Below are 72089 nucleotides of genomic sequence, written 5' to 3'. Positions count from 1 at the left end.
GGCATTGGGCATTGGATAGTGGACATTGGACATTGGGCATTGGGTATTGGATAGTGGACATTGGAAATTGGGCATTGGACATTGGGTATTGGATATTGGACATTGGGCATTAGGCATTGGGCAATGGACATTGGGAATTGGACAGTGAACATTGGACATTGGACACTGGACATTGGGCATTAGACATTGTGCATTGCACATTGGGTATTGGGCATTGGAAAGTGAACATTGGGCATTGGACAGTGAACAATGGACATTGGACATTGGACATTGGGCATTAGATAGTGGACATTGGGCATTGGACAGTGAACTTTGGGCACTGGACAGTGAACATTGGGCATTGGACATTGGACATTGGGCATTAGACAGTGGATATTGGGCATTGGACAGTGGACATTGGGCATTGGACAGTGAACATTGGGCACTGGACACTGGATATTGGGCATTGGACAGTGAACATTGGGCATTGGACATTGGACATTGGACATTGGGCATTAGACAGTGGACATTGGGCATTGGACAGTGAACATTGGGCATTGGACAGTGGACATTGGACATTGGGCATTGGACGTTGGGCATTGGACAGTGAACATTGGGCATTGGACAGTGGACATTGCGCATTGGATATTGGGCATTGAACAATGAACATTGGGCATTGGACAGTGAACATTGGGCATTGGACATTGGACATTGGCCAATAGACAGTGGACATTGGGCATTGGACAGTGAACATTGGGCACTACACATTGGGCATCGGACAGTGAGCATTGGGCATTGGGCATTGGACACTGGACATTGGACAGTGAACATTGGGCATTGGACATTGGGCATTGGACACTGGACATTGGACATTGGGCATTGGACACTGAATATTGGGCATTGGACATTGGGCATTGGACAGTGAACATTGTGTATTGGACAGTGGACATTGGGCATTGGACAGTGAACATTGGGCATTGGACTTTGGGCACTGGACATTGGGCATTGGACAGTGGACATTGGGCATTGGACAGTGGACATTGGACAGTGAACATTGGGCATTGGACACTGGACATTGGGCATTGGACAGTGAAAATTGGGCATTGGACACTGGACATTGGGCTTTCGACAGTGAACATTGGGCATTGGACACTGGACATTGGGCATTGGGCATTGGACATTGAGCATTGCACATTGGATATTGGGCATTGGACAGTGGACATTGGGCATTGGACAGTGAGCATTGGGCATTGGACAGTGAACATTGGGCATTGGGCATTGGACATTGGGCATTGGATATTGGTCATTGAATATTGGGCATTGGACATTGAGCAGTGGGCATTGGGCTTTGGCAATTGGGCATTGTATATTGGACATTGGACAACGGACATTGAACATTGGACACTGAGCATTGGGCAAAGGACCTTTGGCATTGGACATTGAACATTGGGCATTGGGTATTGGGCCTTGGGTATTGGAAATTGGATTTTGGATATTGGCATTGGATGGTGGTCTTTGGGCATTCGACATTGGGCATTGGGCATTGGATAGTGGACATTGGGCATTGGACATTGGGCATTGGACAGTGAACATTGGGTATTGGACAGTGGACATTGGGTATTGGACAGTGGACATTGGGTATTGGACATTGTGCATTGGGCATTGGACATTGGGCATTGGACATTGGGCATTGGACAGTGGACATTGGGTATTGGACAGTGGACATTGGGTATTGGACATTGTGCATTGGGCATTGGACATTGGGCATTGGACAGTGGACATTGGACAGTGGACATTGGGCATTGTACGTTGGGAATTGGACAGTGGACATTGGGCATTTTCACATTGGATATTGGGCATTGGCCAGTGGACATTGGGCATTGAGAATTGGACATTGGGCATTGGACAATGAACATTGGGCATTGGGCATTGGCTAGTGGACATTGGGCATTGAGTATTGGACATTGGGCATTGGACAATGAACATTGGGCATTGGACATTGGCTAGTGGACATTGGGCATTGGACATTGGACATTGGACAGTGGACATTGGGTATTGGACATTGGGCGTTGGGCATTGGACACTGGACATTGGGCATTGGACAGTGAACATTGGGCATTGGACACTGGATATTGGGCATTGAACATTGGGTATTGCGCATTGGATATTGGGCATTGGACAGTGAACATTGGGCATTGGACAGTGGACATTGGACATTGGGCATTGGACATTGGACATTGGGCATTAGACAGTGGACATTGGGCATTGGACAGTGAACATTGGGCATTGGACACTGGACATTGACCATTAGACGGTGGACATTGGACATTGGACAGTGAACATTGGGCATTGGACATTGGGCACTCACATTGGACATTAGACATTGGGCATTGGACACTGGACATTGGGTATTGGACAGTGGGCATTGGACAGTGAGCATTGGGCATTGGACAGTGAACATTGGGCATTGGGCATTGGACATTGGGCATTGGATATTGGTCATTGAATATTGGGCATTGGACATTGAGCAGTGGGCATTGGGCTTTGGCAATTGGGCATTGTATATTGGACATTGGAAAACGGACATTGAACATTGGACACTGAGCATTGGGTAATGGAGCTTTGGCAATGGACATTGAACATTGGGCATATGGGTGTTGGGCCTTGGGTATTGGACATTGGATTTTGGATAATGGCACTGGATGGTGGTCTTTGGGCATTGGACATTGGGCATTGGGCATTGGACAGTGAACATTGGGTATTGGACAGTGGACATTGGGTATTGGACATTGTGCATTAGGCATTGGACATTGGGCATTGGACAGTGAACATTGGACAGTGGACATTGGGCATTGGACGTTGGGAATTGGACAGTGGATATTGGGCATTGGACATTGGATATTGGGCATTGGCCAGTGGACATTGGGTATTGGACATTGGACATTGGGCGTTGGGCATTGAGTATTGGACATTGGGCATTGGACAATGAACATTGGGCATTGGACATTGGATATTGGGCATTGGCCAGTGGACATTGGGTATTGGACATTGTGCATTAGGCATTGGGCATTGAGTATTGGACATTGGGCATTGGACAATGAACATTGGGCATTGGACATTGGCTAGTGGACATTGGGCATTGGACATTGGGCATTGGACAGTGGACATTGGGTATTGGACATTGGACATTGGGCGTTGGGCATTGGACACTGGACATTGGGCATTGGACAGTGAACATTGGGCATTGGACAGTGGACATTGGACATTTGGCATTGGACATTGGACATTGGGCATTAGACAGTGAACATTGGGCATTGGACACTGGACATTGGGCATTGGACGGTGGACATTGGGCATTGGACAGTGAACATTGGGCATTGGACATTGGGCATTGGACACTGCACATTGGACATTAGACATTGGGCATTGGACACTGGACATTGGGTATTGGACAGTGGACATTGGACAGTGAACATTGGGCATTGGACACTGGACATTGGACAGTGAACATTGGGTATTAGACAGTGGACATTGGCATTGGACAGTGAACATTGGGCATTGGATATTGGACATTGGGTACTGGACACTGGACATTGGACATTGGACAGTAAACATCGGGCATTGGACAGTGGACATTGGACATTGGACACTGGACAATGGGCATTGGACACTGGACATTAGGCATTGGACATTGGGCATTAGAGACTGGACATTGGACAGTGGTCATTGGATGGTGGTCATTAGGCATTGGCCTTTGGATGGTGGTCTTTTGGCATTCCACATTGGACATTGGGCATTGGGTATTGGGCATTGGGCATTGGGCATTGGGTATTGGGCATTGGACACTGGGCATTGGACTTTGGACATTGGGTATTGGACATTGGGCATTGGGCATTGGACAGTGGGCATTGGATATTGGACATCGGACATTGGACATTGCACTTTGAGCAGTGGGCATTGGGCTTTGGACATTGGGCATTGGATGGTGGTCTTTGGGCATTGGGCATTGGACATTGAACATTGGAGATTGAACATTTGGGAATTGGATATTGGACATTAGACATTGGACATCGGACATTGGACATTGGACATCGGACATTGGACATTGGACACTGGGCATTGGGTATTGGGCCTTTGGCATTGGACATTGAAAATTGGCCATTGGATTTTGGGCTTTGAGTATTGGACATAGGACTTTGGACATTGGACACTGGATGGTGGTCTTTGGGCATTCCACATTCGACATTGGAAATTAGGCATTGGACTTTGGACATTGGGCATTGGTCATTAGGCATTGGCTGTTGGTCTTTGGGCATTTGGATTTGGATTTTGAACATTAGATGGTGGTCTTTGGGCATTGGGCATTGGACACTGAGCATTGGACAGTGGCCTTTGGATGGTGGTCTTTCGGCATTCCACATTGGACATTGGATATTGGGCATTGGACTTTGGACATTGGTCATTAGATGATGGTCTTTGGGCATTGGACATTGGGCAATGGGCATTGGATGGCGTTCTTTGTGCATTGGACATTGGACACTGAGCATTGGACATTGGACACCGGGCATTGGACACTGGGCATTGGATGGTGATCTTTAGGCATTTCACATTGGACTTTGGACATTGGGCATTGGACATTGGGCATTGCGTGGTGGTCTAAGGGCATTCGGCATTGGACACTGAGCATTAGAGACTGGGCATTGGACAGTGGGCATTAGATGGTGGGCATTGGGCATTGGCCTTTGGATGGTGGTCTTTCGGCATTCCACATTGGACATTGGGCATTGGGTATTGGGCATTGGGCATTGGACATTGGGCATTGGTATTGGGCATTGGGCATTGGACATTGGGCACTGGGCATTGGATGGTGGTCTTTGGGCATTGGACTTTGGGCATTGAACATTGGACAGTGGGCATTGGATATTAGACATCGGACATTGGACATTGCACTTTGAGCAGTGGGCATTGGGCTTTGGACATTGGGCATTGGACATTGGAATTTGAGCAGTGGGCATTGTACATTGAACATTGGAGATTGAACATTGGGCATTGGATATTGGACATTGGACATTGGACATTGGACACTGGACATTGGGCATTGGGTATTGGGCCTTTGGCATTGGACATTGAACATTGGGCATTGGGTTTTGGGCTTTGGGTATTGGACATTGGACTTTGGACACTGGATGGTGGTCTATGGGCATTCCACATTGGACATTGGAAATTGGGCATTGGACTTTGGACATTGGGCATTGGTCATTAGGCATTTGGCTTTGGATTTTGGACATTAGATGGTGGTCTTTGGGCATTGGGCATTGGACACTGAGCATTGGACAGTGGCCTTTGGATGGTGGTCTTTTGGCATTCCACATTGGACATTGGATATTGAGCATTGGACTTTGGACATTGGGCAATGGATGGTGGTCTTTGGGCATTAGCCATTGGGCATTGGGCGTTGGAGATTTGACTTTGGACATTGGGCGTTGGATGGTGGTCTTTGGGCATTGGACATTGGGCATTGGGCATTGTACACTGGGCATTGGACAGTGGGCAGTGGATGGTGGTCTTCAGGAATTGGACATTGGATGGTGGTCGTTCGCATTCCACAATGGACATTGGGCATTGGGCATTGGATGGTGGTCATTGGACAGTGGGCATTGTATGATGGTCTTTAGGCATTGGCCTTTGGATGGTGGTCTTTCGGCATACCACATTGGACATTGGGCACTGGACTTTGGACATTGGGCATTGGACATTGGGCATTGGGCATTGGACAGTGTGAAGTGGGTATTGGACATTGGGCATTGGACATTGTGCATTGGGTATTGGAATTTGGGCATTGGACATTGGGCATTGGCATTGGGCATTGGACATTGTGCATTGAATATTGGGCATTGGACAGTGAACATTGGGCATTGGACATTGGGCATTGGACAGTGAACATTGGGCATTGGACATTGGACATTGGGCATTGGACAGTGGACATTGGACAGTGGACATTGGGCATTGGGTATTGGACATTGGGCATTGGACAATGAACATTGGGCATTGGGCATTGGACAGTGGACATTGGACAGTGGACATTGGGCATTGGGTATTGGACATTGGGCATTGGACAATGAACATTGGGCATTGGGCATTGGATAGTGGACATTGGACATTGGACATTGGGCATTGGGCATTGGATAGTGGACATTGGACATTGGACATTGGGCATTGGGCATTGGATAATGGACATTGGACATTGGGCATTGGACATTGGGTATGGGATATTGGACACTGGGCATTAGGCATTGGGCATTGGGCATTGGACGTGAACATTGGGCATTGGACATTGTGCATTGGGCATTGAACATTGGGCATTGGGCATTGGACAGTGGACATTGGACAGTGGACATTGGGCATTGGGTATTGGACATTGGGCATTGGACAATGAACATTGGGCATTGAGCATTGGATAGTGGACATTGGACATTGGACATTGGGCATTGGGCATTGGATAGTGGACATTGGACATTTGACATTGGGCATTGGGCATTGGATAATGGACATTGGACATTGGGCATTGGACATTGGGTATTGGATATTGGACATTGGGCATTAGGAATTGGATAGTGGACTTTGGACATTGGGCATTGGGCATTGGATAATGGACATTGGACATTGGGCATTGGACATTGGGTATGGGATATTGGACATTGGGCATTGGGAATTGGACAGTGAACATTGGACATTGGACACTGGACATTGGGCATTAGACATTGTGCATTGCACATTGGGTATTGGGCATTGGACAGTGAACATTGGGCATTGGACAGTGAACAATGGACATTGGACATTGGGCATTGGACATTGGACATTGGGCATTAGATAGTGGACATTGGGTATTGGACAGTGAACTTTGGGCACTGGACAGTGAACATTGGGCATTGGACATTGGGCATTATACAGTGGATATTGGGCATTAGACAGTGGACATTGGGCATTGGACAGTGAACATTGGGCACTGGACACTGGATATTGGGCATTAGACAGTGAACATTGGGCATTGGACATTGGACATTGGGCATTAGACAGTGGACATTGGGCATTGGACAGTGAACATTGGGCATTGGACAGTGGACATTGGACATTGGCATTGGACATTGGGCATTGGACAGTGAACATTGGGCATTGGACAGTGGACATTGCACATTGGATATTGGGCATTGGACAGTGAACATTGGGCATTGGACATTGGACATTGGGCAATAGACAGTGGACATTGGGCATTGGACAGTGAACATTGGGCACTACACATTGGGCATTGGACAGTGAGCATTGGGCATTGGGCATTGGACACTGGACATTGGACAGTGAACATTGGGCATTGGACATTGGGCATTGGACACTGGACACTGGACATTGGACACTGGATATTGGGCATTGGACATTGGGCATTGGACAGTGAACATTGGTTATTGGACAGTGGACATTGGGTATTGGACATTGTGCATTGGGCATTGGGCATTGGACAGTGGACATTGGACAGTGGACATTGGGCATTGGACGTTGGGAATTGGACAGTGGACATTGGGTATTGGACATTGGACATTGGGCGTTGGGCATTGGACACTGGACATTGGGCATTGGACAGTGAACATTGGGCATTGGACACTGGATATTGGGCATTGAACATTGGGTATTGCGCATTGGATATTGGGCATTGGACAGTGAACATTTGGCATTGGACAGTGGACATTGGACATTGGGCATTGGACATTGGACATTGGGCATTAGACAGTGGACATTGGGCATTGGACAGTGAACATTGGGCATTGGACACTGGACATTGGGCATTAGACGGTGGACATTGGGCATTGGACAGTGAACATTGGGCATTGGACATTGGGCATTGGACACTCACATTGGACATTAGACATTGGGCATTGGACACTGGACATTGGACAGTGAACATTGGGCATTAGACACTGGATATTGGGCATTGGACAGTGAACATTGGGTATTGGACAGTGGACATTGGGCACTGGACATTGGGCAATGGACATTGAGCATTGAACATTGGATATTGGGCATTGGACAGTGGACATTGGGCATTGGACAGTGGACATTGGACAGTGAACATTGGGCATTGGACAGTGAACATTGGACAGTGAACATTGGGCATTGGACACTGGACATTCGGCATTGGACAGTGAAAATTTGGCATTGGACACTGGACATTGGGCTTTGGACAGTGGGCATTGGACAGTGAGCATTGGGCATTGGACAGTGAACATTGGGCATTGGGCATTGGACATTGGGCATTGGATATTGGTCATTGAATATTGGGCATTGGACATTGAGCAGTGGGCATTGGGCTTTGGCAATTGGGCATTGTATATTGGACATTGGACAACGGACATTGAACATTGGACACTGAGCATTGGGTAATGGAGCTTTGGCAATGGACATTGAACATTGGGCATTGGGTATTGGGCCTTGGGTATTGGACATTGGATTTTGGATATTGGCACTGGATGGTGGTCTTTGGGCATTGGACATTGGGCATTGGGCATTGGCTAGTGGACATTGGGCATTGGACATTGGGCATTGGACAGTGGACATTGGGTATTGGACATTGGACATTGGGCGTTGGGCATTGGACACTGGACATTGGGCATTGGACAGTGAACATTGGGCATTGGACACTGGATATTGGGCATTGAACATTGGGTATTGCGCATTGGATATTGGGCATTGGACAGTGAACATTGGACATTGGACAGTGGACATTGGGCATTGGACACTGGACATTGGGCATTGGACGGTGGACATCGGGCATTGGACAGTGAACATTGGGCATTGAACATTGGGCATTGGACACTGCACATTGGACATTAGACATTGGGCATTGGACACTGGACATTTGGTATTGGACAGTGGACATTGGACAGTGAACATTGGGCATTGGACACTGGACATTGGGCATCGGACAGTGAACATTGGGTATTGGACAGTGGACATTGGGCATTGGACAGTGAACATTGGGTATTGGACAGTGGACATTGGGTATTTAACATTGTGCATTAGGCATTGGACATTGGGCATTGGATAGTGGACATTGGGCATTGGACATTGGGCATTGGACAGTGGACATTGGGTATTGGACAGTGGACATTGGGTATTGGACATTGGATATTGGGCATTGGACATTGGATAGTGGACATTGGGCATTGGACATTGAGCATTGGACAGTGAACATTGGGTATTGGACAGTGGACATTGGGTATTGGACATTGTACATTGTGCATTGGACATTGGGCATTGGACAGGGGACATTGGACAGTGGACATTGGGCATTGGACGTTGGAAATTGGACAGTGGACATTGGGCATTGGACATTGGATATTGGGCATTGGCCAGTGGACATTGGGCATTGAGTATTGGACATTGGGCATTGGACAATGAACATTGGGCATTGGGCATTGGCTAGTGGACATTGGGCATTGGACATTGGGCATTGGACAGTGGACATTGGGTATTGGACATTGGACATTGGGCATTGGACAATGAACATTGGGCATTGGGCATTGGCTAGTGGACATTGGGCATTGGACATTGGGCATTGGACAGTGGACATTGGGTATTGGACATTGGACATTGGGCGTTGGGCATTGGACACTGGACATTGGACAGTGAACATTGGGCATTGGACACTGGATATTGGGCATTGAATATTGGGTATTGCGCATTGGATATTGGGCATTGGACAGTGAACATTGGACATTGGACAGAGGACATTGGACAATTGGCATTGGACATTGGACATTGGGCATTAGACAGTGGACATTGGGCATTGGACAGTGAACATTGGGCATTGGACACTGGACATTGGGCATTGGACGGTGGACATTGGGCATTGGACAGTGAACATTGGGCATTGGACATTGGACAGTGGACACTGCACATTGGATATTGGACATTGGGTACTGGACACTGGACATTGGACAGTGAACATCGGGCATTGGACAGTGGACATTGGACACTGGACAATGGGCATTGGACACTGGACATTGGGCATTGGACAGTGAACATTGGGCATTGGACACTGGACATTGGGCATTGGACATTGGGCATTGGACATTGCGCATTGAACATTGGATATTGGGCATTGGGCAGTGGACATTGGGCATTGGACACTGAACATTGGGCATTGGACAGTGGCCATTGGGCATTGGACACTGGACAGTGAACATTGGACATTGGACATTGGGCATTGGACATTGGACATTGTGCATTGGACATTGGGCATTGGACATTGGGCATTGGACACTGGACAGTGAACATTGGACAGTGGACATTGGGCATTGGACACTGGACAGTGAACATTGGACATTGGACATTGGCCATGGGACATTGTGCATTGGACATTGGGCATTGGGCAGTGAGAATTGGGCATTTGACATTGAGCATTGGGCATTGGACAGTGAACATTGGGCATTGGACAGTGGACATTGGACATTGGACATTGCAAATTGGACATTGGGCATTGGACATTGGACATTGGACAGTGGACATTGGGCATTGGACATTAGGCATTGGAAACTGGACAGTGAATATTGGACATTGGGCATTGGACACTGGACACTGGACATTGGACATTGGGCATTGGACACTGGATATTGGGTATTGGACATTGGGCATTGGACAGTGAACATTGTGTATTGGACAGTGGACATTGGGCATTGGACAGTGAACATTGGGCATTGGACAGTGGACATTGGGCATTGGACAGTGGACATTGGGCATTGGACAGTGGACATTGGACAGTGAACATTGGGCATTGGACACTGGACAGTGAGCATTGGGCATTGGACAGTGAACATTGGGCATTGGGCATTGGACATTGGGCATTGGATATTGGTCATTGAATATTGGGCATTGGACATTGAGTAGTGGGCAATGGGCTTTGGCAATTGGGCATTGTATATTGGACATTGGATAATGGACATTGAACATTGGACACTGAGCATTGGGTAATGGACCTTTGGCATTGGACATTGAACATTGGGCATTGGGTATTGGGCCTTGGGTATTGGACATTGGATTTTGGATATTGGCACTGGATGGTGGTCTTTGGGCATTGGACATTGGGCATTGGGCATTGGCTAGTGGACATTGGGCATTGGACATTGGGCATTGGACAGTGGACATTGGGTATTGGACATTGGACATTGGGCGTTGGGCATTGGACACTGGACATTGGGCATTGGACAGTGAACATTGGACATTGGGCATTGGACATTGGACATTGGGCATTAGACAGTGGACATTGGGCATTGGACAGTGAACATTGGGCATTGGACACTGGACATTGGGCATTAGACGGTGGACATTGGGCATTGGACAGTGAACATTGGGCATTGGACATTGGGCATTGGACACTCACATTGGACATTAGACATTGGGCATTGGACACTGGACATTGGACAGTGAACATTGGGCATTAGACACTGGATATTGGGCATTGGACAGTGAACATTGGGTATTGGACAGTGGACATTGGGCACTGGACATTGGGCAATGGACATTGAGCATTGAACATTGGATATTGGGCATTGGACAGTGGACATTGGGCATTGGACAGTGGACATTGGACAGTGAACATTGGGCATTGGACAGTGAACATTGGACAGTGAACATTGGGCATTGGACACTGGACATTCGGCATTGGACAGTGAAAATTTGGCATTGGACACTGGACATTGGGCTTTGGACAGTGGGCATTGGACAGTGAGCATTGGGCATTGGACAGTGAACATTGGGCATTGGGCATTGGACATTGGGCATTGGATATTGGTCATTGAATATTGGGCATTGGACATTGAGCAGTGGGCATTGGGCTTTGGCAATTGGGCATTGTATATTGGACATTGGACAACGGACATTGAACATTGGACACTGAGCATTGGGTAATGGAGCTTTGGCAATGGACATTGAACATTGGGCATTGGGTATTGGGCCTTGGGTATTGGACATTGGATTTTGGATATTGGCACTGGATGGTGGTCTTTGGGCATTGGACATTGGGCATTGGGCATTGGCTAGTGGACATTGGGCATTGGACATTGGGCATTGGACAGTGGACATTGGGTATTGGACATTGGACATTGGGCGTTGGGCATTGGACACTGGACATTGGGCATTGGACAGTGAACATTGGGCATTGGACACTGGATATTGGGCATTGAACATTGGGTATTGCGCATTGGATATTGGGCATTGGACAGTGAACATTGGACATTGGACAGTGGACATTGGGCATTGGACACTGGACATTGGGCATTGGACGGTGGACATCGGGCATTGGACAGTGAACATTGGGCATTGAACATTGGGCATTGGACACTGCACATTGGACATTAGACATTGGGCATTGGACACTGGACATTTGGTATTGGACAGTGGACATTGGACAGTGAACATTGGGCATTGGACACTGGACATTGGGCATCGGACAGTGAACATTGGGTATTGGACAGTGGACATTGGGCATTGGACAGTGAACATTGGGTATTGGACAGTGGACATTGGGTATTTAACATTGTGCATTAGGCATTGGACATTGGGCATTGGATAGTGGACATTGGGCATTGGACATTGGGCATTGGACAGTGGACATTGGGTATTGGACAGTGGACATTGGGTATTGGACATTGGATATTGGGCATTGGACATTGGATAGTGGACATTGGGCATTGGACATTGAGCATTGGACAGTGAACATTGGGTATTGGACAGTGGACATTGGGTATTGGACATTGTACATTGTGCATTGGACATTGGGCATTGGACAGGGGACATTGGACAGTGGACATTGGGCATTGGACGTTGGAAATTGGACAGTGGACATTGGGCATTGGACATTGGATATTGGGCATTGGCCAGTGGACATTGGGCATTGAGTATTGGACATTGGGCATTGGACAATGAACATTGGGCATTGGGCATTGGCTAGTGGACATTGGGCATTGGACATTGGGCATTGGACAGTGGACATTGGGTATTGGACATTGGACATTGGGCATTGGACAATGAACATTGGGCATTGGGCATTGGCTAGTGGACATTGGGCATTGGACATTGGGCATTGGACAGTGGACATTGGGTATTGGACATTGGACATTGGGCGTTGGGCATTGGACACTGGACATTGGACAGTGAACATTGGGCATTGGACACTGGATATTGGGCATTGAATATTGGGTATTGCGCATTGGATATTGGGCATTGGACAGTGAACATTGGACATTGGACAGAGGACATTGGACAATTGGCATTGGACATTGGACATTGGGCATTAGACAGTGGACATTGGGCATTGGACAGTGAACATTGGGCATTGGACACTGGACATTGGGCATTGGACGGTGGACATTGGGCATTGGACAGTGAACATTGGGCATTGGACATTGGACAGTGGACACTGCACATTGGATATTGGACATTGGGTACTGGACACTGGACATTGGACAGTGAACATCGGGCATTGGACAGTGGACATTGGACACTGGACAATGGGCATTGGACACTGGACATTGGGCATTGGACAGTGAACATTGGGCATTGGACACTGGACATTGGGCATTGGACATTGGGCATTGGACATTGCGCATTGAACATTGGATATTGGGCATTGGGCAGTGGACATTGGGCATTGGACACTGAACATTGGGCATTGGACAGTGGCCATTGGGCATTGGACACTGGACAGTGAACATTGGACATTGGACATTGGGCATTGGACATTGGACATTGTGCATTGGACATTGGGCATTGGACATTGGGCATTGGACACTGGACAGTGAACATTGGACAGTGGACATTGGGCATTGGACACTGGACAGTGAACATTGGACATTGGACATTGGCCATGGGACATTGTGCATTGGACATTGGGCATTGGGCAGTGAGAATTGGGCATTTGACATTGAGCATTGGGCATTGGACAGTGAACATTGGGCATTGGACAGTGGACATTGGACATTGGACATTGCAAATTGGACATTGGGCATTGGACATTGGACATTGGACAGTGGACATTGGGCATTGGACATTAGGCATTGGAAACTGGACAGTGAATATTGGACATTGGGCATTGGACACTGGACACTGGACATTGGACATTGGGCATTGGACACTGGATATTGGGTATTGGACATTGGGCATTGGACAGTGAACATTGTGTATTGGACAGTGGACATTGGGCATTGGACAGTGAACATTGGGCATTGGACAGTGGACATTGGGCATTGGACAGTGGACATTGGGCATTGGACAGTGGACATTGGACAGTGAACATTGGGCATTGGACACTGGACAGTGAGCATTGGGCATTGGACAGTGAACATTGGGCATTGGGCATTGGACATTGGGCATTGGATATTGGTCATTGAATATTGGGCATTGGACATTGAGTAGTGGGCAATGGGCTTTGGCAATTGGGCATTGTATATTGGACATTGGATAATGGACATTGAACATTGGACACTGAGCATTGGGTAATGGACCTTTGGCATTGGACATTGAACATTGGGCATTGGGTATTGGGCCTTGGGTATTGGACATTGGATTTTGGATATTGGCACTTGATGGTGTTCTTTGGGCATTGGACATTGGGCATTGGGCATTGAATAGTGGACATTGGGCATTGGACATTGAGCATTGGACAGTGAACATTGGGTATTGGACAGTGGACATTGGGTATTGAACATTGTGCATTGTGTATTGGACATTGGGCATTGGACAGGGGATATTGGACAGTGGACATTGGGCATTGGACGTTGGGAATTGGACAGTGGACATTGGGCATTGGACATTGGATATTGGGCATTGGCCAGTGGACATTGGGCATTGAGTATTGGATATTGGGCATTGGACAATGAACATTGGGCATTGGACAGTGGACATTGGACATTGGGCATTGGACGTTGGGCATTGGGCGTTGGGCATTGGACACTGGACATTGGGCATTGGACAGTGAACATTGGGCATTGGACACTGGATATTGAGCATTGAACATTGGGTATTGCGCATTGGATATTGGGCATTGGACAGTGAACATTGGGCATTGGACCATGGACATTGGAAATTGGGCATTGGACATTGGGCATTAGACAGTGGACATTGGGCATTGGACAGTGAACATTGGGCATTGGACACTGGACATTGGGCATTAGACGGTGGACATTGGGCATTGGACAGTGAACATTGGGCATTGGACATTGGGCATTGGACACTGCACATTGGGTATTGGACAGTGGACATTGGACAGTGAACATTGGGCATTGGACACTGGACATTGGGCATTGGACAGTGAACATTGGTTATTGGACAGTGGACATTGGGCATTGGACAGTGAACATTGGGCATTGGATATTGGACATTGGGCACTGGACCCTGGACATTGGACATTGGACAGTGAACATCGGGCATTGGACAGTGGACATTGGGCATTGGACACTGGACATTGGGCATTGGACATTGAGCATTGAACATTGGATATTGGGCATTGGGCAGTGGACATTGGGCATTGGACACTGAACATTGGGCATTGGACAGTGGCCATTGGGCATTGAACACTGGACAGTGAACATTGGACATTGGACATTGGGCATTGGACATTGAGCATTGGACAGTGAACATTGGGCATTGGCCATTGGACATTGGGCACTGGACACTGGACATTGGACATTGGACAGTGAACATCGGGCATTGGGTATTGGACATTGGGCATTGATCATTGGACATTGGGCATTGGACATTGGGCATTGGACAATGAACATTGGACATTGGGCATTGAGCATTGGACATTGGGCATTGGACATTGGGTATTGGACATTGGGCATTGGACATTGGGAAATGAGCATTGGACATTGGGTATTGGACATTGAGTATTGGACATTGGACATTGCACATTGGTCTTTGGACATTGGATGGTGGGTAGATTGATAGTGGACGTTGGACAGAGGTCATTTAGCTTTCAACATCAGGTGGTGGGGATTGAGTGTTGGACAATGCATGGTGAATGGTGGATGTTGGGTGTTTGACAGTGGCTTTTTGACAGCAGGTGGTGGACAGTGGCCGTGTAGCCGTCTGATTCAGTTCCCACCCTCTATCGCTCTATAGGCTGGCTCAGTACCCCCAGTCTCTCAACTCCCAGTCTGTCTCTCCCCCCAGTCTCTGTCTCCCCGAGTCCATTTCTCCCCTAGTTTGTCTCCCCCCCAGTCAGTCTCCCCAGTCTCTCTCCCCAAGTCTGTGTCTCCCCTTGACTGTCTCCCCCAGTCTGTTTCCCCCCACAGTCTGTTGCCCCCAGTCGGTCTGCCCCAGTCTCTCTCTCCCAATCTGTCTCCCCCAATCTCTCTCCCCAGCCTCTCTCCGCAGTCTCTCTCCCCTAATCTGTCTCCCCCAATCTCTCTCCACCAGTCTCCCTCCAATCTCTCTCCCCCAGTCTCGCTCCCCAATCTCTCTTCCCCAGTCTTTCTCCCTCACTCTCTCCCCCAGTTTGTCTCCCACAGTCTCTCTCACCCAATCTCTCTCACACAGTCTCTCCACACCAGTCTGCCCCCAGTCTGTCTCCCCCAGTCTGTCTCTGCTCAGTCTGTCTCCCCCAGTCTGTTTCCCCCAGTCTGTCTCCCACAGTCTCTCCCCCAGTCTCTCTCCCCCAGTCTGTCTCCCCAGCCTGTCTCCCCCAGTCTGTCTCCCCAGTATCTCTCCCCTAGCCTGTCTCCCCCAGTCTCTCGCCCAATCTCTCTCCCCAGTCTCTCTCCCCCAATCAGCCGCCCACAGTCTCTCCACCCCAGTCTCTCCCTCAGCCTGCCCCAAGTCTGTCTCTGCTCAGTCTGTCTCCCCCAGTCTGTCTCTGCTCAGTCTGTCTCCCCTACTCAGTCTCCCCCAGTCTGACTTCACTCAGTCAGTCTCCCCGCAGTCTCTCTCCCCCAGTGTGCCCCCAGTCTGTCTCCCCAGTCTCTTTCCCCCAGTCTGTCTCCCCAGTCTGTCTCCCCAGTCTCTCTCCCCTAGTCTGTCTCCACAGTCTGTCTCCCCCAGTCTGCCCCCAGCCTCTCCCCCTCCCAGTCTTCCCCCAGTCTCTCCCCCGGTCTGCCCCCAGCCTCTCTCCCCCAGTCTGCCCTCAGCCTCTCCCCCTCCCAGTCTTCCCCCAGTTTCTCCCCCGGTCTGCTCCCAGCCTCTCTCGCCCAGTCTGCCCCCAGTCTCTCCCCCCAGCCTCACTTCCCCCAGTTTCCCCCAAGTCTCCCCCAGTCTGCCCCCAGTCTCTCGTCCCTAATCTGCCCCCAGTCACTCTCCCCCAGCCTCTCTCCCCCAGTCTCCCTCACCCAGTCTCCTTCACCCAGTCTCTCACCCAGTCTGCCCCCAGTCTCTTTCCCCCAGTCTCTGCCACAGCCTCTCTCCCCCAGTCTGCCCCCAATCTCTCTCCCCAGTCTCTCTCCCCCAGTCACTCTCCCCCAGTCTGCCCTCAGCCTCTCTCCCCAGTCTTTCTCCTCCAGATTCTTTCCCCCAGTCTCTCCCCCAGTCTCTCTCCCCCAGTCTGCCCAAGCCTCTCTCCCCCAGTCTGCCCCCAGTGTGACCCCCTCCCAGTCTGCCCCCAGTCTCTCCCCCGGTCTGCCCCTAGCCTCTCTCCCAGTCTGCCCCCAGCCTCTCTCCCTCCAGTCTCCCCCCCAGTCTCTCGTCAGTCTCTCCCCCAGTCTGCCCCCAGTCTCTCTCCCCCAGTCTCTTGCCCCTAGTCTGCCCCCAGTCTCTCTTCCCCAGCCTCTCTTCCCCCAGTCTCTCTCCCCCAGCCTCTCTCCCCAGTCTCTCTCCCCCAGTCTCTCTCCCCCAGTCTCCCCCAGCCTCTCTCCCCCAGCCTTTCTCCTCCAGTCTGTCCCAGCCTCTCACCCTCCAGTCTCCCCCCCAGTCTCCCCCCCCAGTCTCTCCCCAGTCTCTCCCCCAGTCTGCCCCCAGTCTCTCTTCCCCAGCCTCTCTCCCCCGTCTCTCTCCCCTAGCCTCTCTCCCCAGTCTCTCACCCAGTCTGCCTCCAGTCTCTTTCCCCCAGTCTCTGCCCCAGCCTCTCTCCCCCAGTCTGCCCTCAGTCTCTCTCACCAGTCTCTCTCCCCCAGTCTCTCTCCTCCAGTCTCTCCCCCCAGTCTCCACACAGTCTCCCCCAGTCTCTCTCCCCCAGTCTCTCCCCCCAAGTCTCCCCAAGCAGCTCTCCCCCAATCTCTCTCCCCCAGCCTCTCTCCCCCAGCCTCTCTCCCCCAGTTTCTCTCCCCCAGCCTCTCTCCCCAGTCTCTCTCATCCAGTCTCTCACCCAGTCTGCCCCTAGTCTCTTTTCCCCAGTCTCTGTCCCAGCCTCTCTCCCCCAGTCTGCCCCCAGTCTCTCTCCCCAGTCTCTCTCCCCCAGTCTCTCTCCCCCAGTCTCCCCAGTCTCTCCCCCACAGTCTCACCAATCTCTCTCCCCCAGTCTCTCCCTCCCCAGTCTCCCCCAGCCTCTCTCCCCCAGTCTCTCTCCCCAGCCTCTCTCCCCCATCCTCTCTCCCCAACCATTTCTCCCCGAGTCTCTCTCCTCAGTCTCTCTCTCCCCCCCAGTCTGTCTCCCCAGTCTCTCTCCCGAGTCACTCTCCCGCAGTCTGTCTCCCCAGTCTCTCTTCCCCTGTCTGCCCCAGTCTCTCTCCCCCAGTCTCTCTCCCCCAGCCTCTCTTCCCCCAGTCTCCCCCCAGTATTCCCGCCCACCAGTCTCTCCCCCCCAGTCTCTCGCTCATAGTCTGCCCCCAGTCTTTCCTGCCCCCAGTCTCTTCCCCAGCAAACCCCCAGTCTCTCTCCCCCAATCTCCCTCCCCCAGTCTGCCCCCAGTCTCTCTCCCCAGTCTCTCCCCCCAATCTCCCCAGTCTCTCCCCCACAGTCTCACCAATCTCTCTCCCCCAGTCTCTCCCTCCCCAGTCTCCCCCAGCCTCTCTCCCCCAATCTCTCTCCCCAGCCTCTCTCCCCCATCCTCTCTCCCCAACCATTTCTCCCCGAGTCTCTCTCCTCAGTCTCTCTCTCCCCCCAGTCTGTCTCCCCAGTCTCTCTCCCGAGTCACTCTCCCGCAGTCTGTCTCCCCAGTCTCTCTCCCCCACTCTGCTCCCAGCCTCTCTCCCCCAGTCTCTCTCCTCCAGATTCTCTCCCCCAGCCTCTCTCTGCCAGTCTCTCCCCCCCAGGCCTCTCTCCCCCAGTCTCTCTCACCCAATCTCTCACCCAGTCTGCCCCCAGTCACTTCCCCCCAGTCTCTGCCGCAGCCTCTCTCCCCCAGTCTGCCCCCAGCCTGTATCCCCCAGTCTCCCACCAGTCTTTTCTGCCCCCAGTCTCTTCCCCAGTCAGCCCCCAGTCTCTCTCCCCCAGTCTCCCTCCTCAGTCTGCCCCCAGTCTCTCTCACCCAGTCTCTCTCCCCCAGTCTGCCCCCAGTCTCTCTCCCCCAGTCTCCCTCCCCCAGTCTGCCCCCAGTCTCTCTTCCCCAGTCTGCCCCCCCAGCCTCTCTCCCCCAGTCTCTCTCCTCCAGATTCTCTCCCCCAGTCTCTATCCCCCAGTCTCTCCCCCAATCTGCCCCAGTCTCTCCCCCAGTCTGCCCCCAGCCTCTCTCCCCCAGTCTGCCCCCAATCGCTCTCCCCCCCAGCCTGCCCCCAACCTCTCTCCCCCAGTCTACCCCAGCCTTTCTCCCCCTGCCTTTCTTCTCCAGTCTGCCCCCAGCCTCTCTCCCCCCAGTCACCCCTCCAGTCTCCCCCCCAGTCTGTCCCCAGTCTCTCCCCCAGTCTGCCCCCAGTCTCTCTCCCCCAGTCTCTTGCCCCTAGTCTGCCCCCAGTCTCTCTGCCCCAGCCTTGCTCTCCCAGTCTCTCTCCCCCAGCCTCTCTCCCCAGTCTCTCTCACCCAGTCTGTCCCCAGTCTCTTTCCCCAGTCTCTGTCCCAGCCTAACTCCTCCAGTCTGCCCCCAGTATCTCTCCTCATTCTCTTTCCCCCAGTCTCTCTCCCCCAGTCTGTCTTCCCAGTCTGTCTCCCCCAGTCTCTCGCCCCCAGTCTGTCTCCCTAGTCTGTCTCCCCAGTCTCTCTCCCCAGTCTCTCTCCCCCAGTCTTTCTCCCCCAGCCTCTCTCCCCCAGCCTCTCCACCAGACTCTCTCCTCAGTCTGTCTCCCCAGTCTCTCTCCCCAGTCTGTCTCCCCAGTCTCTCCCCACCCTCCCCAGTCTCCCCAATCTCTCCACTGGCCTCTCTCCCCCAGTCTCTCTCCCCCCAGTCTCCCCAGTCTCCCCCCCCACCATCTCTCACAGTCTCTTTCCCCCAGTCTCCCCCAGCCTCTCTCCCCAGCCTCTCTCCCCCAGTCTCTCTCCCCCAGCCTCTCTCCCCCAGTCTCTCCCCCCTCCAGTTTCCCCAAGCCTCTCTCCCCAGCCTCTCTCCCCCAGTCCCTCCGCCCCCACCCCAGTCTGCCCCAGCCTCTCTCCCCCAGTCTCCCCCCAGTCTCTCTCCCCCAGTCTCTCCCCCCTCCCCAGCATCTCTCCTCCAGTCTCTCCCCACCCCGCCACCTCCTCCCCCTGTCTCCCCCAGCCTCTCCCCCAGTCTGGCCCCAGTCTCTCCCCCCAGCCTCTCTCCCCCAGTCTGGCCCCAGTCTCTCTCCCCAGCCTCTCTCCCCCAGTCTGGCCCCAGGCTGCAGGAAGCAGCTGATTGACGGCCCGCCTGTCCCTCGCTGTCTGTTGCAGATCCTTATCGCCGCTTTATAAAGAGCTGCGGGCGGAGCTGTGCCACAGCTGGAGCTTTTTGGACAACTTGCTGTCCCGGAGCCGCTCAGCATGCACTGTCCCGCCGAGCGGAGGCTCGCCTTCCCCGGGCTGCACCCATCGGGGAGCCGGCGCTACAAGACCTTCATGATCGATGAGATTTTGGCCAAGGAAACCCGCGGTTACCTGGAGCTGGCGCTGGGCTCCCGACCCGGCTTCATCGTCCGCCCGCAGGCGCTGCACTCCTGCCCCGGTAGGAGCGCTTTATCTGCCTGTCTGCTTCGCTCTATCGCGGTTAGTGCTGATGTCCCTGTCCCCTGTCCTACTTCCCTCCGCTGTCCTACTCCCACTCCCCTATCTCACTCCCCTCCCACTCCCCTGTCCCACTCCCTGTCCACTCCCCTATCTCACTCCCCAGTCCCACTTCCCTATCTCGCTCCCCTATCCCACTGCCCAGACCCATTCCCCTATCTCACTCCCCAGTCCTGCTCCCCTGTCCCACTCCCTGTCCCCTACCCTATCTCACTCCCACTCCCCTGCCCCACTCCCTATCCACTCTCCTATCTCACTCCCCAGTCCCACTTCCCTATCTCGCTCCCCTATCCCACTGCCCACTCCCATTCCCCTATCTCACTCCCCAGTCCTACTCCCCTGTCCCCTACCCTATCTCACTCCCACTCCCATGTCCCTGTCCCACTCCGGTGCCTCAGCATTAAGGGACAGCGCTCTTGTCTCGTGAAATGGAATGAGTTTCTGAATTGACTCATCAATGCCGAAAGTTTAAATTACAGACCAGGGTGAATAGTTAGTAGCAACTTGCCCGTCCTGTTCGGGGATCGCCCTCCATGAAGATTCAATCGGTTCGGGACTAACAATGGGATAAGGATCAAGTGATTTTGATAGTTGTCTCGTTAAGAAACTAATTGTTCCCTCAACATGTCAACAAGCGAATGTTTCCCCATGCCAGTGAGCATTGTAACTGCACCCAGGACCCAGTGTGACTATACCTCGGGCCCAGTGCCCAGTGTGACTGTACCCAGTGCCCTGTGTGATTGTATCCAGTGCCCAGTGTGACTGTACCCAAAACCCAGTGTGACTATACCTAGGGTCCAGTGCCCAGTGACTGTACCCAGTGCTCTGTGTGATTGTATCCAGTGCCCAGTGTGACTGTACCCAAAACCCAGTGTGACTATACCTAGGACCCAGTGCTCAATGTGACTGTACCCAAGGCCCTGTGTGATTGTATCCAATGCCCAGAGCCAGTGAGCAATTTGACTTCTGCAGCAGTGCCAACTGTGGGCGCGTGGAGTGCCCGCACTCTAGGTCACCTTACAGATGGACGGCACATAATTCATGAAATGTGTTTAGCTGCAAACAGTTTACAGTTTTTCGGTTTCTTCCTCTTCACACTGATGTTCCTTGTGGACCCTAACTGGATAGCTAACTTTGAAAATTACAGTGTTTTTTCCCAAATCTTCCTGAAGACACTGACTCTCACTGGGGTACGGGTCCCATACACACTGACTTTCATTGGGGTACGGGTCCCACACACACTAACTCTCACTGGGGTAAGGGTCCCACACACACTGACTTTCACTGGGGTACAGTTTCCCCAGACACTGACTCTCACTGGGGTACGGGTCCCACACACACTGACTCTCACTGGAGTACAGTCCCACACACACTGACTCTCACTGGGGTACGGGTTCCACACACACTAACCCTCGCCGGGGTATGGGTCCCACACACACTGACTCTCACTGGGGTACGGGTCCCACACACACTGACTCTCACTGGAGTACAGTCCCACACACACTGACTCTCACTGGGGTACGGGTCCCACACACACTGACTCTTACTGGGGCACAGGTTCCGCAGACACTGACTCTCACTGGGGTAAGGGTCCCACACACTGACTTTCACTGGGGAACAGGTTCCACAGACACTGACTCTCACCGGGGGACGGGTCCCACACACTGACTTTCACTGGGGAACAGGTTCCGCAGACACTGACTCTCACTGGGGTACAGTCACACACACACTGACTCTCACTGGGATATGGGTTCCACACATACTGACTCTCACTGGGGTTCAGTTTTCACACATACTGACTCTCACTGGGGTACGGGTCCCACACACACTGACTCTCACTGGGGTATGGGTTCCATGGAATCTGACTTTTTATAGATACGGATTTGGTTCCGCAACCAAGTGGCCAGTGTTTTTGTGAATGTTAACCGACTATTGTACCATGAAGGGCATCAGAGGAGAGCCAGATTCTGAGCCGACATCTGTACCCTCCAACAGAAACTACACTGACACTGAAAGTGATGGATGGTGAAGAGGGCGGGTATCCCAAACACTTCCTTAACCCCTGGGAGAGCGGGTGGGCCTGGGGAAGCTGGTGGGGTGGGAGTCTAACACTTCCCCGAGCCCTTGCCTTCTCTGTGTGGATGTGCAACATCACTGTGCCATACCAGCTCAAGTGCTGGACAAATATTGAAGTTTGGAAAGTTTCTATCCTCGATGGTGCGGTGGGTAAATGCCCAGCCTGGCTCAGTGCTGAACTCCACAAAACGGGCAGGACAGACCAATGCTGAGCTGGTGCAGCCTGGGTGTGTCCGGGCTGGGATAGGGCAGTACCCGACCACATCTGGCAGCCCCGCTACCCGCGCACCCTGTGATCCGTGTGTTTCTCTGTATGTATGTGTGTGTCTGTGCGACGTGTATCTGAGCACCGTGCGTGCGTCTGAGCACCGTGTGTGTCTGTGCTCCGTGTGTGTCTCTGTGCACCGTGTATGTCCCGTGTATGTCCCTGTGCACCGTGTGTGTCTCTGTGCACCGTGTGTATCTGTGCACCGTGTGTATCTGTGCACCATGTGTGTGTCTGTGCACCGTGTGTCTATGCACCGTGTGTGTCTGTGCACTGTGTGTATCTGTGCACCGTGTGTCTCTGAGCACCGTGTGTGTCTCTGTGCACCGTGTGTCTCTGTGCAACGTGTGTGTCCCTGTGCACCGTGTGTCTCTGTGCACCGTGTGTGTCTGAGCACCGTGTGTGTCTGTGCACCGTGTATCCCTGTGCACCGTGTATCTCTGAGCACAGTGTGTGTCTGAGCACCGTGTGTGTCCCTGTGCACCGTGTGTGTCTGAGCACCGTGTGTGTCTGTGCACCGTGTGTCTCTGTGCACCGTGTGTGTCTGAGCACCGTGTGTGTCTGTGCACCGTGTGTCTCTGTGCACCGTGAGTCGCTGAGCACCGTGTGTCTCTGTGCACCGTGTGTCTCTGTGCACCGTGAGTCTCTGAGCACCGTGAGTCTCTGTTCACCATGTGTCTCTGTTCACCGTGTGTGTCTGTGCACCGTGTGTGTCCCTGTGCACCGTGTGTATCTGTGCACCGTGTGTCTCTGTGCACCGAGTGTGTCTGTGCACCATGAGTCTCTGAGAACCGTGTGTCTCTGTGCACCGTGTGTATCTGTGCACCCTGTGTCTCTGTGCACCGTGTGTCTCTGTGCACCGTGTGTCTCTGTGCACCATGTGTATCTGTGCACCGTGTGTCTCTGTGCACCGTGTGTCTCTGTGCACCGTGTGTATCTGTGCACCGTGTGTCTCTGTGCACCGTGTGTATCTGTGCACCGTGTGTCTCTGTGCACCGTGTGTCTCTGTGCACCGTGTGTATCTGTGCACCGTGTGTCTCTGTGCACCGTGTGTATCTGTGCACCGTGTGTCTCTGTGCACCGTGTGTCTCTGTGCACCGTGTGTATCTGTGCACCGTGTGTCTCTGTGCACCGTGTGTGTCTGAGCACCGTGTGTGTCTGTGCACCGTGTGTCTCTGTGCACCGTGAGTCTCTGTGCACCGTGTGTGTCTGTGCACCGTGTGTCTCTGTGCACCGTGTGTGTCTGTGCACCGTGTGTCTCTGTGCACCGAGTGTGTCTGTGCACCGTGTGTCTCTGTGCACCGTGTGTGTCCCTGTGCACCGTGTGTATCTGTGCACCGTGTGTCTCTGTGCACCGAGTGTGTCTGTGCACCGTGTGTATCTGTGTACCGTGTGTCTCTGAGCACCGTGTGTCTCTGTGCACCATGAGTCTCTGAGCACCGTGTGTCTCTGTGCACTGTGTGTATCTGTGCACCCTGTGTCTCTGTGCACCGTGTGTCTCTGTGCACCGTGTGTCTCTGTGCACCGTGTGTATCTGTGCACCGTGTGTCTCTGTGCACCGTGAGTCTCTGTGCACCGTGTGTATCTGTGCACCGTGTGTCTCTGTGCACCGTGTGTATCTGTGCACCGTGTGTCTCTGTGCACCGTGAGTCTCTGTGCACCGTGTGTGTCTGTGCACCGTGTGTATCTGTGTACCGTGTGTCTCTGAGCACCGTGTGTCTCTGTGCACCGTGTGTCTCTGTGCACCGTGTGTATCTGTGCACCGTGTGTCTCTGTGCACCGTGTGTCTCTGTGCACCGTGTGTATCTGTGCACCGTGTGTCTCTGTGCACCGTGTGTCTCTGTGCACCGTGTGTATCTGTGCACCGTGTGTATCTGTGCACCGTGTGTCTCTGTGCACCGTGTATATCTGTGCACCGTGTGTCTCTGTGCACTGTGTGTGTGCAAGAGATCAAACAGATTGGGCTGGTGTGTAAATTGTTTCCGCTCCGCCTGGATGTGGGCACAAGTTGGGCAATGCTCGGGATCTGGGCACGGGTTATCTCCCATATTACCCCAGGGCTGACTGGGGCCCGAGGTAGGAGAAGGACGAGCAAGAACGTCCCAAAGCACTTTACAGCCAATGAAGTACTTTTGGAGTGTAGTCACTGTTGTAATGTCGGAAACGCGGCGGCCAAATTGCGCACAGCAAGCTCTCACAAACAGCAATGTGATAATGACCAGATAATCTGTTTCAGTGATGTTGGTTCGGGGATAAATATTGGCCCCAGGACAGAGCAGTACCCCTCTGCTCTTCTTCAAAATAGTGCCATGGGATCTTTTACATCTACCTGAGAGAGCAGACAGAGCCTTGGTTTAGCGTCTTATCCGAAAGTCGGCACCTCCGACAGAGGTGGAGATCCCCATCTAATGTTCAGTCTTCCCTTGCTGCGATGTGATGTTCTGACCCTGGGGGGGCGGGGGGGGTGCATGGGGGCAGAGTGATCCTGTGGGAGGGTTGACCCTGTGGGGAGGTGGGTTGACCCTGTTGGATGGAGGGGGAGGTTGACCATGTGGTGGTGGGGGGTTGACCCTGTGGGGGGTTGACCCTGTGGGTGGGTTAACCCTGTGGGGGGGGGGGGGGGGGTTAACCCTGTGGGGGTGGGGGTTGACCCTGTGGTGGTTGACCCTGTGGGGGGAGGTTGACCCTGTGGTGGTTGACTCTGTAGGGGAGGTTGACCCTGTGGGGGGGGTTAACCCTGTGGGGGGGGGTTGACCCTGTGGTGGTTGACCCTGTGGGGGGGGGTTGACCCTGTGGTGGTGGGGGTTGACCCTGTGGTGGTTGACCCTGTGGAGGGGCAGGGTTGACCCTGTGGTGGTTGACCCTGTTGCGGGGGGGGGGGGTTGACCCTGTGGGTGGGTGTTGACCCTGTGGTGGTTGACCCTGTCGGGGGTGGGGTTGACCCTGTGGGTGGGTGTTGACCCTGTAGGGGGTTGACCCTGTGTGGGGGGGGGTTGACCCTGTGGGGGGCGGGGGGGTTGACCCTGTGGGTGGGTGTTGACCCTGTAGGGGGGTTGACCCTGTGGGGGTGGGAGGGTTGACCTTGTGGAGGGGGTTTGACCCTTTTGGGGGGGGTGACGCTGTGGGGGTTTGACGCTGTGGTGGGGGGGTGGTTGACCCTGTGGTGGTGGGTATTGACCCTGTGGTGGGTGGGGGGGGGGGGGGGGTTGACCCTCTACTGGCCCAGTCTGTGGCACTGAATATCACTGCAGCCACACTGCAATGGTGCCCCCTGGCCCACGAGGAATTGCAGCTGCTGTCCCTCGGTGAAATTTGATGTTGGATGAAGTGCAGTCGGTGAGTGTATCCGCGGTGTGGAAGGTCATTGGGTGGTACAATCGGTTCACTCACGTGCTGCTGAGCATTGGACAAGGTGAGGGGGCAGGAGCTGTGCACGCTGGCATCTGGACATCCTTCAAGGTGAGGGGGCAAAATTAGACTCTCCCATGGGGGAAGCTTGGTGGTCCTAGTGATAGGCTCTCCCGGGGGGAGGGGGGAGGGGGGTGGTCCCACTGTTCATAAAATCATAGAAATTTACAGCACGGAAGGAGACCATTTCGGCCCATCATGTTCGCACCGGCCGACAAAGAGCAACCAGCCTCATCCCACTTTCCAACTCTACGTCCGTAGCCCTGGTTACGGCACTTTAAGTGCACTCACATGGTGGTCCCAGTGTTAGGCTCTCCCATGTTGGGGGGGAGTGGGGCCCAGTGTTAGGCTCTCCCATGGGGGGGGGGGGAGGGGGGTCCAGTGTTAGACTCTCCCATTGTGGGGGAGGGGGCCCAGTGTTAGGCTCTCCCATTGTGGGGGAGGGGGCCCAGTGTTAGGCTCTCTCATTGTGGGGGAGGGGGCCCAGTGTTAGGCTCTCCCATTGGGGGGGAGGGGAGGGGGGCCCAGTGTTAGGCTCTCCCATTGTGGGGGACGGGCCCCAGTGTTAGGCTCTCCCGTGGGGGGGGGGGAGGGATGCCCAGTGTTAGGCTCTCCCATGGGGGGCGGGGGGGGGGGTGGATGGGCAGTGTTAGGCTCTCCCATGGTGGGGGCGGGGGGGTGGGCAGTGTTAGGCTCTCCTATGGTGGGGGGGCGATGGTGGGCAGTGTTAGGCTCTCCCATGGTGGGGGCAGGGGGTTGGGCAGTGTTAGGTTCTCCCATGGTGGGGGCGGGGGGGTGGGCAGTGTTAGGTTCTCCCATGGTGGGGGCGGGGGGGTGGGTGGGCAGTGTTAGGCTCTCCCATGGTGGGGGGGGGCGGGGGGGTGGTGGGCAGTGTTAGGCTCTCCCATGGTGGGGGAGGGGGTCCCAGTGTTAGGCTCTCCCATGGGGACAGTTATTTTATCATGATGGGGTATCACAAACAAGCCTGGTTCTGTCATCAGGACATTCTTGCTATTGAGGGAGTGCAGCGAAGGTTCACCAGATTGATTCCCGGGATGGCAAGACTAACCTATGAGGAGAGACTGGATCGACTGGGCCTGCATTCACTGGAGTTTAGAAGGATGAGAGGGGATCTCATAGAAGCATATAACATTCTGACGGGACTGGGCAGGTTAGATGTGGGAAGAATGTTCCCGATGTTGGGGAAGTCCAGAACCAGGGGACACAGTCTTAGGATAAGGGGTAAGCCATTTAGGACAGAGATGAGGAGAAACTTCTTCATTCAGAGAGTTGTGAACCTGTGGAATTCTCTACCACAGAGAGTTGTTGATGCCAGTTCGTTAGATATATTCAAGAGGGAGTTATATGTGGCCTTTACAGCTAAACAGATCAAGAGGTATGGAGAGAAAGCAGGAATGGGATACTGAAGTGCACGAGCAGCCATGATCTTATTGAATGGTGGTGCAGGCTCGAAGGGCCGAATGGCCTACTCCTGACTTAAATTCTATTTTTCTATGTTTCTATCATTCAATGTACACACACACACACACACACACACACACACACTTGCATACTCACACACTCATACACATACACTCACATAGTTACTCATATGCACACTCACATATACACACATACACTCTTTCTAGAAGGTTTACTGGGTAGTCATCAGAACTGGGATCCCTGGGATGAATTTCTGCCTCCAATCCCAGGGGCTGTGAGACCACGTGTAGAGCCACTGGTGTCAGTTCTTCAGCGCATGATAAGGAGTTGTGCATCCGTCACTATTTATAAATGTAAATGTTATGGAATGTTGCTGGCTCTTTGCCAACAGAAACCCTGATGTTACAAGAGAAACTCGTTCTCAAAATAGGTCAGAAGTGTTGAATGTGGTGCCCAAGAGATACAATGCCAGCTCCGCCCAGAGTCACACACGCTCCGTCCCCGCGATGCCCACACCCACTGCTGACCCACATGCTCGTTTCTGAAGATGGTGGGGCTCAGGGACTTTGCAGATGTTAGTGTTGAGTTGTAATTGTCAGTTTTAGCCTTTATTTGGGTAGGTGGCTTGTACCAAATGCCTGTATAACCCAGCACCAGGGTCTACAGCGTCTGGTGCTGGGTTATATAGGAGTAGGAGGCGATGCCGCGGGTAATATCATTCATGGTACCACAATCGGCAGTCCTGGTTTTCACTGCTCTACAGTCAGCCATTCCGGCTGGTTACCTGGCCCGGATCACCATCTTTACTTCTGTGCTGATCAGTTGGTGGGTCTTCAGACAGGCTCAGCAGCTGCCCGCAAGTACGGGGTGGAGGTGTACAAGGCCGCAGTGCATGTGATGGAGAATGGGCAATTCCCTCACCATTGGATCACTGGTCCTTCGTGCTGGTCCGTCTCTCATTGGTGTGTGGTTAGACCAGGGCTGAGGTTCTCCACTCCAGGTAACCCTACAGGCCAAATCCCAAATGGGGAGGGTGCTACTGGCTGCATGAACTGTGGCTGCACTCGCGAGTTCCCCATGCCAGTTAAACTCCTGTAATCTTCTCCACACACTGGGGAGAGGGGCAGGGGGGCAGAGGGGAGGAAGGGAGGGGAGGGAGCGGGGGGGGGAGGAGGAGAGAGTGGGTGGATGGGAGAGGGGAGGAGGGGAGCAGAGGGGTGGAGGGGGAGAGGGGAGGGAGCGGAGGGGGAGGAGGGAAGGTGAGTGGGTGGATGGGAGAGGGGGAGGAGAGGGGCAGAGGGGGAGAGAGGGCGAGGGGAGGAAGGGAGGGGAGGGGAAGGAGGGAGGGAGAGTGGGTGGATGGGAGAGGAGAGGTGGGGATGGAGAGGGCAAGAAGGGAGGAGGGGATGGAGAGGGGCGGCGGGGGAGAGGGGAGGAAGGGAGCGGATGGGGAGGAGGGAAGGTGAGTGGGTGGATGGGAGAGGGGAAGAGGGGATGGAGAGGTAGAGGAGGAGGATGAGGAAGGAGAGTGATAGAGGGGAGGGGAGGAGGAGAGGGAGAGGGGGCAGAGAGGGAGGAAAGGGAGAAGGGGTTGGAGGGGGAAGAGGAGGAGGAGAGAGGATGGAGAGGAGGAGAGGGAGGTTAGAGGATTGAGAGGGAAGTAGGTGAGGAGGAGGAGGGAGAGTGGGGCGGAGGGAAGGAGGGGTGGTAGAGGTGGTTCCCAAATCTCAGCTTCTGCCAACCTATGCCTAAACTCTCTGGATTCGAGTAAGTTGGGTGTGTCCCTAGGGAGAGAGTGTGGAGCAATCAGAAATACTCCCTGTCTGGGCTTCTCTATAAGTTGACTTAGAGACTCAAACACAGACCAAATCAAATGTGTGTTGCATTACTAATTCCTTCTGCCAGCCAGTTCCTCACTTGTACTGTGAGCATGTCTGAGAGTTGCCGAGGTGCTCCTGTAACCAGCCCTGAGCCCAGGCAAACAGTACCAGGTAACAATCATAAATAAACAACACCGGGCGTCACTCTCAATTTGAGTTTGCTTTCTTGGAACTCACCAGCAAAATGGTTTGTAATCCCCGCCCCTCTGAGCATGCAGAGACTGACACCTTGCGATACGAGAGATGTTGAGCAGAGATGGCTGCAATCCCCTATGTTTGAGATGTTATTCACTTTAAATGGAATTGCTTTCCCATGAAACAGAATGGATTCCTCTCATTTATCTTCTCCCCCTTTAAACATTCTTCTGTTGTCAACACTGGACACTTTCCGCCCCTGGGGGGAGTGAATGCCCCACACCCTGCTCCTGGGGGTCCATGCCCCACACCCTGCCCCTGGGGGTCCATGCCCCACATGCTGCCCCTGGGAAAGGGCAAGAGTCAGTGGGGGTGTCCGGTTCGGTCAGAGAATCCTTTTTAGGTTTTCTTTCTGCGTCTTGGGATGTTTTACTGTGTTACAGGCGCCACATAAATACGAGTTGTTGTTAACGACACTATATAAATGCGAGTTATTTTGCTCCCTCCTCTCTTGAAGGCACTGCCTTTCACCAGGAAAGAGATTTCACCCTCTGCTACCTCCACATGTGTGAGACAATGAATGTCAGTAGGATATTTGACTGTAGTGGGTATCCCAGCTGAGCCTGATCGCATCCTCTGCCAATGCCCACATGTACATTTTCTGGCAGGAAGCACCAGGGAGTGATCCAGTCCGACATTATGACTCTTTCTCTAATCGCAGGAGTGCTGCGAGCTGGGATCGGCTAACCTGGCACAGACTGAGGTGGGACTGAGGGGCCCTCTGCTCTGTGGGGCTCAGTATGCAGGACGTGGTGCCTTTACTCACTCCGCCACTGGGTGCGCTGCACATTAGAGGTAATTCAGTCTATAGTACAACTATGTTAGTTGTGTACTTCAATCAAGTGCCCCCTGATTAAAGGGGAGGGCACTCTCCAAAAACTTTTCAAGTGCCCCATTGTTTTTTTTTTAAAGTCTACAGTACAGGTGAGAAGCCTCATCACCATTTGCCTGTGTCAGGAATTCAACAACAACAACCTGTATTTATATAGCGCCTTTAACGTAGTAAAACGACCCAAGGCGCTTCACAGGTGCGTTATCAAAAAAAAATTAACACTGAGCCACAAAAGAAGATATTACGGCAGCTGACCAAAAGCTTGGTCAAAGAGGTAGGTTTTAAGGAGCGTCCTGAAGGAGGAAAGAGAGGCAGAGAGGTTTGGGGAGGGAGTTCCAGAGCTTGGGGCCCAGGCAGCTGAAGGCACGGCCACCGATGGTGGAGGGATCAACATCGGGTATGCTCAAGAGGCCAGAATTGGAGGAGTGCGGAGATCTCGGAGGGTTGTAGGGTTGGAGGAGGTTACAGAGATTCGAGCGGGCGCTGCCCATCATTCTCCAGCCATTAAAGTACATGATGGGCAGCATGCACTCCCAAATTCATCACTACTGCCTGAGATTGTTTGAAAGTACTTCTAACACTGGCTGACTCTAAGCACCAAATCCTCCTCTGGGATGTGCACTAGTCCAGTCATCACACGACCCAGGTTTTTGCTGGGTGCGTTGTCAGGGCCCTGGGTGCGTTGCCATGGCTCTGGGTGTGTTGCCATGGCCCTGAGTACATTGCCAGGGCCCTGTGTAGGTTGTAAGGGCTCTGGGTACGTTGCCATGGCCCTGGGCACGTTGCCATGGATCTGATTGTGTTGTCAGGGCCCTGGGTGTGTTGCCATGGATCTGAGTGTGTTGCCATGGCCCTGGGTACGTTGCCATGGCCCAGGTACATTGCCATGGTCCTGGGTACGTTGTCAGAGTCCTGGGTATGTTGCCATGGACCTGGGTACGTTATTAGGGCCTTGGGTACGTTGCCATGGATCAGGGTGTGTTGCCATGGTCCTGGGTACGTTGTCATGGCCCTGGGTACATTGCCATGGCTCTGGTTGTGTTGTCAGGGCACTGACTACATTCACACTGGTTCGGTTCTGTTTCTGGGGTAGAAGCTGAGACAGCGGGCAGAGCGATTATCCATGGGCATTCCGCCGCTCACCAGCTCTAACATCAATGGGAGACTTTGGGATCACAGTGCAATTTCAACCCTGTGTGTCAACAGGCTATTCAACTGTGGGAGCCATCACAGTCCAGCCTGAACTTGCCCTGGCCTGATATTCTCAAACGCTGACTGATTTTCGGCCACCTCTAACCCACAAACTCCGAGGCCAATTGTGACATCCCAGTCGCCACTTGGCTGCAACATTTGGCTCGGCCCAGCCCGGGGAGCGGACCGGGGATTCCTGCTGTGTACTTCCCCAGTGCAACCTCGGGCCATGCCTTGCCCCACTTGGTGGTCAGGAAGCAGAGATTCCCCACCGTTCACCGGCTCTCCCAGAAGTGCGAGTGATCTGTGAATCTGTAACATGAGTATTTGCAGTGCAAAGTGTGCGATCAGTGAACTCGCTGCCTTTTGGCAATCGACCTGCTCACTCGCTCATTTACTGAATAAACCGCCTGAGGCCACATTGTCATCAAACTGGACCAGAAGCTAAATTGCAGCTGTTGAGTGTCAGCAAGCTGGACCTCATTCTGGCCTCTTGAACATCCCGATTATAATCGCTCCACCACTGGCTGTGCTGCCCAGGCCCTCCCTAAACCTCCCCACCTCCTTCCAAGACTTTCCTTAAAACCTACCTGTTTGACCAGGCTCGTGTTCACCTGTCCTGGCTCAGTGACAATCTTTGTCCAATAGCGCTCCTGTGAAGTGACTTGGGACGTTTTTACTGAAGGTGCTACGTAAATGCAAGGTATTGTTGTTTGCAGTACCAGCAGGTGTCTCTGATATGGGAGTGAACCAGCAACAGACCATCCTCATAGGACAACATTTCCAGCGGACCCGGGACCCGGGCTGCAGAAACAGCAGTGGCCCGGTGATCTCCGGGAAGCTGCTGAAGATTCTGCTCCCGTGTAATACTCGTTAAATGGAGCTGGGAACTCAGTCAGAAACCCAAAAGAATTGAGATGTTTTGCCAGAGCTGCGGTTTCGAAAATCTTGACAAATTCACTGGAATTTAGAAGACTGAGAGGGAATGTCATAGAAACCTATAAAATTCTGACGGGACTGGACAGGTTAGATGCAGGAAGAATGTTCCCGATGTTGGGAAGTCCAGAACCAGGGGTCACAGTCTAAGGATAAAGGGTAGGCCATTTAGGACTGAGATGAGGAGAAACTTCTTCACTCAGAGAGTTGTGAACATGTGGAATTCCCTGCCGCAGAGAGTTGTTGAGACCAGTTCGTTGGACATATTCAAAAGGGAGTTAGATATGGCCCTTACAGCTAAAGGGATCAAGTGGTATGGAGAGAAAGCGGGAAAGGGGTACTGAGGGAATGATCAGCCATGATCTTATTGAATGGTGGTGCAGGCTCGAAGGGCCGAATGGCCTACTCCTGCACCTATTTTCTATGTTTCTATGTTACAATGTGGTAATGTGGTGGGCAGAAGAGATGGAGAGTTGTGTTTAGGAGAAACACATCCCAGCCCATTCTCCCCAGGGGAGGAGATGTGGATGACCCTGAGCCAGACATGACCCCTGGGGATCAGACATAATGTGCAGAAAGGGTCTGGAGCCGGGGTATAGGAACATACAGTGGTGGATTCATACTGGTTCCCATGAACCTGCAGTAACTATTGGGTGTGCGGATGGCTGGAATATTTAGCAGGATACCTGCCCCGGTTTGTCAAGGCCTTTGCCGGGAGCAAACTTGGAACATCTCCCTGGATCAGGAAACTTGGGGGGCGCATCACATCTGCAGACGGCACTAACCTGGGAGGGGTTTGGTGAATTGTGAAGATTATAAAAGGACGCAATAAAAACAGAAATACTCAGCGGATCAGGCAGCATCTGTGGAGAGAAACAGAGTTAATGTTTCAGGTCGATGACCCTTCGTCAGAATGGTGTCTCTCCACAGATGCTGCCTGACCCGCTGAGATTTCCAACATTGTGTGCTTTTATTTCGGATTCCAGCATCCGCGGAAGTTTGCTTTTACACAGGGACCTAGCAAGATGAAACGATTGGGAGAGGCAGTTCAAGGCAACACTAAAACCAATGGGATGGAGATGTGGGGGGGGGTTCCGGAGGTGGTGCAGACAGAGATCCGCACATTGACTTGGGAACTGGTGGTATTGGGGAAAAGCAGAGAGCTGGGATTGAAAGGGGCAGAGCAGGGCACTGAGCTGAGGGGCTCCCTCCAGCCAGAGTAACATAGCAAGGGGAAATCCGAGAGCAGACTGCAGGAAGGCCATGTTCACTGAGCTCCTCTTTATATTAAAGGTGCATGTTATCTCGCACATGCGTCTCCGTGCTGTCAACTCCATCTGCAATTTCACAAGCTGATCATTTTCTGCCACCCGCTGGGGCCAAGAGCGCTCCCATGTAGCGCTGGGTGGAGGCGTTACTCGGGGCGCAAGGCAGAGCTGCCGGCGATACAGCCCAAGAGCGCGGCACTTCCCTGTCGGGATTGTCCCGGGGGTTATCCCGGGGCCAGAGGGGCGAGTGAGTGAATGTCACACACCAGTCGGCTCTCAATGTGATGTGGCCTCTCTCAGACTGTGGGGCAGGTTTGGGAGGGTGGGGGTGGCTTGTGTTGGGGTTCAGTGGGTAGAAACACAGCTCATAGAAACACAGCTCGTAGAAACATAGAAACATAGAAAATAGGTGCAGGAGTAGGCCATTCGGCCCTTCGAGCCTGCACCGCCATTCAATGAGTTCATGACTGAACATGCAACTCAGTACCCCATTCCTGCTTTCTTGCCATACCCCTTGATCCCCCTCGTAGTAAGGACTACATCTAACTCCTTTTTGAATATATTTAATGAATTGCTAACTCCTTTTTGAATATATTTAGTGATACATGAGTTGTGCATCAGCGTTTACTGAGGGTGGAATACTGAGTTCAGGCCGGTTAGTTCCATAAACTCGTTTTTACACAATTGGTTTTGAACATTTTCATCAAATCAGTTTATCTGTTCTGACATTAAGACTTGGGCTCGCTATCAAACAGTTCCCGTGTCAGAACTCACCGGGAATCCGCTCCTGGCATCTCCCTCACAGTTCCAGTCCCACTGACTCAATGAGCCAAATCTCGCTGAAAAAATATCAGTATGTTAACAAATCACTCCGTAATGAATGCACAATCGACAAGCTGGTCCGGGATTAGAGATGTGCCGGGAGTTGTGAACCTTCAGAACTTGCTGGTCAATTTACATCGCTCGGCCATCTGCTTTATACAATAGCATCTGACCCTCAACCTCACCGGTATTTTTATGAACTTATAGAATCATAGCATCTTACAGCACAGAAGGAGGCCATTTGTCCCAGTGAGCCTGTGCCGGCTCTTTGAAAGGGCTGTTCAATTTAGTCTCAGACCCCAGCTTTTACCCATAACCCTGCATGTGCATGTCCAATTGCCTTTTGAAAGTTCCTATGGAATCTGATTCCTTTCAGGTAGTGTTCCAAATCATCGTAACCCTCTGTGTGAAAATAGTTCTCTTTATTTCTCCTCGAGTTAATTTGCCAATCATTTTAGATTTATGACCTCTGGTTACCGACCCACTTGCCAAAGGAAGTTCCCCTCTACTTTCTCTATCAAAATCCTTCATCATTTTGAACACCTCTATTAAAGCTCCCCGTTAGCTTTCTCTGCTTCAAGGAGAAAAATGCCAGCTTCCCCAATCTGTGTACATAACTGAAGTCTCTCGTCCCTTATTCCATTCCAGCAAACTTCTCTGTGCCCTCTCCAAGGCCTTAACATTCTTCTGAAACTTGTTGGATTTGCACCTTCATTTCCTTTTAAATTTGCCACAGAAAGTTAGGGCTGGAACTTAACAATGTGAGTATCTTTTTAATGATATTATAATTGTTAATGCAATGCCAATCAAATACCCCCGCCCAGAAAAGGAACAATTTAAATTTTTGAATCCCAAAATTTCAAATTTCAATTTTTTAATTATTATCTTTTCCTTTCTTAATTCAATTTTCCCCTCTCTCTTTCTGAGAGATGAGCTTGTGACCACATATCAGTGCCATCACTATTTCCACCTCCATAACATTGCCCGTCTCGGCCCTTGCCTCAGCTCAGCTGCTGCTGAAACCCTCATCCGTTGTTACTTGACTACTCCAACGCACTCCTGGCTGGTCTCTTGCATTCTGCCCTACCTAAACTAGAGGTGATCCAAAACTCACATGCCTGTATCCTAACTCACACCAAGTCCCGCTCACCCATCACCCCCTGTGCTCACTGACCTACATTGGCTCCCAGTCCAGCAACACCTCAATTTCAAAATTATCATTCTTGTTTTCCAATCCCTCCATGGCCTCGCCCCTCTTTATCTCTTTAATTTCCTGCAGCCCCACAACCCACCGAAATGTCTGCACTCCTCTAATTCTGGCCTGTTGTGCATCCCTGATTATAATCGTTCAACCATTGGTGGCCGTGCCTTCTGTTGCCTGGGCCCCAAGCTCTGAAACTCCCTCCCTAAACCTCTCCACCTCTCTACCTCTCTTTCCTCCTTTAAGATGCTCCTTAAAACCTCCCTCTTTGACCAAGCTTTTGGTCATCTGCCCTAATTTCTACTTATGGCTAGGTGTCAAACTTTGTTTTTTTTAACGTTCTTGTGAAGCATCTTGGGACATAGAAACATAGAAACATAGGTGCAGGAGTAGGCCATTCAGCCCTTCGAGCCTGCACCACCATTCAATAAGATTATGGCTGATCATTCACCTCAGTACCCCTTTCCTGCTTTCTCTCCATACTCTTGATCCCTTTAGCCGCAAGGGCCACATCTAACTCCCTTTTGAATATATCCAACGAACTGACCTCAACAACTTTCTGCGGCAGGGAATACCACAGGAGCTAAATTAAAAAGTAGGACCTCAAAAGTAGTAATCTCGGGATTGCTACCAGTGCCACGTGATAGTCAGAGTAGGAATCGCAGGATAGCGCAGATGAATACGTGGCTTGAGCAGTGGTGCAACAGGGAGGGATTCAAATTCTTGGGGCATTGGAACCGGTTCTGGGGGAGGTGGGACCAGTACAAACCGGACGGTCTGCACCTGGGCAGGACCGGAACCAATGTCCTAGGGGGAGTGTTTGCTAGTGCTGTTGGGGAGGATTTAAACTGATATGGCAGGGGGATGGGAACCAATGCAGGGAGACAGAGGGAAACAAAAAGGAGGCAAAAGCAAAAGACAGAAAGGAGATGAGGAAAAGTGGAGGGCAGAGAAACCCAAGGCAAAGAACAAAAAGGGCCACTGTACAGCAAAATTCTAAAAGGACAAAGGGTGTTAAAAGAACAAGCCTGAAGGCTTTGTGTCTTAATGCAAGGAGTATCCGCAATAAAGTGGATGAATTAACTGTGCAAATAGATGTTAACAAATATGATGTGATTGGGATTACGGAGACGTGGCTCCAGGATGATCAGGGCTGGGAACTCAACATCCAGGGGTATTCAACATTCAGGAAAGATAGAATAAAAGGAAAAGGAGGTGGGGTAGCATTGCTGGTTAAGGAGCAAATTAAAGCAATAGTTCGGAAGGACATTAGCTTGGATGATGTGGAATCTATATGGGTAGAGCTGCAGAATACCAAAGGACAAAAAACGTTAGTGGGAGTTGTGTACAGACCTCCAAACAGTAGTAGTGATGTTGGGGAGGGCATCAAACATGAAATTAGGGGTGCGTGCAATAAAGGTGCAGCAGTTATAATGGGTGACTTTAATATGCACATAGATTGGGTTAACCAAACTGGAAGCAATACGGTAGAGGAGGATTTCCTGGAGTGCATAAGGGATGGTTTTTTAGACCAATATGTCGAGGAATCAACTAGGGGGGGAGGCCATCTTAGACTGGGTGTTGTGTAATGAGAGAGGATTAATTAGCAATCTCGTTGTGCGAGGCCCCTTGGGGAAGAGTGACCATAATATGGTGGAATTCTGCATTAGGATGGAGAATGAAACAGTAAATTCAGAGACCATGGTCCAGAACTTAAAGAAGGGTAACTTTGAAGGTATGAGGCGTGAATTGGCTAGGATAGATTGGCGAATGATACTGAAGGGGTTGACTGTGGATGGGCAATGGCAGACATTTAGAGACCGCATGGATGAACTACAACAATTGTACATTCCTGTCTGTCGTAAAAATAAAAAAGGGAAGGTGGCTCAACCGTGGCTATCAAGGGAAATCAGGGATAGCATTAAAGCCAAGGAAGTGGCATACAAATTGGCCAGAAATAGCAGAGAACCCGGGGACTGGGAGAAATTTTGAACTCAGCAGAGGAGGACAAAGGGTTTGATTAGGGCAGGGAAAATGGAGTACGAGAAGAAGCTTGCAGGGAACATTAAGACGGATTGCAAAAGTTTCTATAGATATGTAAAGAGAAAAAGGTTAGTAAAGACAAACGTAGGTCCCCTGCAGTCAGAATCAGGGGAAGTCATAACGGGGAACAAAGAAATGGCGGACCAATTGAACAAGTACTTTGGTTCGGTATTCACTGAGGAGGACACAAACAACCTTCCGGATATAAAAGGGGTCGGAGAGTCTAGTAAGGAGGAGGAACTGAGGGAAATCCTTATTAGTCGGGAAATTGTGTTGGGGAAATTGATGGGATTGAAGGCCGATAAATCCCCAGGGCCTGATGGACTGCATCCCAGAGTACTTAAGGAGGTGGCCTTGGAAATAGTGGATGCATTGACAGTCATTTTCCAACATTCCATTGACTCTGGATCAGTTCCTATGGAGTGGAGGGTAGCCAATGTAACCCCACTTTTTAAAAAAGGAGGGAGAGAGAAAACAGGGAATTACAGACCGGTCAGCCTGACATCGGTAGTGGGTAAAATGATGGAATCAATTATTAAGGATGTCATCGCAGTGCATTTGGAAAGAGGTAATATGATAGGTCCAAGTCAGCATGGATTTGTGAAAGGGAAATCATGCTTGACAAATCTTCTGGAATTTTTTGAGTAGAGTGGACAAGGGAGAACCAGTTGATGTGGTATATTTGGACTTTCAGAAGGCTTTCGACAAGTTCCCACACAAGAGATTAATGTGCAAAGTTAAAGCACATGGGATTGGGGGTAGTGTGCTGACATGAATTGAGAACTGGTTGTCAGACAGGAAGCAAAGAGTAGGAGTAAATGGGGACTTTTCAGAATGGCAGGCAGTGACTAGTGGGGTACCGCAAGGTTCTGTGCTGGGGCCCCAGCTGTTTACACTGTACATTAATGATTTAGACGAGGGGATTAAATGTAGTATCTCCAAATTTGCGGATGACACTAAGTTGGGTGGCAGTGTGAGCTGCAAGGAGGATTCTATGAGGCTGCAGAGCGACTTGGATAGGTTAGGTGAGTGGGCAAATGCATGGCAGATGAAGTATAATGTGGATAAATGTGAGGTTATCCACTTTGGTGGTAAAAACAGAGAGACAGACTTATTATCTGAATGGTGACAGATTAGGAAAAGGGCAGGTGCAAAGAAACCTGGGTGTCATGGTACATCAGTCATTGAAGGTTGGCATGCAGGTACAGCAGGCGGTTAAGAAAGCAAATGGCATGTTGGCCTTCATAGCGAGGGGATTTGAGTACAAGGGCAGGGAGGTGTTGCTACAATTGTACAGGGCTTTGGTGAGGCCACACCTGGAGTATTGTGTACAGTTTTGGTCTCCTAACCTGAGGAAGGACATTCTTGCTATTGAGGGAGTGCAGCGAAGGTTCACTAGACTGATTCCCGGGATGGCGGGACTGACATATCAAGAAAGACTGGATCAACTGGGCTTGTATTCACTGGAGTTCAGAAGAATGAGAGGGGACCTCATAGAAACGTTTAAAATTCTGACGGGGTTAGACAGGTTAGATGCAGGAAGAATGTTCCCAATGTTGGGGAAGTCCAGAACCAGGGGACACAGTCTAAGGATAAGGGGGAAGCCATTTAGGACCGAGATGAGGAGGAATTTCTTCACCCAGAGAGTGGTGAACCTGTGAATTCTCTACCACAGAAAGTTGTCGAGGCCAATTCACTAAATATATTCAAAAAGGAGTTAGATGAAGTCCTTACTACTAGGGGAATCAAGGGGTATGGTGAGAAAGCAGGAATGGGGTACTGAAGTTGCATGTTCAGCCATGAACTCATTGAATGGCGGTGCAGGCTAGAAGGGCCGAATGGCCTACTCCTGCACCTATTTTCTATGTGTTCTATGTTTCTATGTTCACAATTCTCTGAGTGAAGAAGTTTCTCCTCATCTCAGTCCTATATGGCTTACCCCTTATCTTTAGACTGTGATGCCTGGTTCTGGACTTTCCCAACATCGGGAACATTCTTCCTGCATCTAACCTGTTCAATCCCATCAGAATTTTATATGTTTCTATGAGATCCCCTCTCATCCTTCTAAATTCCAGGAAGTTTTACTACGTTACAGGGCTATAGCAATACAAGTTGTGGTTTACTCCGGTCCCAAATACTCTGTTGCCCTTGCCCTGCCGTTACCAGCTCCTCCGTCCAGCACGGTACACCTCAAGAAGTTTTAGAGCTGAATGTTGCAAGAGAAAGTCTCCGCAATGCCGCACGCCGCGAGGTACACCACTCCCGCAAGGTTTGCTAATATTTCCGGAAAGCTGCAGCCTGTAAGGGCTGTGTGTTCTCACTGTCCAGTGGCCCCCGGGGTGGGGGTGAGCCCTGTGTGTGCGCAGTATAAGGGGGAGTGTTACACAGAATGGTCTTTGTGCCTTGCTCTGGTTAAGTTCAATGCCTGTGTCTTTCTGCAGGGCCACCCCTGAGCCTGTACCCACTGCTGTCAGTGACTCAGCTCTCTCCAGCTCTCAATGCCAGGATCCCGCACTTGCTGTCTCCAGCCCCGGCCGCCAGTCGGACCGATCCAGCAGCTCTCGACAGCATTACCCCCGCCGGCAGTGAGTGCGAAAGCGACCAGGCCGTTCCTCGGCTAAAAAAGCCTCGGAGATGCCGCACCATTTTCACCGAGTTGCAGCTCATGGGCCTGGAGAAGAAATTCCAGAAACAGAAATATCTCTCCACACCAGACAGGTGAGCGATTCAACAGTGGATGTGTGCGAGGGGTCTCCCTGTGGGAGAGGGGTCTCCAGGGAATGTGGGAGTGGGGTCTCCCTGTGGGAGAGGGATCTCCAGGGAATGTGTGAGAGGGGTCTCCAAGGAATGTGGGAGAGGGGTCTCTCTGTGGGAGAGAGGTCTCCATGAATGTGGGAGTGGGGTCTCCCTGTGGGAGAGAGGTCTCCAGGGAATGTGGGAGTGGGGTCTCCCTGTGGGAAAGGGATCTCCAGGGAATGTGGGAGAGGGGTCTCCCTGTGGGAAAGGGATCTCCAAGGAATGTGGGAGAGGGGTCTCCCTGTGGGAGAGGGATCTCCAGGGAATGTGTGAGAGGGGTCTCCAGGGAATGTGGGAGAGGGGTCTCCCTGTGGGAGAGAGGTCTCCAGGGAATGTGTGAGAGGGATCTCCAGGGAATGTGGGAGAGGGGTCTCTGGGAGAGGGGTCTCCAGGGAATGTGTGAGGGGGGTTCCCCCCCCCGGGGAATGTGTGAGGGGGGGTCTCCTGCGGGGAATGTGAGAGGGGGTCTCCCGCGGAAATTTGTGAGGGGGGTCCCCCCCGGGGAATGTGTGAGGGGTCTCCCCCGGGAATGTGAGAGGGGGTCTCCCGCGAGAATGTGTGAGGGGGGTCCCCCCCGGGGAATGTGTGAGGGGTCTCCCGCGGGAATGTGAGAGGGGGTCTCCCGCGAGAATGTGTGAGGGGACAATGCTGTTGTATCACACAGAGCTATGGCATTGTATTTAATGGGACCCTTTGCTGTGTGCATTGGATCCAGTCGAGTGTTGTGTTTGAGGAAGCTGAATGTAAGTGGGCGATGAGAACAGGGCCGCCTGTTTTAGCTGTGTGTTTGTTGCCATTGTTTCCATAGTGATGGTTGTTTGAACAATACACCTGACATGACACTTAATCCCAATGTGTGCAGGACATTGAGGAACATTTTTCTGGGTTTAGCTAATGGTATAGTGATACAATGAGACTATTCACAGTATCCCCAGCCATTACATTTTTCCCGTGCTGTGAGTGACACATTTAACTCCAGGAAATCCACTCCTAAGGCATTGGTGAAACCCGTGTAAACTACAGTTTCGAACTCCTTAAAAAGACACCAAGCATTTTTTCAAACTCCCGTTCCTGCTCTTACTTGCATCAAATCGCTGAAGCAGCAACGGATTTTGAGTTGTGCTATTGGAGGGGCTGCATCGTAATATCCATAGTCTGCTGGCATGGCTAAGGAGATTGTATGTCTGCTACTCTCTCAGAAACATCCACACACAGGCGCTTCACACAGACACATAGATAGGAAAATGTACAAACACAGACAGGTGCAGACCCATGTGCAATCACACACAAACTTACAAACAGCCAAAGGTATGCATGCACACAGACACACACATAATATACAAGCACGTGCACACACATAGTACTGGGGAAATTAATGGGACTGAAAGCCGATAAATCCTCTGGACCTGATGACCTACATCCTAGGGTTTTGAACGAGGCGGCTATAGAGATTTTGGATGCTTTGGTTGTCATCTTCTGAAATTCCATAGATTCTAGAACGGTTCTCGCAGATTGGAAGCTATCAAATGTAACCCTGCTATTTAAGAAAGGAGGGAGAGAAAACGGGGAACTACAGACCAGTTAGCCTGGCATCAGTAGTAGAGAAAATGCTAGAATCTATTATTAAGGACGTGGTAACAGGGCACTTAGAAAATAATAATAGGATTGGGCAGAGTCAACACGGATTTATGAAAGAGAAATCATGTTTGACAAATCTGTTAGAGTATTTTTAAGGTTGTAACTAGCAAAATAGATAAGGGAGACCCAGTGGATGTGGTGTATTTGGATTTTCAGAAGGCATTCGATAAGGTGCCACACAAGAGGTTATTGAACAAAATTAGGGCTCATGGGATTGCGGATAATATACTAGCATGAATTGAGGATTGGTTAATGGGCAGAAAACACAGACTAGGAATAAAGGAGGTAGGAGTAACACATTTCTGAGCAGTGCAAAAACTATAAGTCAGTAATAGTAGGCGATTTCAACTAACCTAATTCTCATTGGAGTTCAGAAGAATGAGAGGTGATCTTATTGAAATGTATAAGATAATGAGGGGGCTCAACAAGGTGGATGCAGAGAGGATATGTCCACTCATAGGGGAAACTAAAACTAGGGGACATAGTCTTAGAATAAGTAGTCACCCATTTAAAACTGAGATGAGGAGAAATTTCTTCTCTCAGAGGGTTGTAAATCTGTGGAATTCTCTGCCCCAGAGAGCTGTGGAGGCTGGGTCATTGAGGTAGACAGGTTTTTGAGTGATAAGGGAGTAAAGGCTTATGGGGAGCGGGCAGGGAAGTGGAGCTTAGTCCATGATCAGATCGGCCATGATCTCATTGAATGGTGGAGCAGGCTCGAGGGGTCAAATGTCTTACTCCTGCTCCTATTTCTTATGTTCTTGTGTTCTAATTGGGATAAAATTAGTGTGCAAGGTATAGAAGGTGCAGAATTCCTAAAATGCATTCAGGAGAACTTTTTTAGCCAGTATGTAGCAAGCCCAACAAAGGAGGGGGCAGTTCGAGACTTAGTTTTAGAGAATGAAGCTGGGCAGGTGGAAGGTGTATCAGTGGGAGAGCATTTAGATGCTAGTGATCATAATTCAATTAGATTTAGGATAGTTATGGAAAAGGACAAAGATAGACCAGGAATAAAGTTTCTCAATTGGGGCAAAACCAAATTTGCTAAGCTAAGAGGTGATTTGGCCATACTGGACTGGAAACAGCTACTTGAAGGTAAATCAGTGTCGGAATAGTGGGAGGCATTCAAAGAGGAGATCCTAAAGGTTCAGAGCAAGTATGTTCCCTTAAAGAAAAAGGGTGTGACTAACAAATCTAGAGTCCTCTGGATGTCAAGGGACATACAGGCAGGATAAAGAAGAAAAGGGAGGCTTATGACAGATACCGAGGGCTCAATGATGCAGAAACTCTAGAGGAGTATAGAGAGTGCAAGAGTGCAATTAAAAAGGACTGTAATGAAAGCAAGAGAGGGCATGAAAACAATTGTGGCAAGTAAAATCAAGGAAAACCCAAAGATGTTCTTTAAATACATTAAGAGCAAGAGGATAACTAAAGAAAGAGTAGGGCCTATTAGAGACGTGTGTGGAGGCGGAAGATGTGGGTATGATTCTCAATGAATGCTTTGCGTCTGTTTTCACAAAAGAGAGAGGCAATGCAGACATTGCAATCAGGAAGGAAGAATCTGAAATATTGGATGAAAACATAGTGAGAGAGGAAGTATTAAGGGGTTTAGCAGCTTTGAAAGTGGATAAATCCTCAGACCCGGATGAAATGTATCCCAGGCTGTTAAGAGAAGCAAAAGAGGAAATAGCAGAGGTTCTGACCTTCATTCTTCAATCCTCTCTGGCTACAGGTTTGGTGCTAACGTGGTACCTTTGTTTAAAAAGGGAGAAAGGGAAAGACCGAGTAAAGGTCAGCCTAACCTTGGTGGTGGGAAAATCTTTGGAAAAAATTCTGAGGGACAGGATAAATCTTGATTTAGAAAGACACGGATTAATCAGGGACAGTCAGCATGGATTTATTAAGGGAAGGCCGTGTCTGACTAACTTGATTGAATTTTTTGAGGAGGTAACAAGGAGGGTCGATGAGGGCAGTGCGTATGATGTAATGTATATGGATTTTAGCAATGCTTTTGATAAGGTCCCACATGGCAGACTGGTCAGAAAAATAAAAGCCCATGGGATTCAGGGCAATGGGCAAGTTGGATTCAAAATTGGCTCAGAGGCAGGAAGCAAAGGGTAATGGCTGATAGGTATTTTTGTGACTGGAAGGCTGTTTCCAATGGGGTTCCGCAGGGCTCAGTACTGGGTTCCTTGCTTTTGTGGTATATATCAATGATTTAGACTTGAATGTAGTGGGTAACTGGAATATTGTGTTCAATTTTAGTCTCCTAATCTGAGGAAGGATGTTCTTGCTATTGAGGGAGTGCAGCGAAGGTTCACCAGACTGATTCCCGGGATGGCGGGACTGACATATGAGCAAAGACTGGATCAACTGGGCCTTTATACACTGGAGTTTAGAAGGATGAGAGGGGATCTTATAGAAACTTACAAGATTCTGACGGGACTGGACAGGTTAGATGCGGGAAGAAATATTCCCGATGATGGGAAAGTCCAGAACCAGGGGACACAGTCTTAGGATAAAGGGGTAAGCCATTTAGGATTGAGATGAGGAGAAACTTTTTCACTCAGAGAGTTGTTAACCTGTGGAATTCCCTACTGCAGAGAGTTGTTGATGCCAGTTGATTGGATATATTCAAGAGGGAGTTACGGCTAAAGGGATCAAGGGGTATGGAGAGAAAGCAGGAAAGGGGTACTGAGGGAATGATCAGCCATGATCTTATTGACTGGTGGTGCAGGCTCGAAGGGCCGAATGGCCTACTCCTGCACTATTTTCTATGTTTCTATGTTTCTATATATGATTAAGAAGTTTGCAGATGATACTAAAATTGGCTGTGTGGTTTATAATGAAGAAGAAATCAATGAACTGGTCAGGTGGGCAGAACAGTGGCAAATGGAATTCAATCTGGAGAAGTGTGAGGTAATGCATTTGGGGAGGGCTAACAAGACGAGAGGATACACATTAAATGGTAGGATACTGAGAAGTGTAGAGGAACAAAGGGACCTTGGAGTGCATGTCCACAGATCCCGGAAAGTAGCAGGCCAGATAGATAAGGTGGTTAAGAAGGCATACGGAATACTTGCCTTTATTAGTCGAGGCATAGAATACAAGAGCAGGGAGACTATGCTTGAACTGTAAAAACCACTAGTTAGGCCACAGCTGGAATACTGTGTCCAGTTTTGGTCACCACATTACAGGAAAGATGTGATTGTGCTGGAGGCGGGTGCCAAGGAAATTTACGAGGATGTTGCCTGGACTGGAAAATTTTAGCTATGAGGAAAGATTGGAGATGTTGGCTTTGTTTTTATTGGAATAGAGGAGGCTGAGGGGAGACCTTATTGAGTTGTATAAAATTATGAGCGGCCTATATAGAGTGGATAGGACAGACCTATTTCCCTTAGCATAGAGGTCAAAAGGTCCAGGGGGCACAGATTTAAAGTAATTGGTAGGAGGGTTAGAGGGGATTTTAGGGGAATGTTTTCACCCAGAGGGTGGTGAGGGTCTGGAACTCACTGCCTGAAAGGGTGGTAGAGGCAGAAACCCTCACCACATTTAAAAAGTACTTGGATGTGCACTTGAAGCGCTATAACCTACAGGGCTATGGACCAAGAGATGGAAAGTGGGAATAAGCTGGATAGCTCTTTGTCGGCCGGCGCAGACATGGTGGGCCGAAATGACCTCCTTCCATGCTGTAAATTTCTATGATTCTATGAAATGTGTCATTTTCTGGTAAGCAGGCTGTAACTAGTGGGCTGCCACAAGCATCAGTGCTTGGGCCCCAGCTATTCACAATTTATATCAATGATTTGAATGAGGGGACCAAATGTAATATATCCAAGTTTGCTGATGATGCAAAGCTAGGTAGGTATGTAAGTTGTGAGAAGGATGCAAAGAGACTTCAAGGGGATATAGGCAAGCTAAGCGAATGGGCACGAATATAGCAAATGGAATATAATGTGGAGAAATGTGAAGATATCCACTTTGGTAGGAAAAATAGAAAAGCAGAGTATTTGTTAAATGGCGAGAGATAGGGACCTGGGTGTCCTTGTACACGAATCACTGAAAGCTAACATGCAGGTACAGCATTAAGAAAGCAAATGCTATGTTGGCCTTTATTACAAGAGGATTTGAGTATAAGAGTAAAGATGTCTTAATGCAATTATATACGGCCCTGGTGAGACCACACCTGGTGTATTGTGTACGGTTTTGGTCTCATTACTAAGGAAGGATATACTTGCCATAGAGGGAGTGCAACCAAGTTTCACCAGATTTCTGGGATGGGAGATTGTCCTATGAGGAGAGATTGAGTAGACTAGGCTTATATTCTCTAGAGTTTAGAAGAATGAGAGCTGATCTCATTGAAACATACAAAGTTCTTGCGGGGTTTGACAGGGTAGATGCAGGGAGGATGTTTCCCCCGGGGAGTCTAGAACCAGGGGTCACAGTCTCAGAATAAGGGGTCGGCCATTTAGGACCGAGATGAAGGGAATTTCTTCACTGAGAGGGTGGTGAATCTTTGGAATTATCTACCCCAGAGGGCTGTGGAGGCTCAGTCTTTGAGTATATTCAAGGCAGAGAGCGATAGACTTTTGGATATTAATGGAATCAAGGGATATGGAGATAGTGCAGGAAAGTGGAGTTGAGGTAGAAGATCAGCCATAATCTCATTGAATGGCGGAGCAGGCTCGAGGGACTGAAAGACCTACTCCTGCTCCTAATTCTTATGTTCTTATGTTCGTATATTCATACAGCATGCAAGCACGTGTATACACACATAAATCCAGGCATGAACACACATTCTCGCACACAACATGGACGGCTATGGGACTGTATGGGATTGTATGGATAGGTATGGGGTGGGTATGGGACTATATGGATGGGTATGGGACTGTATGGACAGGTATGGGATTGTATGGACGGGTATGGGATTGTATGGACGGGTATGGGATTGTATGGACGGGTATGGGGTGGGTATGGGACTGTATGGACGGGTATGGGACTGTATGGACGGGTATGGGGTGGGTATGGGATTGTGTGGATGGGTATGGGATTGTGTGGATGGGTATGGGATTGTGTGGATGGGTATGGGATTGTGTGGATGGGTATGGGACTGTGTGGATGGGTATGGGATTGTGTGGATGGGTATTATCTACAGCGTAAGCAACCTATTCCATTGTTTTCCCATGGGGAATGCACTGTTCACATGTATAAAATGGGAAATCGGCTCGGAGCAGTTCAGGGCAGTTGGGAAGTGAGAGGTTGGAGGTATTTTGGGTATTTACCAGTCAGGGTCACCATAATCCTTAGCCCGTAACCCCTCATGCAGAGTTTAACCTGGGGCTCTCTTTCCATGAGCCATGTCTGTTGTTGCATTGGCTTCATGGTCATGGCCACTGTGACGAAGCTTGTGCGGGCTGCATGGGGGTCGTGGGGCGACGGTTTTTAACAACCTCCCAATCACATTGATGTCGACCAATCATGTATGCCAGGACTCGGTCAGAATTGACTGCAAATGATTTATCTACTTACCACTTGCATTCATGTTGGTGTTTTGAGTCTGATGCGTATGGCAGACATTGATGTGGTCATGCTGTTCCAAGTCGGCCAAACTATGAACTATGACCCACTCCCAATTCTTCAACCCTAGCTCCGTCCCTGTGTCTACTGTCATTTGAACCAGACTGGGCAATCTGAGAGATGGTACCCTCCCCGAGACCTACACTCAACATGGCGCTCAGCACCTCACCTGCTTATCCAGTGCTGTGTGCATGTGGGAGTGAGCTCTGCCCATCAATAGAGCAGTGAAGTCCTGTGAACTACTCTTTCCATCCAATCCTCCCGCATGTTGATATTGAAGGCATCCTCTTGGTGATTGGAGGCATGGTCCGCTCTGTGTGAAGGCCCTCTGGCACTGGAGTATCGATGCTGATCATCTTGAAGTTGCTGCACTCTCCATGGCGGGCTGAATTTCAGGTAAGGGGTCATACATAGACTGTCGAGATATGGGACCCCCCACAGTCACTGCCAACCTTGCAGGGTGCTTGATGTTATGTATGTAAACACTACCAATGTGTAAGACTTGCCACCAGGGAGCGCACCTGTGGGAGACCCAAGAGTCACCTGCACAACCCGGGCAAGCAGTTATAAAAGGCAGTCTACCATGCTGCTTCCTCACTCTGGAGTCACAATAAAGACACCAAGGTCACAACAGTTTGAGCTGAAGATGTACAGTCTTGTGGAGTTTTTCTAAACGTAACAATTGGCGACGAGTAACAGATCATAAACTTTCACACAGTTATGGCTGCCGTTGATATTCTTGAGAGATTTGTTGAGAGTGATGATTGGGAAGCCTTCGTTGAGCGATTTGACCAATACTTCATGGCCAACGAGTTGGAAAAGGAAGAAATCGCAGTCAAGCGCAGGGCGATTCTGCTCACCGTTTGTGGGCCCACGATATATGGCCTCATCAAAAATCTGCTAGCACCGACGAAACCAATGGAGGTGACATATGCAGAGTTGTGCACGCTGGTTCGGCAACACCTCAAGCCGAAGGAGAGCATCTTGATGGCCAGGTATCGCTTTTCTATGCACCATCGCTCCAAGGGCCAGGACATGTCGAGCTATGTTGCCGACCTAAGACGCCTTGCGGGACCGTGCGTATTTGCTGGATTTTTGGGGGAAGTATTGCAGGCCTTTTTCGTGCTTGGAATCGGCTACGAGGTCATTCTTCGCAAATTGCTGTCTGCCGAATCCCTAGATCTAAGCAAGGCCATCACGATAGCCCAGGTTTTTATGTCCACGAACAATAACACTAAACAGATATCATTGTAACATTGGAACTCACCGGCAAGTACTGTGCATAAAATAACGCCTTCAGCAGGCCAGACCTAGGATGACTCAAAGCCCGCCATGGGGCCTGAATGTGAATTCATTAGCACCATGTTGGCGCTGCAGGGGTAATCATCGGGTCCATTAATGTCGATTCAAGCACTATGTGTGCAAGGGCTGTGGAACAATGGGGCACCTCCAGCGAATGTGCAAACGCGCTGCGACTCACCGCGTTGCAGAGTTGGCAGAAGATGACCGATCCGGCGCGGACCACGTTGAATGAGCAGGAGAGGCAACTCAACCTGAGGATGAAGAGGAAGTGTATGGGATATACACCTTCACCACCAAAAGCCCTCCGATAATGTTAAAAGTTAAACTTAATGGCATGCCAGTCTCCATGGAATGGGACACGGGGGCGAGTCAATCAATTATGAGTCAGAAGGCATTCAAGAGGCTGTGAGGCGACAGAGCACAACGACCCAAACTGATCCCGATACAGGCAAAGCTGCGCACCTACACCAAGGAACTGATACCAGTTATTGGTAGTGCGGACATAAGAGCATCTCATGAGAGAGCGGTGCACGATTTACCACTGTGGATTATTTCAGGTGATGGGCCAATGCTGCTTGGCAGAAGGTGGATGGGGGAGATTCGATGGAACTGGGAAGATATCTGTGTATCTTCCCCGGTGAACGATGTCTTCCTTGCTCAAAGGCTGAGCAAACCCCCACCTTCAGCTGAACCAGGCATCGAAGTGCAGATCCATTTGCAGATCCCCTAGGCCCAGGCCGCTCACCACGATCACGAGGAGGTAAAGATCAACCGAGCAGCGGTACAGACGCGGTAACCACCACCCAAAGCCGACGACCTCTTTGCGACGATGGAAAAGGCTCCAGGTCAACCAAGCAGAGTGGGACTCTGGCCGAAACGATCCAAATGCATTTTCCTGATGCCAGAGGCAAAATCGCCAGAGGAAGATTGCAGTAGTTGGCATCACGGACACGGACGAGAGAGCGTCCAGACCACGGGACGAGAGTGCGTCCAGACCACGGGACGAAAGTGCATCCAGGCCATGGGACGAAAGTGCATCCAGACCACGGGACGAGAGAGCGTCCAGACCATGGGACGAAAGTGCATCCAGACCACAGGACGAGAGAGCGTCCAGACCATGGGACGAAAGTGCATCCAGACCACAGGACAAGAGAGCGTCCAGACCATGGAACGAGAGAGCATCCAGACCACGGGACGAAAGTGCATCCAGACCACAGGACGAGAGAGCATCCAGACCATGGAATGAGAGAGCATCCAGACCATGGGACGAAAGTGCATCCAGACCACAGGACGAGAGAGCGTCCAGACCATGGAACGAGAGAGCATCCAGACAACGGGACGAAAGTGCGTCCAGACAATGGGACGAGAGAGCGTCCAGACCACAGGACGAGAGAGCGTCCAGACCATGGGACGAGAGAGCAGCCAGACCACAGGACGAGAGAGCGTCCAGACAATGGGACGAGAGAGCGTGCAGACCATGGGACGAGAGAGCGTCCAGACCATGGGACGAGAGAGCGTCCAGACCACGGGACGAAAGTGCGTCCAGACAATGGGACGAGGGAGTGTCCAGACCACAGGATGTTGCCGTAACAAGACAGAGGCATGTGTTGCCCAGCAAGGAAGACGATAGGGCTTGGGGCAAAGGTAAAGGGGCGGCCGCTGAGAAGGCCAGGAAGCCACTATGTTCCAATAAGTTGTTTGCACTGTGTAACCCATGTGAGCGCCCATTCGTGGCAAATGATGTATTATCATATGGGGTCGGGGGTACCTTACAACAAGCCAAAGTAGCGGGCGAGCCCCAACTGGTTGTACATGTATCCAATAAGTTAACCAAGGCTGTAGCCTGCGTTCACGGGACAAAAAAGACGTACCAAAGTGTGTCCCAATATTTGCTCGAGTCAGACAAGCTGCCCATCCCACAGTTTTTGGAGAGCAGAGGCTATATTATCAATGCTTTGTCTCGAATAGGTCTAACATTGTCTGTGCACTGTAACATGATCCACCACGGGCCAAGGCGCTGATGTCTTCAGTTGGCTCCTGTTTCCCACCACCGGGGTGGAAATGGCGCAGCCCGTAGACCAGCTCGTTGTTATGGAAGTAGTAGAAAGCGAGGGGTCAACCGTAACGGCTCCCCAGACTAGGACCTAGACCAGCCAGGATCCCACGTTAACCGCTAGATGGGATATTGCAGCTTATCCGTTGCAAAGACAAAAATGCTCATCCCATCAGATTGGCACCTGTGGGGCAACCCTGCAACGTTACAAAGAAAGACAGGGAGGCTACACACAGTTGGTGGTCCAGGGCCTCCATACCATGACCCAGGATCCACGGGGACCATGCGGCCTCCCGCCACTACTGAAAGTCTCAAAGCCATACCTTGGTTTGCTGGACCTTAGAGTCAGTGACAATAGTCCAGAGCGGGCAGCCCAAATCATAAAGCCAAACACCACACGTGTCACGGTAGACTCCCCACAGATCCGGCTATCCCGGGTGCTACGCAGTCACCGGGCTGAATCACTCAGAACTGGGCCTTCCGTATGCTATCAGCAGAGAACACAACATGGTCATCCAGCTCCTCCATGCGACATTAGAATAAATGATGTTGATAATGATCATGGCCCCAGGTGGGCTACTGGCACCATATTAGCCAAAGAGGGGAATGGAGTGTTTGTGTTGAAAATGGAGTGTTTGTTGTGAAACCATATAATGGGCAAATGCAGAAAGCATTTCGACCAGACCAAACTGCGAACTACAGATAACCAGGAACTACTGGAAAGGACCTGGCCCCCAGCAACCCATTAACACAATCGATCTCGCTGTTAACCACGAGGATGAACCCACCATGCCCGACAGTCCGATCAGACCAGCCGCGCGGTCCAGCAATGATCCGACCGACTCACCCATGCCAGAACTTCAACTCAGGCGATCAACCCGGGAACACAGAGCCCCGGATGGCCTCAACTTATAAATAACTAGTACATAAGACTTTGTGGGGAGGGAATGATATTATGTATGTAAACACTACCAATGTGTAAGGCTTGCCACCAGGGGGTGCACCTGTGGGAGACCCAAGGGTCACCTGCACACCCAGGGCAAGCGGATATAAAAGGAAGTCTACCATGCTGCTTCCTCACTCTTGAGTCACAATAAAGAGACCAAGGTCACAACAGTTTGAGCTGAAGTTGTACAGTCTTGTGGAGTTATTCTAAACGTAACACTTGACAGAAAAACAGAAAATGTTGGAAATCTCAGAGGATCAGGCAACATCTGTGCAGAGAAACAGAATTAACATTTCAGGTCTGTGACCCTTCGTCAGAACTGGAAAGTTCGAGATGTAAAAGATTCTTAAGGAAGTGTAGAGCCAGTGAAAGGGGGAGGGGAGGGAAGAACAAAAGGGAAGGCCTGTGATAGGGTGGGAGGTAGGAGACATTAGAGACACAAAAGGGATGTTGAGCAAAAAGGAGATGGTAATGGCACAAGTTAGGAAACAAAAGATAAGAACATAAGAAATAGAAACAGGAGTTGGCCATTTGGCCCCTCGAGCCTGCTCCGCCATTCAATAAGATCATGATCATGGACTCAGCTCCACTTCCCTGCTCGCTCCCCATAACCCTTTATTCTCTTATCGCTGAAAAATCTGTCTATCTCCATCTTAAATATATTCAATGACCCAGCCTCCACAGCTCTCTGGGGCAGAGAATTCCACAGATTTACAACCCTCTGAGAGAAGAAATTCCTCCTCATTTCAGTTTTAAATGGGTGGCCCCTTATTCTAAGACTATATCCCCTAGTTTTAGTTTCCTCTATGAGTGGAAATATCCTCTCTGCATCCACCTTGTTGAGCCCCTCATTATCTTATATGTTTCAATAATTTCACCTCTCATTCTTCTGAACTCCAATGAGTATAGGCCCAACCTACTCAACCTATCTTCCTAAGACAACCCCCTCATCTCCGGAATCAACATAGTGAACCTTCGCTGAACAGCCTCCAATGCAAGTATATCCTTCCTTAAATACGGAGACCAAAACTGTACGCAGTACGCTAGGTGTGGCCAATACCCTGTACAGTTGTAACAAAACTTCTATGCTTTTATACTCTATCCCCCTTACAATAAAGACCAACATTCCATTTGCCTTCCTGATTACTTGAGTCTCATCATCATCATAAGCAGTCCCTCGAAACGAAAATAACTTGCTTCCACGTCAAAAAGGATGAGTTCACAGGCGTTTCAATGAAGGACCTAATATTCCAGATCCCGAACTACATCCTGAAGGGTGGAAGATGCCTGTGCATGGATTTTTTTAACGTGGGCCGTTGCACACCAGCCACCCCACGGGCTTGACAGAGCTAGGTCTTGGTCCAGTGGCAAGGATTAACCAAGACGACTGGAGACCAGCTCTGCTCTAGATAGGGTGTGAATGACAGAGTAATCACCAGCTGCCATGGGAAAGAGAACAAAAAGGGGAAAGAGATTATAAAAAGTTGCCACACACTTTTTGACCCACACTCCCTAATGACAGCAGGAAAAATAGGCGCTTGGGTAATGTCTTTAAAAGAGGCACTATGAGGTTGGAATCCCAGAACCCTGCTGCTGAGGAAGGACCTAAGCTGGCCCAAAGTTCCTGCTCCTCCACTGCCATCATCATATGGGCTCTGTGATTGACTGCCCTCACACTGACTATTGGACCCAGCCGTGCCTGTATGGCGGCTTCCTCCGCGTGGAATCAATGTCGCAGGTTGCTGTGAGGCGGTAGGTAGGGTAGGTTCCGCTTTTGAAAACAGAAGCGTGTGTTAGAATGCTGGCTGCAAAGCAATGCTTACACGGCTAGGATATGTGCTGAATGTATGTGAGTGAGTGAGTAAAGGGAGACACAGTAACTGGTAATAGGTAGTATTGGCCCTTGTCTTTAAACAGTGCTGTTGTTAACCCTGGCTGCTCGCTCAATGTTCCCCACTGGTTCTCGTCCTTTCGGCCGTGTTTCTGTCTCCATGTGCTGCGCTGTTCTTTAAACAAATACTGTCATGTTGAGATGTTGGAAGTTTGAAGGGCAATAAAGTGTTGCCCAAGTGTCCATCGTGTACTCCGGCGTGTGTGTGAGTAGATGAACATACAGCTAGGATTTGTTATAACTTTGCTTTGTGGCTCACTTTTCCAAATACGGACGAAGCTATAATTGCACAGGCAGTGACAAAGTCTAGCTTCAGTTGGAACTTGCGTGTGAAGCCACAAGAGGGCTGTCTTTTCCTGGGCTTCATAAGAACACAAGAAATAGGAGCAGGATTCGACCATTTGGCCCCTTGAGTCTGCTCTGCCATTCAATAAGGTCATGGCTGATCTGATCACGGACTCAACTCCACTTCCCTGCCCGCTCCCCATAACCCTTGACTCCCTTATCATACAAAAATCTGTCTATCTCCACCTTAAATATATTCAATGACCCAGCCTCTACAGCTCTCTGAGACAGAGAATTCCAAAGATTCACGACCCTCTGAGTGAAGAAATTCCTCCTCATTTCCATTTTAAATAGGCACTCTTATTCTGAAACTATGCCTCCTAGTTCTAGATTCCCCCACGAGAGAAAATATCCTCTCTGTATCTACCCTGTCAAGCCCCCTCAGAATCTTATATGTTTCAATAAGATCGTGTGCAGCCTCTAATTGTGTAACAGGGACGGACCAGCAGGCTTTACTTCATCGACTTTGTGTGGCTATCAAACCTGTTCCCTTCTCCTTTCGGTGTTGGACACAATATTAGCTCCTTTTAGCCACCTTCTTGTAAATGTGGAGACATAAACACGGCAGCCTGACGTTGCTGCACTTTCTGCCAAAGCACCTCCATCATCATCATCACATCTGTGAAGGGAGGGGTTCGCCAGTGAGTTCCTCATTGGAAACAGAGCTCCTTTTAAGCGCTTGCTCTTCTATAGCAGCTTATCGCATCCTTGGGGCTTCCCAAAGCACATCACAACTAATTAATTACTTTCAAAGTACAAATTATGAGGGGACGAGAATGGAACGAGGGAAGGTAAACTGGGGAAAAAAAGAGCTAGAATGGCAGTGGGAAATATTTAAAAAGGCAATCAACAATGTTCCTGTTAAGTTGCCAGCCGCTTATTCTGAAACTATGCCCCCTAGTTCAGGCCCCTCACCTGCTATTAACTGGGAGACACGCGCATGTGCAAACATTTGAATTGGTCACGCAGCCACTTATAGGGACCACACCCCACCAAAAATAAGAGGGATCATTGGTGATCAGCAGAGTTCAGGCCAAATATATTTTGCTAAAATACAAAACCAAACAAGCCAATGATGAAATACCATGGATAAAAAAAGTGATAAGAGTAAAATTGAAACGAGAAAAATGGCATACGCTCAGTACCTAGATAATAAAGGAGGATGAAAAAAGGGAATATGAAGAGGTTAGGAAAGAAGTCAACATAAATTAGGAAAGCAACGAGGAATCACAAAATGAAATTATCAAGGAATATAAAAAGAAATGGTAAACTATTCTACAGATGCATAAATAACAAAAGAAAAACCAGGATAGGAATAAGGCCATTAATGGACACACACAATAAACTCACAGGTAATGACAGCAAAATGGCAGAAATTTGCCTCAGTATTTACCAGGGAGAGCAACAAAGTGGACATGACATTAGAAGAAGAGATCAAAAAAGATATAAAGACATTTAAAATAGAAAGGGGGAGATAATTGATAAACTAATCAAATTTAGAGAGGATAAAACCCCTGGTCCAGATGGATTGCATCCACACATATTAAAAAAAAGTTCGGGAAGAGATATTGGAGATAATATTACATGTATATAACATTTCATTAGAAAAGGGACTGATGGGCAACTAATGTGATTCTTATATTTAAAAAGGGAGATAGAACAAGTCATGGGGACTAGAGACCAGTTAGCTTAACGACAGTGGTAGGAAAGAGCACGGAATCCTTGCTGAACAATAGAAAAACATCTAAAAACTGAAAATATAATAATGGATAGTCAGCATGGATTTCAAAAGGAAGGTCATGTTTGACCAAACTTCTTGAATTTTTTGAGTAAGTAGCAGAAGAAGTAGACAAGGGTAATATAGATGTAATATACATGGGCTTTCAAAAGGCTTTTGAAAAGGTCATCATCATCATCATTATAGGCAGTCCCTCGAAGCGAGGATGACTTGCTTCCACACCAAAAAGGGATGAGTTCTCAGGTGTTTCAATGAAGGACCTAATATTCCAGGTCCCGAACTACATGTTGAAGGGTGGAAGATGCCTGTGCGTGGATTTTTTTAACGTGTGGTGGCCATTGCACACCAGCCACCATACGGGCTTGGCCCAGTGGCAACGATTACCCAAGATGACTGGAGATCAGCTCTGTTGCACAGACCGAGTGGGCGCACATATCGCAATGTAGGCTGGCCCGTGCTGCCCCTGGGCCCTCGCCTCTTCTGGGCCCCAGATTCACGCCTCTCCTGAGCCCCGGTCACTTCCCTCTACGGACTCTTGCTGCTCCTTCGCCCCTCCTGCTGTGCCTGCCCATACTGCAATCAGCGACCTGGCTTCATAGCCATCGCCCTCCTGCAGCAGCACGCGCTCCTCCCTGCAGTGATATGTCGCTGCACGCTGCTCCCTCAATGGCCCTGACTTGCTGATGGTTTTGATAAGGTACTGTACAGCAGACTCATAACTAAGGTCAAAGCATGTGGAGTCAAGGGACAAGTAATGGGTTGATGGGTGTTTTTGTGACTGGGAGGCTGTTTTCAGTAGGGTTCCACAGGGCTCAGTACTGGGTCCCTTGCTTTTTGTGGTGTACACCTAGATTTGAATAGAGGGGGTATATTTAAGACGTTTGCAGATGATACTAAAATCGGCTGCTTGGTTGATAATGAAGAAGAAAGCTGTAGTCTGCAGGAAGATGTCAATAAACTGGTCAGGTAGGCAAAACAGTGGAAAATGGAATTCAATCCAGAGAAGTTTGAGGTAATGCATTTGGGGAGGGCTAACAAGGAAAGCGACACTGAGAAGTGTAAAAGAACAAAGGGATCTTGGAGTGCATGTCCACAGATCCCTGAAGGTAGCAGGTCAAGTAGATAAGGTGGTTAAGAAGACATATTTATTAGCCGAGGCATACAATACAAGAGCAGGGAGGTTATGCTTGAACTGTATAAAACACTGGTTAGGCCACAGCTAGAGTACTGCGTGCAGTTCTGGTCACCACATTACAGGAAAGATGTGATTGCACTAGCGAGGGTACACAGGAGATTTACGAGGATGTTGCTGTGAGTAGGGCACCTTAGCTATGAGGAAAGATTGGATAGGCTGGGTTTGTTTTCCTTGGAACAGAGGAGGCTGAGGGGAGACCTTATTGAGGTGTATAAAATTATGAGGGGCCTAGATATAATGGATAGAAAGTACCTATTTCCCTTAGCAGAGGGGGTCAACAACCAGGGGGCATAAATTTAAAGTAATTGGTAGAAGGTTTAGAGGTGATTTGTGGGGAAATTTCTTCACCCAGAGGGTGGTGAGAGTCTGGAACTCACTGCCTGAAACGGTGGTAGAGGCAGAAACCCTCACCACATTTAAAAGTACCTGGATATGCGCTCAAAGTGCCGTAACATATAAACATATAAACATAGAAAATAGGTGCAGGAGAAGGCCATTCGGCCCTTCGAGCCTGCATCGCCATTCAATGAGTTCATGGCTTTCCTTCCTGCTTTCTCACCATACCCCTTGATCCCCCTAGTAGTAAGGACTATATCTAACTCCTTCTTGAATATATTTAGTGAATTGGCCTCAACAACTTTCTGTGGTAGAGAATTCCACAGGTTCACCAGTCTCTGGGTGAAGAAGTTTCTCCTCATCTCGGTCCTAAATGGCTTACCCCTTATCCTTAGACTGTGACCCCTGGTTCTGGACTCCCCCAACATTGGGAACCTACAGGGCTATGGACCTAGAGCTGGAAAGTGGGATTAGGCTGGATGGCTCTTTGTTGGCTGGCTAGGACATGATGGACTAAAATGGCCTCCTTCCGTACTGTAACTTACTATGATTCTAAGTAGCAGAATGGCTACAAAGCAGAAAACAGAGCAGGGGTTAAGCGTAGTTACTCAGACTGATGGAGGGTGGGAAGCGGTGTTCCAAAAGGATCAGTGCTGGGATCACTGTTGGTCCATCATTTACATAAACAATTTGGACTGAGGAATCGGAAGTACAATTTCAAATTGTGTAGATGACACTGAATCCGGGAGTAGAGTTAATAGTGAGATAGACTGTGACAAAATAGCAAAGTCATTAATCAACTTGCAGAATGGGAATGTAAAAGGCAAATTAATTACAATATATATAAGTGTGAGGTGGTACATTTTGGTAGGAAGAATAAGGAGGACACACACTGCTTGTAAAATAAGAGTGTAATTGGGGTAGAGGAGCAAAGAGATCTCGGAGTACAGGTTCACAAATCACAAAACGTAGATAAACCGGTTAATAAGCCCAAAAAACAAACAAACCAAGCACTGGGGTTCATTTCTAGAGCGATAGAATTTAAAAGCCAATAAATTATATTAAACTTGTGTATAACCTTGGTTAGGTCACACTTGGAGAACCATTTCTGGTCACCAAATTATAAAAAAGATGTGGAGACACGGCAGAATGGGGAAAACGATTGACAAGAATGATACCAGAACTAGGAGGTTATACCTACCCAGAAAGATTGAACAGGATGTGGCTCTTTTTCCGAGAAAAAGGGAGACTGGTGCAGATCTTTAAGATTATGAAAGGGTTCGATAGGGTAGACATAGAGAAGACGGTTCTACTTGCAGGGGAGACCAAAACTAGGGGCCATAAAAGTCACTAATAAATCTAATTCACAACTCAGGAGAAATGCATTACCCAGAACGTGGTGAAAATGTGGAACTCGCTACCACAAGGAGTAGTTGTGGTGAATAGTATAGGTGCCTTTAAGGGGAAGCTAGATAAAGAGATGAGGAAGAAATGAATAGAAGGATATGTTGATAGAGTGAGATGAATCATGATTGGAGATAGCTGGTGTGGAGCATAAACACTGGCATTATCCAGTTGGGCCAAATGGCCAGCTCCAGTACTATAAATTCAGTGTCATTCCATGTTATGTAGGTAAAAAAAATCAATCAAGTTAGACACCGCAAGGTCTCACAAAGAGTAATTGAGATGAATGCTCGGTGATTTGGTTTGGGTGGTATTGATTGAGGGGGGAATGTGAAGATTTGAAATGCTGCCAATGATTGTCTGGCCTGAGATAGGGAATTAAACTGACCTCTGGAAATTGTGCTCTAACTCCCTCACTGTGCTCTAACACCCTCACTGTGTGCTCTAAATAAACCCTCACTGTGTGCTCTAACACCCTCACTGTGTGCTCTAAATAAACCCTCACTGTGTGCTCTAACACTCTCACTGTGTGCTCTAAATAAACCCTCACTGTGTGCTCGAAATAAACCCTCACTGTGTGCTCAAAATAAACCCTCACTGTGTGCTCTAAATAAACCTTCACTGTGTGCTCTAAATAAACCCTCACTGTGTGCTCTAACACTCTCACTGTGTGCTCTAAATAAACCCTCACTGTGTGCTCGAAATAAACCCTCACTGTGTGCTCTAAATAAACCCTCACTGTGTGCTCTAACACTCTCACTGTGTGCTCTAAATAAACCTTCACTGTGTGCTCTAACACCCTCATTGTGTGCTGTAACACCCTCACTGTGTGCTCTAAATAAACCTTCACTGTGTGCTCTAAATAAACCCTCACTGTGTGCTCTAAATAAACCCTCACTGTGTGCTCTAACACTCTCACTGTGTGCTCTAAATAAACCTTCACTGTGTGCTCTAAATAAACCCACACTGTGTGCTCTAACACTCTCACTGTGTGCTCTAAATAAACCCTCACTGTGTGCTCTAACACTCTCACTGTGTGCTCTAACACCCTCACTGTGTGCTCTAAATAAACCCTCACTGTGTGCTCTAATACCCTCTCTGTGTGCTCTAAATAAACCCTCACTGTGTGCTCTAAATAAACCCTCACCGTGTGCTCTAACACCCTCATTGTGTGCTGTAACACCCTCACTGTGTGCTCTAAATAAACCCTCACCGTGTGCTCTAACACCCTCACTGTGTGCTTTAACACCCTCATTGTGTGCTGTAACACCCTCACTGTGTGCTCTAAATAAACCCTCACTGTGTGCTCTAACACTCTCACTGTGTGCTCTAAATAAACCCTCACTGTGTGCTCTAACACTCTCACTGTGTGCTCTAACACCCTCACTGTGTGCTCTAAATAAACCCTCACTGTGTGCTCTAATACCCTCTCTGTGTGCTCTAAATAAACCCTCACTGTGTGCTCTAAATAAACCCTCACCGTGTGCTCTAACACCCTCATTGTGTGCTGTAACACCCTCACTGTGTGCTCTAAATAAACCTTCACTGTGTGCTCTAAATAAACCCTCACTGTGTGCTCTAACACCCTCACTGTGTGCTCTAAATAAACCCTCACTGTGTGCTCTAACACCCTCACTGTGTGCTCGAAATAAACCCTCACTGTGTGCTCTAAATAAACCCTCACTGTGTGCTCTAACACCCTCACTGTGTGCTCGAAATAAACCCTCACTGTGTGCTCTAAATAAACCCTCACTGTGTGCTCTAAATAAACCCTCACTGTGTGCTATAAATAAACCCTCACTGTGTGCTCTAAATAAACCCTCACTGTGTGCTCTAAATAAACCCTCACTGTGTGCTCTAAATAAACCCTCACTGTGTGCTCTAATACCCTCTCTGTGTGCTCTAAATAAACCCTCACTGTGTGCTCTAAATAAACCCTCACCGTGTGCTCTAACACCCTCATTGTGTGCTGTAACACCCTCACTGTGTGCTCTAAATAAACCCTCACCGTGTGCTCTAACACCCTCACTGTGTGCTTTAACACCCTCATTGTGTGCTGTAACACCCTCACTGTGTGCTCTAAATAAACCCTCACTGTGTGCTCTAACACTCTCACTGTGTGCTCTAAATAAACCCTCACTGTGTGCTCTAACACTCTCACTGTGTGCTCTAACACCCTCACTGTGTGCTCTAAATAAACCCTCACTGTGTGCTCTAATACCCTCTCTGTGTGCTCTAAATAAACCCTCACTGTGTGCTCTAAATAAACCCTCACCGTGTGCTCTAACACCCTCATTGTGTGCTGTAACACCCTCACTGTGTGCTCTAAATAAACCTTCACTGTGTGCTCTAAATAAACCCTCACTGTGTGCTCTAACACCCTCACTGTGTGCTCTAAATAAACCCTCACTGTGTGCTCTAACACCCTCACTGTGTGCTCGAAATAAACCCTCACTGTGTGCTCTAAATAAACCCTCACTGTGTGCTCTAACACCCTCACTGTGTGCTCGAAATAAACCCTCACTGTGTGCTCTAAATAAACCCTCACTGTGTGCTCTAAATAAACCCTCACTGTGTGCTCTAAATAAACCCTCACTGTGTGCTCTAAATAAACCCTCACTGTGTGCTCTAAATAAACCCTCACTGTGTGCTCTAACACTCTCACTGTGTGCTCTAACACCCTCACTGTGTGCTCTAAATAAACCCTCACTGTGTGCTCTAACACCCTCACTGTGTGCTCGAAATAAACCCTCACTGTGTGCTCTAAATAAACCCTCACTGTGTGCTCTAACACCCTCTTTTTGTGCTCTAAATAAAACCTCACTGTGTGCTCTAAATAAACCCTCACTGTGTGCTCTAACACCCTCTTTTTGTGCTCTAAATAAAACCTCACTGTGTGCTCTAAATAAACCCTCACTGTGTGCTCTAACACCCTCTTTTTGTGCTCTAAATAAAACCTCACTGTGTGCTCTAAATAAACCCTCACTGTGTGCTCTAACACCCTCACTGTGTGCTGTAACACCCTCACTGTGTGCTCTAACACCCTCACTGTGTGCTCTAAATAAACCCTCACTGTGTGCTCTAACACCCTCACTGTGTGCTCTAACACCCTCACTGTGTGCTCTAACACCCTCACTGTGTGCTCTAAATAAACCCTCACTATGTGCTCTAACACCCTCACTGTGTGCTCTAAATAAAACCTCACTGTGTGCTCTAAATAAACCCTCACTGTGTGCTCTAAATAAACCCTCACTGTGTGCTCTAAAAAACCCTCACTGTGTGCTCTAACTAAACCCTCACTATGTGCTCTAACACCCTCAATGTGTGCTCTAAATAAACCCTCACTGTGTGCTCTAACACCCTCACTATGTGCTCTAACACCCTCAATGTGTGCTCTAAATAAACCCTCACTGTGTGCTCTAACACCCTCACTGTGTGCACTAAATAAACCCTCACTGTGTGCTCTAACACCCTCACTGTGTGCTCTAACACCCTCACTGTGTGCTCTAACACCCTCACTGTGTGCTCTAACACCCTCACTGTGTGCTCTAACACCCTCACTGTGTGCTCGAAATAAACCCTCACTGTGTGCTCTAACACCCTCACTGTGCTCTAACAAGTTTGTTTTCTGTATCCCTCCAGGTTGGACCTGGCACAGTCACTGGGATTAACTCAGCTTCAAGTGAAAACCTGGTATCAGAACCGACGAATGAAGTGGAAAAAGATGGTGAGCGTAGTTACTGTGTGTGATGGGAGAGCGCTGACCATGGGTTGTTTGATTGAACTGTTTAGCAGTGTTGTTGTAAAGTGGTTAAAGGGTTTTGAGAGGAACCATGACATTTGAACTAGTTGCAGCAACTATCAGAGAACTGCTGATGTGGGAGGGTGGATGGGCACTTATTTGGGATTTGCCCGGAGGATGTCTATTCGAGGGGGTTTGTAGCTTTCCAGGAACCGTGACCAGTGCTGCGAGATTGCAGCACTCTCCTTGTGGCTGTGTCAATGACTTGTTAATTATAAATAGCACTAGATTTCTCGGCTGTAGCAGAATCACGCACAGCACTCTTCAAGAGATGGAGGTGTGGCAGATTTTGGCACTGCCTCACTTGAGGAGGACACAGTGGCTTTGCAGCCAGTCTGTGAGACACTTCTGTTGTGAGATTGAGGTGGGATAGTGTGGCTCTGCAGGGAGTCTCCCCCTTCAGATAGTTACGTGCCATGTATATGGAGGATGGAATCCACAGCAACACAGTACCAGAAAAGCATGATCCCGGAACTGAGGTTATACCTATCGGGGAAGATCAAACAGGCTGCGGAGGTGGGGTGGGGGGGGGGGTCCACATTCTCCGCAGCTGAAAGAGAGGGACAAGTGTAAGCTTGCGATGTGGAGTGAGAACAGAGAGAAGGAAGTGGATGTTGGAAGCACCTGCAGCTTGCCACGCAGACTGTGTGGGTGGGGGAGGAGGAGGAGGATTAGTTGTGAAGAAAGTCTGCGCAGTATCTCACCCAGTGACCACAGCCTTCACTCTGCCCACGATGCCAGCACGCTCTCTCCGAATGGGGACAGGGTGTGCCAGTGGCAGTCTGGTGCCTGGTGCCGTGTGCGATACGGGGGTGTGTCAGTGAGTGCTGCTGGGAGAATCTGGCTGTCCTAGTGGAATAGGCCCTAGTTTGTGGGTGGGATGTGAGTTGTGGGTAAGAAAGGGCAATAATAGTGGTGTGTGAGTTTGAGGAGAAGCCGGTGTCGTGCCGCAATTCAAGGAGCAGAATTGAAGTGTGGTCGGGAAGTCTTGTGAACGCTGTCAGTGTTGTTAGTAAGGAGGCTGTAAGTGGTGCATCTGAGAGCAGTACCTTAGAGAACAGCCTTATTACCTTAACAACTAGAGTTAGATCATTACATTTCTTGCGTCATGTCCTGGATGCAGTGCTCCTGGCATTGATATACTCTGCAATTTCTGTTGGCCTGGGGAGCTCCCTCCTCCTTCTCCACTGTCCACCAGGGCCTCCAAGGCAGTATTATAGACCCTTGGTGCCTGCTCTTCCCACGCGTTCTTACTTGGTGTCTGCAGTCAGAATGCACCTCCCCTTTAAGAGATGCTGGCTGCCTGTAAGTGGCAACATAGATGCGCAATATCCCCATGCTCCCCCCCCCCCCCACCCCCCCAAAGGTGTGCAGCCAATGAGTAGTGTGGGTAGGGTTAGTTGCACCCCTGCGTCATTATAGTCCGAGGGTAGCCTGGGTCAATACTAACAAATATGTGCAGTGTGCAGCCCACCCTTTCCTGCCCGTTTCTGAGTGTAATCACATTTCTGGACCGCAGTGTGTTTAGGATCTCCCTGCTCTACTTTCTGTCACAACTGTCACTCAGCAGACTTCCCAGATGTTGATGTCGGGATGTCTATTTCTTTAATACAGGTGTTGAAAGGAGGACAAGAGGCTCCAACAAAACCCAAAGGGCGGCCAAAGAAAAACTCCATTCCCACGACGGAGGAAATTGAGGCTGAGGAGAAAGAGGCCAAATCGGCACAAGAGCAGAAACCATGTCCTTCCTGAGAAAGTGGATCCAGCCCAAAAAACTCTTTCCTTCTTCACGGTGCACTGGTGCCATGGGACGCTGCCGGTGTTTCTAGTGGAGACCCGGGAATGCAATGTACAGACATATTGCTGCGTATTATAGCAGCTGCGTGTAAATATTGACTTTAATTTAATGGGAGATGGGAACTGATGTGTGTATAAGGGGAATATGAATAAAGTATTGTATATTATTCCGCTGTAGTCTCTGTTTCAGTAGGCCGAGCTTCACCACAGTTCAACTCCTTCAGGAGTGATGGCTTTTTCATTTCTGATCAATCTGCTACTTATTACCTTCAATATGTTACACAACAAAATGAATTGGATATAACAGAACACCAAGGGAAGTAATGGTTAATGGGAAACCCCGGCCTAAAGGACACCGACGTACGGCAAGGTGAATGTTCATACAGTACGGGTGACATGGCCCATGACATCACTCGACCCGTGACATCACTCGACCCGTGACATCACTCGACCCGTGACACCACTCGACCGTGACACCACTCGACCCGTGACACCACTCGACCCGTGACACCACTCGACCCGTGACGTGACACCACTCGACCCGTGACACCACTCGACCCGTGACACCACTCGACCCGTGACATCACTCGACCTGTGACACCACTCGACCCGTGACACCACTCGACCCGTGACATCACTCGACCCGTGACATAACTCGACCCATGACATCACTCGACCCGTGACACCACTCGACCCATGACACTACTCGACCCGTGACATCACTCGACCCGTGACATCACTCAACCCATGACACCACTCAACCAGCAACACTACTCGACCCATGACACTACTCGACCCGTGACATCACTCGACCCGTTACATCACTCGACCCGCGACACCACTCGACCCGCGACACCACTCGACCCGTGACATCACTCGACCCATGACACTACTCGACCCGTGACATCACTCGACCCGTGACACCACTCGACCCGTGACACTACTCGACCCGTGACATCACTCGACCTGTGACACCACTCGACCCGTGACGTGACACCACTCGACCCGTGACGTGACACCACTCGACCCGTGACGTGACACCACTCGACCCGTGACACCACTCGACCCGTGACGTGACACCACTCGACCCGTGACGTGACACCACTCGACCCGTGACACCACTCGACCCGTGACATCACTCGACCCGTGACATCACTCGACCCGTGACATCACTCGACCCGCGACACCACTCGACCCGTGACATCACTCGACCCGTGACATCACTCGACCCGTGACACCACTCGACCCGTGACACTACTCGACCCGTGACATCACTCGACCTGTGACACCACTCGACCCGTGACGTGACACCACTCGACCCGTGACACCACTCGACCCGTGACGTGACACCACTCGACCTGTGACACCACTCGACCCGTGACGTGACACCACTCGACCCGTGACGTGACACCACTCGACCCGTGTCACCACTCAATGTGGGACTGTATTCAATGTTGACACAAAGAAAGACACTATTTGGAACAGTATTCTAAGCGTGACAGAACTCTGTGCGTTACATAGTTACATCGGGGCCGAATTTGATCAAGGCCTCCGTCCACCCAAGTGCTGCCCAAAGTGCCGCTGATGGCTGCTGAGATACCGGACGGTACTTTCGGCGGGGTTTTCATCCCCAAGGTCCCTTGAGGGTCGGCGGACGGCAAATGAGGGATTTACGCCAATCTGGGCGGCAGTGGAAGGAGGTCTCATTGTCGGCGGCAGAGGTGCTTGCCGCCCAAGTACCGGCGAGAATGGAGACGGGGCCCACGGAGGGTCGATGACCTAAAAATAAAAATCATTAACAAAAAATTTAAAAACTATCGGAAGACCTTCAGGGGACCCCATCCAGGTAAGTCACTGTGAAAAAACAAATAAAAAATGCTCACTAACCTTTTTTCCACAATCTTCCTGCTTACCGTCAGGGACAGACCAACCTCCTTGCAGTGGTCCACCCCCATTCTGCCGCCGAGTCTCGCCGACTCCCAACCGTACCAATCTGGCACCTCGACAGGCGGGAGTCTACTTACGCCACTCGGCCATCCGCTGACGTCGGCAGGCGCTTCCCGGCAGTTCACCCCTCCTCGCCCGTTCCAGGCCAAGTCGAAAGTGGCACTGGGCGGATGTTGCAGAGGATTGTCGGCATCAGTGGGCGGTGAGTTGATCAATTTCGGCCTAATAGAGTCTGCAGCACAGAAACTGTCCAATCAGCCCACCGCTCCGTGCCGGTGTTTATGCTCCACACCAGCATCCTCCCACTCCTTTCCATCTCACCCTATCATCATATCCTTCTATTCCTTTCTCCCTCGTGTGTTTATCCAGCTTCCCCTTAAATGTCTCTATACTATTTGCCACAACTACGCCGTGTAGTAGTGAGTTCCACATTCTCACCACTCTCTGGGTAAAGACATTTCTCCTGAATTCCCTATTGGATTTATTAGCAACTATTTTATATTTATGATCTCTAGTTTTGGACTCCTTGAAAGTGGAATGATTTTTCTCTACATCTACCCTATCAAACCACTTATAGTCTTAAAGACCTCTATCAGGTCACCCCTCAGCCTTCTAGAGAAAAGACTCCCATTTTGTTCAGCCTTCCCTGATAGGTATATCCGTAGTTTTCATAACATATTGTGAATCTTTTTTTCACCTGCTCCAGTGCCTCTACATTCTTTTTATAATATGGAGACCAGAACTGTGCACAGTCATCATCATCATAGATACATAGAAAATAGGTGCAGGAGTAGGCCATTCGGCCCTTCGAGCCTACACCGCCATTCAATGAGTTCATGGCTGAACATGCAACTTCAGTACCCCATTCCTGCTTTCATAGGCAGTCCCTTGGAATCGAGGAAGACTTGCTTCCACTCTTAACATGAGTTCTTGGGTGGCTGAACAGTCCAATACGAGAGCCACAGACTCTGTCACAGGTGGGGGAAGGGGTGGGTGGGACTGATTTGCCACACTCTCTTTCCGCTGCCTGTGCTTGATTTCTGCATGCTCTCGGTGATGAGACTCGAAATACTCAGTGCCCTCCCGGATGCGCTTCCTCTACTTAGGTGGTTTTTGGCCCGGGTCTCCCAGGTGTCAGTAGGGATGTTGCACTTTATCAGGGAGGCTTTGAGAGTGTCTTTGTAATGTTTCCGATGCCCACCTTTGACTCGTTTGCCAAGAAGGAGTTCAGAGTAGAGTGCTTGCTTTGGGAGTCTCGTGTCTGGCATGCGAACTATGTGGCCTGCCCAGCGGAGCTGATCAAGTGTGGTCAGTGCTTCGATGGGGATGTTGGCCTGGTCGTGGACGCTAATGTTGGTGCATCTGTCCTCCCAGGGGATTTTCAGGATCTTGCAGAGATATTGTTGGTGCTATTTCTCCAACAACTTGAGGTGTCAGCTGTACATGGTCCAGGTTTCTGAGGGACGGTATTACTGCAGCCCTGTAGACCATGAGCTTGGAGGTAGATTTGAGGGTCTGGTCTTCAAACACTCTTTTCCTCAGGCGGGCAAAGGCTACACTGGCGCACTGGAGGCGGTGTTGGATCTCGTCGTCAATGCCTGCTCTTGTTGATAGGAGGCTCCCGAGGTATGGGAAATGGTCCACATTGTCCAGGGCCGCGCCATGGATCTTGATGACTGGGGGACAGTGTTGTGCGGTAAGGACAGGCTGGTGAAGGACCTTTGTCGTGCTGATGTTTAGCGTAAGGCCCATGCTTTCGTACGCCTCAGTAAATACGTCAACTATGTCCTGCAGTTCAGCCTCTGTATGTGCGCAGACGCAGGCATTGTTCGCGTACTGTAGCTCGACGACAGAGGTTGGGGTGATCTTGGACCTGGTCTGGAGTTGACGTAGGTTAAACAGCTTCCCACTGGTTCTGTAGTTTAGTTCCACTCCAGCGGGGAGCTTGTCGACTGTGAGGTGGAGCATGGCAGCGAGGAAGATTGAGAAGAGGGTTGGGGCGATGACGTGGATTGGGACTGTAATGGATCCGTTGATAAGGATCACGGCCTGCATGTCGTCATGGAGCAGGCGGAGGATGGTGCCGAACTTTTGGGGGCAGCCGAAACGGAGGAGGACAGTACACCAAGTGTGAAACCCCAGTGCTTGGTTTGCGTCGCTACTTTTAGTGATTTGTGTATCTGTACCTCCCGTTCTCTCTATTCCTCTGCCACATTTAGAATCTATTTTCCGAGGTGTATGTGACCTCCTTATTCTTCCAATTAAAATGCACTATCGAAAGTGAAATTAATTTGCCAATTGCATGCCCATTCTGCAAGTTTATTGTGACATCATTCTATATCCGATTCCCGCCCTTTTAGCTCATGGTATCAGCTCAGTGGGTAACATGCTCACCTCTGAAGCAAAAGATTGTGAGTTCAAGTCCCACTCCAGGGACTTGAGCATATAAATCTATGCTGACACTCCAGTGCAGTGTTGAGAGAGTGCTGCACTGTTAATGGTGCTGTTTTTTGGATGAGACATTAAACCGAGGCCCCGTCTGCTCTCTCAGCTGGACATAAAAAATCCCATGGCACTATTTCGAAGAAGAGCAGGGGAGTTATCCCTGGAGTCTGGCCAATATTTATCCCTCAATTATCAACATAACAAAAACAGATTATCTGGTCATTGTCATATTGCTGTTTGTGGGAGCTTGCTGTGCACAAATTGGCTGCCGCGTTTCCCACATTACAACAGTGACTACACTCCAAAGTACTTCATTGGCTGTAAAGTGCTTTGAGACGTCCGGTGGTCATGAAAGGCGCTATACAAATGCAAGTCTTTCTTTTCTTTTAGCTGGGGGCCCGAGCAAGTGGCAAACTCCCCCACCCTCACAATCCTTACTGCTTTCCTTAATCACCATTCAATGGCCTTCCTTCAGTCCAGCTGTGTGGTCTGGCCCTCACTTCACTACAAATAGAAACACCACCTCCAGAACAAACAAAAAATGTATCAATCAACTTTGTTTGTCTCTATCTAATAGTTATCTGTAATAATTCAGAATCAGGCATTAGTGTCTGTCCTGTGAGCTCCTTTCCCTAATGTGCTCCTGTGAAGTGTTTCCCCAGTGGCCACAGTTTGTGAGGTGGAAGGCTGATGAACTTCCATCGAGGGCCATGGTGGGCGACCTCGAGCAGCTCTGAGCCTTGAGGGCCCAGCTACAGACTGGGCCCAGCTGGCTGTGTGGCACTAACAATGGCACTGGCAGGGGAGGCATGCTTTTAACCCGAGAGAGGACAGTAGGTGCCTCTCCCATGGAGCCCGGGCCATTCACCTGGAACTGAGCTTCAGCACTCCGAGGGCTCGGCACGGGAACAGAGTGCAGCAATTCTGTGATGCTTTACCGGCCCCTGTTGACATTGCCAAGGTGGCAGACATCTGTGATTGCATGGCAGCAGTCTGTAAATGATGCAGAATACACAGAAACGTACAGAATATATATATCGGGGGAGGGGGTTGCAGTCAGAAACAAATACACAGCACCATGGGAGTCTTGGCTGGGCAGGGGGCCACATGAAAGTGTCAAAATGCTGTTGTCATAGGGAAATCAGTGGGGAGATAGACAGGTGTTACCGCAGGCACAAGTCCCGAAATGTGTGTTGCCTCCCTGATGCCAGGGTGAAGGATATCGCTGAATGGCTTCAGGGCCTTCTGCAGGGGGAAGGCGAACAGCCAGAAGTCGGGGTCCATGATGTAATCAATGATATAGGTGGTAAATGGCTGAGATCCCACAGGCAGAGTTTCAGGAGATGGAAAAAGATTAAAAGAGCAGAATCTTTGGATTACTCCCAGTGTCTCATGTTCGTGAGTACAGAGACGGGAGGATAGTTCAGGTGAATTTGTGGCTGGAGAAGCGGTGCGGAAGGGAAATTTCTGGGGCATTGTGACTAGTTGTGGGGCAGGAGGGAGCTAAATAAACTCGACGTGTATAACAGAGACCTGGCTTAAACATGGCCAGAAATGGGAACTAAACATTCCTGGCTAGAATGTATTCAGGAGGGATAGGGAAGGAAAAAAGGAGGTGGGTGGAGGGGGTGGCAGTATTGATCAAGGATAATATTACAGTTCTACAGGGGGATGACATACTAGAGGTTTCAAAGACTGAATCGATTTCGTTAGAGTTAAAGAGTTAAGGAGCAAAATAGGAACAGTTACATTTCTGGGTGTTTACTATAAACCTCCAAATAGTGAGCCGGCGATAGAGGAGCAAATTTGCAATTCAGAGAAATGTAAAAATAATAGAGCAGTGATAGTAGGGGACTTCAATTATCCTAATATAGACTGCGGGAAAAAAACAGAGTAAAGGACAAGGAGAGTGAAGAATTCCTAAACTCTGTACAGGAGAGAAAGTTCTTAATCAGTATGTTTCCAGCCCAACGAGGAAGGAAGCAGTGTTGGATCTAGTTCTGGAAATGATGTAGAGAAAGTGTAGTGTGTTTCAGTGGGAGAGTATCTGGGCAATAGTGATCATAATCTAATTAGGTTTAAAGCAGCTACAAAAGGTACAAAGAAAAAATCAAAGGCGCAAATACCCAACTGGAAGAGAGTTAATTTGAATGATTTGAGAAGGGATCACGCACGTGTGGACTGGAAACAAAGATTAACCCGGAGAATGGTCAATGAGAAATGTAGACTGGGGGAAAAAAGCAGAGTAAAGGCCAAG

The 72089-nt window shown here is 49.8% G+C and overlaps 1 protein-coding gene across 1 annotated transcript; it reads left to right on the top strand.

Moving 5' to 3' along the window:
* The first annotated feature begins 20721 nt into the window (after positions 1-20721).
* Positions 20722-65578, top strand: barx2 (BARX homeobox 2). The gene is made up of 4 exons (XM_070893092.1): positions 20722-21004; positions 41065-41341; positions 63484-63568; positions 65258-65578. The coding sequence occupies exons 1-4, from the start codon at positions 20824-20826 to the stop codon at positions 65393-65395; spliced, it is 681 nt and encodes a 226-aa protein (XP_070749193.1). The 5' UTR covers positions 20722-20823; the 3' UTR covers positions 65396-65578.
* Positions 65579-72089: the final 6511 nt, after the last annotated feature.

Source organism: Pristiophorus japonicus, chromosome 11, assembly GCF_044704955.1.
Source record: "Pristiophorus japonicus isolate sPriJap1 chromosome 11, sPriJap1.hap1, whole genome shotgun sequence".
Lineage (NCBI taxonomy): Eukaryota > Metazoa > Chordata > Chondrichthyes > Pristiophoridae > Pristiophorus > Pristiophorus japonicus.
This window is presented reverse-complemented; position numbering and strand designations above follow the sequence as displayed.

Excerpts from the sequence above, each read along its gene's own strand:
- barx2 (XM_070893092.1), top strand. The coding sequence starts at position 20,824 with ATGCACTGTCCCGCCGAGCGGAGGCTCGCCTTCCCCGGGCTGCACCCA. Across the intron at positions 21,005-41,064 it reads GGCGCTGCACTCCTGCCCCG|GGCCACCCCTGAGCCTGTAC; the intron begins GTAGGAGCGCTT and ends GTCTTTCTGCAG. Across the intron at positions 63,569-65,257 it reads GAATGAAGTGGAAAAAGATG|GTGTTGAAAGGAGGACAAGA; the intron begins GTGAGCGTAGTT and ends TCTTTAATACAG.